Consider the following 72,089-nt stretch of genomic DNA (forward strand, 5'->3'; position numbering starts at 1 on the left):
TCACTACAAAAAAACACTTCCGCGATAATACGTGTTTGTCACTGTAGGTCACGTTTTCTATCATGCATGTACATCCATGACAATTTTATGACAGAATCAAGATAGTCATACCTGTGCTGTCGTAGAAGTGTTCCATGACATTACCAAAATTATCATCACAGAAGTGTCCACTTCCATGACGATAAATCGCGCGTCATAGAAGTGTTTTCGTTAAGGGTAACCGACACGTGGCATCCACCATAACGAGTCGCCGTTAAGCTATCGGGTTCCGGTTTGGATATGATAACCCGTTAACAGCCCGGACCAATGGGGATTTTCCACGTGTAAAATTCTCATTCGTCGGCCGATCCACGTGTCGGCCCAGCGTTCAGACAGTTGTCATCCAGCGAATGGACGGGACGCAACTATGATATGTCGACATGTGTCTCGGCCCAACAATGGCCCATTCAGGTTAAAAGGTCGGGCCTGTCAAAATAAGCAGGCCGGCCCATTAGCGGCCTACTTGAGTCATGCCCATTCACAAGCACGACCCATACAAGTTACATAGAATCGGCCCATCAAAGTCCCATTCTAGATTTGAAAATTTCCAGCCCATCGTTAGTTCCAGCCCGTTAACGGCCCGCTTCATCTTTGGGCCCAATTATGACCCGAGCTTCTTTCGGCCTGTTAGCTGCCCATCATTAGTTCCATCCCGTTAACGGCCCGGAACATCTTTCGGCCTTTTCTTGGCCCATTCTACAGTTGGGCCAGCTTCTAGCCCGTTGTGACTTTAGGCCTGTCCTCGGCCCATTTGGTAAATGGGCCAATTCCTAGCCCATTTTGTCTTTCGGCCTGTTAACAGCCAACACAATAGTTGGGCCTTTGACTGTGCAACCTAATTTTGGGTCCATTAGCGGCCCATGTTACGCAGGGCAAAATTTCAGGCTGACGCGACTTTCGGCCTGTTAAAAGCCTAGTTTGCAAATTTGGCCTCCTCTGGCCCAAAACACTTTCGGCCTCTTACTGGCCCGTAAAGTAAAAGGGCCGAGAGAAAATTGACATTTATTTTGGCCTGCTAGAGGCCCGCGGGCCATTTCCATTTATACGGCCCTATCGAGCTTTCGGCTTGTTAACGGCCTGCTAAGAGCCGTTGTTACGGTGGGCCACATCATTTGGGATCCACTAATATTATTTTGACCAGCCCAATTAAGGCCCGCTTTGACTACACATGTTTGTTCATTCGGATGGCGTCCAGGAAATGTTTGGGCGTGTCGGCCCCCATTTCAACGATATAGCATATTCAAAGAATTATCCTACTCTATACTATCGCCTCTAAAAAACATACACTATACAATAAAGAAACTAAGGCATAGAAACGTAGAATAATCCTACACTATACAATAAAGAAATTACAGCCGATTATACCCACTGGGCATTATAGTTCGGCACCCGTGATAATAAAGCGTACACAAACAACAAAGTACATACACTGGGCAAATAAAGCTCATACATCGTGGACCCACATCAACAGAACTTACCATTTGAACTATAATCTCTTCAGAAAATAGGATTGGCCGGATTGAGATAGCACAATTTTCAGTTTGCAAAATCTCCAATTCCTTCATGGTTACCTCAGTGTCTCATTTCATTTTTTTGACTTCTCCATCTAATACCTGCAAGTCCAGTCTCAACTTGTTGATTGCACGTTGAGAATCATGTACATGTTGTCTTGGTACCTCTAGTTGATGCTTGAGAACATCAGCACATTCCAATTCCAATCCATAATCATTTGGTAACGACCATGCCGCACTGCTCGCTGATCTTTGTGTTGATGTCACTTCATCCTGAAATGTTTCTGTAAGTACACATGACTAAGGCAAAAATATAGTTACAACAGTGAAGTGAGCAAGACAGACTATTTTGTACATGGCAAAACAGGACTAACAATAAAGTTACACGTCATGAAGCATAAGCAGATGATATTTAAAAATTTATAAAAATGGTAGTCTCTGCAGCCCGCATACAGAAATCTCTCTTAGCTCACCAGAGGAGCATGATGTTGGGGCCAAATCCAAAACACAGACAGGTTACAAATTTAGACAGCACGTTTCGTATAAGTAAGCAAGCAGTTGGCCATTCTGTAGCTCAATTAAAGTCTTAGGGAGTATAGTGAATAGCAGAGGGATTCATACAAACTTACTACAGCAAGCAAAAACTATGCAACCATTAGCCTAGTATAAACTATATTGTGAGCCTCATGCAGTAATAATTGGTTAATAGACTTCAAAGCTTCAGGCACACTTCGCCAGAGTAATTAAATGGTAAGACCATTAATTATGTCAACTAATAGTTATACAAGTACCCAACATCATGCATCATTGTTTGGGCATCTCATTAACTGAGGACAAATAAAGCAATTGAAAAGAGCAATTTAACTATGCCTGAAACAAACAAGCAATTGAACTGTTGAGTTGGCAGCATGCAGACATGCACGCCTCAATAACATCCATGGCCTAGCTAAATTTACTATATAAAGGAACAAATAATGTAATATTGTTTGCCCCCTATGAAGTATCTCGACTAGTATGTAATCAATATCCTAGTAATGATAGGGAGGCTAATGATGTGAATATGCGTTTGGTTATGACATTTATGACATCGACAACTCTACCATGGCAGGAAGTAGTTTCACACTGTTCACTACTATAAGATGTTTTAGATATTTAAAAGTAGACTACATCCGTAATGAGTGAATAGACACATTAAAATGTGTTTACATACATCTGATTTACAAAAAAGTTAGAACATCATATAGTAGTGAGTGCAGGGGGTTTTAATAAATGGCCCAATGACTGGGTTACATGTGAAGAACCCTACGCAAGCGCAATGTCAGACAAATAGGATGTCCTGGTAATTGTAATACAGTGACTTACCTTAACTTGTTGAACAGGCGCAACGCTGCTCCTCCTTCTCTTGCAAGGCTCCTTCCTAACATCTTGTACTTGGAAATCCTCAATCTTATCTTCATTGCACCCCCTCTGCAAGGTGACACAAACTAGTTACTTGTCTCATTGGAAGATAAATATGCAGACTTTCCAGTCTGTGAACAACACAAAAGGATGAGATTATAACAAAACAACACCACATAATGAAACATGACACATCTCTTGCACACAATCAAATGAGCATTTACTATGTGTGCACTATGTAAAAACTAGGCATACCTTCGAACTGGATCTCCAGGTACTCTTGGAGAGCCTACTTTAGTGTACAGCCAAACCTTTATGTCACCTATGAGTTATACAAGCCCCCACTATAGCAGCCCTTAGTGTTTAAATCGTTGACAAGCTCTGTTAGGTCAAGAACAGCAAGTAATCAAAGCAAACAGTCCTAGTATGGCTGGCTAATACAAGCAATCAATTGAACAGATGTGTGAGCAAATCTTACATATCAAGAAAAGAAGCATAGAAGGAGGCTTAAAGACCATCACTTGACTGACCAGATTTAAGAGGCATTTAAACATCATGTGCAACATACAAACTAACATAAACATTGCATATTTCAGATTCTATAATGAAATGCACATGTATTAGGTTATGCCATGTATGATGATGCCTAAATGTACACTATAGCAGGCAGGAGTGATTCATCATTGCACGCATAATTGAATTGCATGTTAAGGGCCAGTTCTATTCCGCCTTTTCAGAGCTTATTGTCAAAATAATCCATAAAAGATGTAAAGAAGTCATTTTTGAGTTATGGGCTTGGGCTTAACTTATTTCGCTTTGGAGGGGGTGTTTCGGGTAGAAGCTCACTAAAAATTGAAGGGGAGGGGAATAGTGAAATGACTCTGTTGTCTGCCTATATTACAGTCAAATGCCACTGCTCACGCCCGCGTCACACCTAACCCTCAAGTAAAAAACAAACACGCAAGCGTTCATTGCCCTGCCCACTTGCATCTCCTCTCCCCTTCCTCTCTACCTCGATCCCCTGCCTGCAGCGCTAGGGTTCCTCCAGCGAGCCGTCGCCACTAGTCCCATCTGGCCTGGTCCTCGACGATGCTCTGTCCAGCTAGGCTACATAGCCAGTGGGTAGGGCCAAATCTCTCCAACTGCTCCTCCCTCTGGCGCCCCCCTCATTCTCATGGTCTCCAGCACCTACTCCGCTGTGGTCCGTCCAACGCACTATTCCGGCGGGCGCCGCACAACTATGGCCGATGCCCCACTGTGGCAGAAGGCACCTCGTTCCCCCTCCCCTCCTCCCAGGCCGTGGCCTTGAGGTGCTATTGAAGGATGAGCTCATCCAACAAGGTGAGGATCTCCTCTGATTTTTTGCCAAGTTTTCATTCTATGCGATGAATTGCTATGAGCTGCTTCTCCTGCTGCTGCTATATGATGAATTGCTATGAGCTGCTGCTGCTGCTATATGATGAATTGCTATGAGCTGCTGCTGCTGCTGCTATATGATGACTTTCTATAAGCTGCTCCTGCTGCTGCTATATGATGAATTGCTATGAGCTGCTCCTGCTACTGCTATATGATGAATTGCTATGAGCTGCTCCTGCTGCTGCTATATGATGAATTGCTCTGAGCTGCTGCTGGTATATGATGAATTGCATGTTGTTGTTGCTGCTGTTGTATGATGAGTTGCTATGAGTTGTTGCTGCTATATGATGCTTTCAGGTGGTGCTGCTATATGATAATAACCAGCCACTTGGACCATCAAATTTCGATAAATAATTGTTCTTCATTTAAATTTAGGTCATGCGTTCTTCATTTAAATTAGGCAATGGAATCTCTATGGAAGACATTGACCAAAGTAGATTGTGCCAAGTAGATGGTATCCTTGTATTTGCATTTTGAACAAATATTGATGGTCTGTTTTCCTATCATATTAATTACTGCACTGGGTTCAATTTGTGATGTTTGCAAATCAAATTAATTTTCATATGGGCAGCAAAATGACAAAATATAATGCAATCTAGACTTTTCACTGATCATACCACATATAAGCTGAAAAGGCAGGCAATGAAAAGAACTGGTTGGCTTATTATCTGGAGCCAATATTCAAATGTGCTTATTTTCTTAGGATAACTCGAAATAACTGTCCCTAAGAAACTTGGCCAATAGAACATAGATACAAATAACATGTCATGATGGTTCCAATGGAGAGTGACCTATCATAGCACACTGTATAGGTTCACCGCTGCCTCTCCTTTTTTTGTGACATTCCATGAAATTGCCACATACATCTTGTACTTTTTCATTGCGTAACCCTATCTACAAGTTGACACGGCTAATTTCAGATATCTCTACATGATAATACATTGCATATCCCTTGCGCATATTTAAACCGCCAATTAACGATTGTGTGCGTAGCATAAACTAGCCATGACTCTGTGTGCTGGACTAGCAGGCACTCTAAGGGAGCCTAATGTAGTGCACTGGAATTCCTACATGCCACCTATGATTTTGTGTAATGTACTACCTCTGTTCCTAAATATATGTCTTTGTAGAGATTCTAGTATGGACCACATACAGATGTATATAGATGCATTTTTGAGTGTAGATTCACTCATTTTGCTCTGTATGTAGCCTATAGTGGAATCTCTAGAAAGACTTATATTTAGGAACGGAGGGAGTATCATGTATGACATCTACATATCTAATTTAGAAGCCAGTAGTGGAAATCATTGTCTGCACAAAGGGATTACTGGTCGAAAATCCTAGCAAAGCACGCTGGCAGGCACACAACAATACAAGAGAGAGAGAGACGCACTTAGAAGATCATAGCAAGGCCTCAGTCCAGGATCTTGATTGGCCAAGCTGTTAGATCCAGAAGAAGCATCCTTATAGTTTTTGCCAGCTGCATAACATGTAACAGCGACCTGTTAGTATATTTGAAGTACATCGGGCAGGCGAGGCTGGACGGGTTTAAAGGTGACAAGTACCTAGGCCATGGCGGGTGCTTGGCATCTTGCCAGACAGTTGGAATCAGGTTAGGAACGTCAAGGGTGATGATGCTGCGCTGGCTGTCGGGGTCCGGTAAGGAGATCTAGAACCGTAGAGTAGGGTGTTTGTGGAGCGGCTCCGGTAGGGTGGAGTACGGTGTGGGCGAAGCGGATCTGAGGTCGTGGACGAGGGCATCGGTGAAGCTACTCCGGTGGTTGGGTTCAGGATGGTGTCGACGATGCGGATTTGCGGCCGTGGACGGGGCATCAGAAGCTACTCCGGTAGGTTGGACGAGGGTGCGACGAAGCGGATCTGAGGTCGTGGACTTGTGCGTTGGCAAAGCGGACCCGCAGGGTTGAGAATGGTATAGGCAAAGCTACTCTGGTTGGGTTAAGGATGGTGTCGGCGAGGCGGCTCCGGTAGGGTTGAGGAAGATGTCGGCGAAGAGGATCAGAGGCCGTCGACGGGGGCGTCGGTGGGGCAGCTCCGGGGGTGTGGAAGAAGCGTCTCCGATGGGGACTACGAAGGAGCCGCTGCAGATGCGTTGCGGTTGACGAGAGTACCGGCGAAGTAGATCCGGCGCCGTGGACAAGGCATGCACTGAATGGGTTGTGGTACAGTGGTGGATGAGCAGTCTACTTGTTTCTAGGGGAGGTGGGAGGGGTAGATGCGGCCGTAGAAGCAGATCCGGCGAGGTGGACGCCGCTGGCAGTGAATGGGCTCTGGTACGCCGGTGGATGAGCAGTCTAGGGTTTCGAGAGGGGAGGAGTAGAAAGGCCGATGAAGTACGCACGGCGTGATGTAAAATGCTCTGGTGCTGTGGAGTTAGTCGTTTTTGTAGGAGGGGGGAGGAAATGGGGATGCCGTGTGGTGGGGGGAACCGGAAGTTACCAAAGCAGCCCCAACCTATGATGTAAATGAGGGCCGTATTGTAACTAATGTTCTCCGTGCACCAAGGACAAAAGGGGAATTTCGCATGCTAAAGACTAGGTGGCGGAAATTTTAGAAGGAGGCGGGAGATTTTGCCGCCCGCGGGATCGTTCGTATCCAGTTTCAACTAATTTTGGATAGTGCTAGCGGGAAGGTCATGCAAGACTGTGTACATGGGGCACACGCCAACAGTTAATAAATGGTGTGAAGTCCACCCCAGAAAAAAAGACAATAACTCGGGATGATGCACCAATAACTTGGATGTTCACACGGGTGCGACCAATCGTACGGGTGTAGAGGCACGTTCGCAAAAAAGGGACCAAACGCTCAACCTATGTATTTCTCGTGTAAATATATAATTTAGTGCCATTGGTTATTTACTATAAACATAATGCATTGACGTGTTATTGTAGAGGCGCACAAAAAGAAATGGATATTGTAGTCCCACAAAAGAAATGGATATTGTAGTCCGCTACTTAAAAGTGTTACCTCGTATGATTACATAGCCTCCATTTCATAAACTGCGTACCCGTTGATTTCATATATGAATATCACATATTTTTTTGACACCTATGAATATCACATATATTACTTCATAATAGAACCTTAAATCATCCAAGACTAATCAATTTGAATGCAAGACTAACAATGGTGCATGTACATGATAGCTACAGTGGTTGTTTGAAGAAACATCACTGTAACTTTGCCATGCACAATTGAAAACACTACAAAAAATACACTTCCGTGATGATACGTGTTTGTCACAGTAGGTCACGTTTTCTGTCATGCATGTACATCCATGACGATTTTATGACAGAATCAAGATAGTCATACCTGTGTTGTCGTAGAAGTGTTCCATGACATTACAAAAATTATCATCACGGAAGTATCCACTTCCATGATGATAAATGGCGCATCATGGAAGTGTTTTCGTCAAGGGTAACCGACACGTGGCATCCACCATAACAGGTCGCCGTTAAGCTATCAGGTCCGGTTTTGGATCCGATAACCCGTTAACAGCCCGGAGCAATGGGGATTTTCCACGTGTAAAATTCTCATTGGCCGGAGGAAACACGTGTTGGCTCACCATTGGGACAGATGTCATCAACTCATTGGACAGGAGGCACCTATGATACGTCGACACATGGCACGGCCCAACAGAGGCCCATTCTGGTGAAAAGGCCGGCCCGTTTGACTTGGTCAAAAGGTAACGGGCCGGCCCACGGAAAGCCTGTTAGCGGCCTATTCGTATATAGCCCATTTACGGCCCGCTAACTCCCGGCCGTTACAGCCTATCGGAATTAAGCCTAGTAGCTTCATCTAGGCCGTCCAATATGATTCCAGCCCATTGTAACTTCCGGCCCATGTATAGCCCATGATGTCTTTCGGCCCATATGAGGCCCTTTATAACTCCGGGGCCATTAAAGGCCCGAGATGAAACTGGCCCATAATGAACAATGTATCGCTTTATACCCATTAATGGCCCATTATTCCGTCGGCTGTTTCCCGCCCGTGTTAACTTTGGGCCTTCTAAGGGCCCATTCATTCTTGGGCTCATTTCTAGAATTCAGTTAGTTACGGTTCGTTATTGGCCAGTTCCATTTGTGGGCCAAATTCAGCTCCTGGTTATATTCGGCCCATTTGTGGCCCATTAACTCGTTGGGCTGTTTTCATAGCGTTATCAAATACGGCCTCTTAACGGCCTATTATGGTCCACGAATAGTACGACCCATTTTGGCGAAATGATTATACGCCCCGTAGAAGGCCCATGGATCCTACGACCCATAGAAGACTAACGGATCCTACGGCCCATAGAAGGCCCATGGATCATACGTGAAAGTGCGTTATATCGACTAGAGGGGGTGAATAGGCGATTTTTATGAATTCTTCACTGAGGAATTTGTCGGTGAGGAAATTTCTTAGCGGAGAACTACTTGCGGCGGAATAAGTACTCAAAAGTAAGCATAACAGAATACAAGCATGGTCATCATGATGAAATGAAGACAAGCACATAGTACAGAAAGCGTAATCACAGGATAACACAGGATGAAGACAAACAGACTGAAGAAATTGAACTGAGGAAATTGAGAAAGTCTTCAGTCAAAGTCTTCAAACACAGATATGAACAAGTGCACAACACAGTTATGAGGAAATGAAAGAGTTGAGGAAATAGAACCAGTTGGCTTGGTGAAGACAATGATTTGGTAGACCAGTTCCAACTGTTGTCTCAGTTGTACGTCTGGTTAGGGCGGCTAGGTATTTAAACCTGAGGACACACAGTCCCGGACACCCAGTCCTGAACACGCAATCCAGGACACTTAGTCCCCACCGTATTCCCCTTGAGCTAAGGTCACACAGACCTCGCCCAATCACTCGTGGTAAGTCTTCAGGTGACTTCCGAACCTTCACAAACTCCGTCACTCGGCGATCCACAATTCCTCTTGGATGCTCTAGACCATGACGCCTAACCATCTGGAAGAAGCACAATCTTCAAAGGTAACAAGCGTCAGATCCACGCAGGATCAATCTCTTCAGTGATGCTCAATCACTTTGGGTTTGTAGGTGTTTGGGTTTGGGTTTTCCTCACTTGATGATTTTCGCTCAAAGTCCTCGGAGGATGGGATGCTCTCAAATGACAAATGTCAGTTTCTCTCGAAGCAGCCAACCAGCAAGTGGTTGTAGGGGGCGGCTATTTATAGCCTAGGGAGCAGCCCGACATGATAAGACATAAATGCCCTTCAATGATATGACCGTTAGGTGGGTAGATATTTTGGGACAGCTGGCGTATAGCACAGCAATGATCGGAAATTTGAGTATCAAATTCCTCAGGGCTATCATGTTCCTCACTATGTAGGCAATCCGCACTGGAAAATTCCTAACTCCTCAGTCAGAATAAATTCCTCAGAGACCAGAAGAACTTCGTCTCTATCACTAAAGAATATGACTGAACTGTATGAGATTTCCAATGGCTTCACTCGAAGGGATTGGTAGGTGTAGGATTTTGAGTTGAGCATCACATGGAAATTTTTCCTTAGTATTTCCTCGACCCCCTTTAACAGTACGGTGTTTCCTATGACTCAAGAAAGAGAAAATGAAACTACGAAAACAAAAGTCTTCATGCTTCATGTTCCTCAAATGAATACCAAGTCTTCAAGGTCACACCAATTTCTTCACTTTCAAAGTCTTCAGAAAGTCTTCAGAAATCCAAAGTCTTCAGTCGAAGAACTTCATTTTTAGGGGTCGACTTTCTCTGTAAATATCAAACTCCTCGTAGACTTATAGACCTGTGTACACTCATAAACACATTAGTCCCTTAACCTATAAGTCTTCAATACACCAAAATCACTAAGGGGCACTAGATGCACTTACAATCTCCCCCTTTTTGGTGATTGATGACAATATAGGTTAAGTTTTCAATGGGGATAAACATATGAAGTGTAAATACTGATATTGAGGAATTTGATTGCAAGATATAGAAGAACTCCCCCTGAAGATGTGCATAGTGAGGAATTTGCTTTTGAAGCAATGCACACTTGAAGAGTTGAATCATGGAGATCTCCCCCTATATCTTGTAATTCATACACGCATTTGACATAATATATGAAGAATTTGAAATGCATGATGAAATATGGTGACTGATGTAATTCAGCATGCGTGCAATAACATTAACGAGGAATAAGCATGCAGAAGAAACAGCAAAAGTATCAGGCCACCATAGAGTTTTAAGTTTACAACTCGATCCAACAAAGTCATCAAAAGAACGAGAGTTGTAACTTAGAAAAAAAACACCCATAGAAGATAGAACCGCTTGAAGACTAACTCAAATTTCTCCCCTTTGTCATCGAATGACCAAAAGGTTCGAAAATGAGGACTAACGCCCCTGAAATATCAAGTTGATGAAGGAGCGCCAGCATTGTTGGGGTCGTTTGTTGATGTAGGGCCTGCCGCAATGTCGTCCAAGTCTTCATGCTCGTCGGTGTCACGCGATGAAGAATAGGAGCTGGCCACCAAGGACGGAACCTTGACCTTCTTGTATTTCTTCGGTGGAGGAGCAGACCAGTCAAAATCTTCCTTGAGACCCATTTTCTTCAGATCTTCTGCACTATAAATGTGAGACAGAACAGCCCAGGTACGGTTGAAGGTTTCATGGAGGTAGTAATGGTTTTTGGTCACTGCATTGTGGGTAGCAGTCATGTTGTGAAGAATTGAACCAAACTGACGCTAGACCCATTTGTGATTGCGATCAACCTTCTGGTGAAGACTGAGGAGAAGCTCACGGCTAGTCATCACCCTGGGAGCTGTGCCTTGAGGATTTGGCTTGGTTGCGTTGGGGGCAGAGTCATGGGTGGCAGAGTCATCATTGGTGGAGTAGGATGCAGCCTTGCGAAATTGACCATCCAATGGACGAATGCCTTCATCAATAACAGCAGTAGCCTTGCCCTTTTCATCATCTGAGGAAAATGTCCATTTGAGGACTTCAATCGGGGGCAAGTAGCTGCAATGGTTCAGTGTATCAGCTTTGTAGTTGAGTGAAGACTTTGTTCTGATGAATCTCATAATCCACGGAGCATAAGGCTTCAACTCAAACGGTGACATTGCGACATTGGCCAGAGTCCTCATGAAGAAATCATGGAAGTTGGGGTAGGCGCAGGAGGAGCAGAGGAATGTGGTTGATTTTCTTCAGGCACAACTGATGCAGTTGCCCTGACCTCTTCATTTTCTTCAGGCGCACCACTAGTGGATGCCCTGGCAATTTCATCAGCGGCTGGAATGCAGTCATTAGCCTTGGAACTCACATTTTCTTCAGCAGCCCGAATGTCATCAGGTGCTGGCATGTTCTTTAGTTGGCTGAGCAGATGCTTCAGTCTGAGGAATTTCTTGTTGCGATGGGGCTGCAACATTGGAGGTGAACTTCTCAGTCGGTTTAACAAACCTGACCTTGGCTCCTTGCCAATCAGCATAGTAAGCATTGAAATCATCGCTGAGGACTTTGATTTCAGACTGGATCTTCACAAGATCATCAGTTGTCATAGAGAGAACGTTGTTCTTCAGGAATTTCTCCTTCCTGTACTACGCTTTCTTGATCTGCCTGGCCTTCTCAAATTTCCATTTCTCTTCTTGGATGAAGGCAGTCAGCATATGATTTTGGCCAGGAGTCAGCTTGAAATCAGGCATAGGAGTGTTTGGGTCCTTGTGCCAGAGATCAATGTAATCGAGGATCAACTTTGGATCCAAAAGCAGAGGCACATTTGTGCCCTTGGCTCTAGCGGCCCTGACTTGCCTATCTCTGATGATTTCAGCAAGTTCTTCATCATCAGCTTCGTCTTCTTCAGACGGCACTTGGAAGGCGACCTGCTTCTTGTGGGGACTTGGGTGAGAACCTCGTCCAGCAGTGGTCTTAGTCTTCAGCAGAGAGGGTCATGTTGAAGAATTTGGAGCAGCTGAGGAACTAGCTGAAGCTCCTGAGGCAATAGAGATGCCTGTAGTCCTTTGGCACGTGGCAAGATGCACAGGTGCTGAGGATTTGGTCGGAGCAGCTGAGGACTTATGCGGAGGAGCTGAGGATTTTGGAGGAGCAGGAGCAGCGTGGGGAATTGGCCGTGAGGGCTTTGAGGATTCTGGTTGTGAGGGCTTTGAGGATTCTGGCCGTGAGGGCATTGAAGGTGAAGCACTTGGCTTACACGCAGGCTTCTTTGCCATGGATTTCTTCGGCTTGACAGGGGCCTCAGCGGCAGCAGCAGCAACAGCAGAGTCTTCATTGAATTTCCTCACTGCTTCTCTGTCTTGTCTAGCCAGCTTGGCCTGGCGCTTGGCCCATTAATCAGGATAATCCTCACCACGCTTGAGGCTGGTGAGATCAGCTTCTTGGCCAGGTGCCAACGGAGGTCTTGGGCATGGAGGATTGAGTGCGAATTTCTTCATGTACTTGGGAGTCACATACCTGTACTCCCTCCACTCTCTTGCCCATCTCCTCTCTATCTTCTGAATGCGCACCTTGCGCTGATTTTTATCTTCCTCAGGGGGTGTGCAGTACCCAGCATAGATGTCCTCAGGGATTTCAAATGCAGTGTTGACCTCAGGCCTCTTTCCTCCTTTCTGTGGCTTCTTTCCATCAGCCATTTTCTTCAGATGAGGAATTTGAACAATTGAATTCTCTGAAGAAGTATGCGACTTTTCTTCGAGGAACGCTGCAAATGAGTTAAGTTGATGAGAACCTAGAGATTCAGCAGCGGACATGAGTACCTGTGAACAGAGTATAGTTGCGAGGAATTTGGAGAGGTCATATGCGTTCTCAGAAGGTTTTTCAAAAAGAACAAGTTTGAGGAATTTGACCAGATGAGTCTTGAAGAATTTCACTAAGCGTTCTTTGTCTTAGGTTCCAGAGTTGTATAGATCGAAGATCCACACAATTGAGGAATCTTGAAGAAAAATTATTGCTTAGAGAAACGAATCAAGAACATGTGAGGTGTTTAGTGTGTGAAGAATTTGAAGAATAAACACCTATGAAGATTTTGTAGAAATCATTTGAATCAAAGAGGGCAGTAAAAGTAACTTTTAATTACCCTGAACGAAGAACACGACGAACTAGGATGTGGAGATGTGAAGTTCGTCAGTGCAGATCTTCGACGCCCTAACTTGTCAGAGGAAGACGGCTACGGCGGCGATGGAGTGAAGATTTCCGCGGCCGGCGCGAGTACGGCGGCGACGAGGTCGAGGCAGTGAAGCTCTTCCTCACCGGCGACGATGAAGTAGCGGCGGCGCTAGGGTTTGAGAAGCTCGAGCTGGAGAGAGGTCGAGTGGAGTAAAGGAAATGAGGAAGGAGAGAGGGGGGATTTATAGCCACGGTGAAAAACTGTTCGCCTGAAGATTTTGGACGAACGTGCCCCTGACCCTTCTCATTCGCTTGACATGTGTCACCCACGTTATGAGAAGTGGAGATCGTGTTAGATCGTGGGTGAATAGATAAGTATTTCGTGGGATGCGGAATGGTTTGAGCGGTAAAACCGAAAATTTGGATAAGATAAGTTAAAAGTTTCGTTCGCAAATTCTTCAGCTGACAAGGACACAGTGAAGATTTTGAACGAGTTTCAAATAGAACGCACATGAAGAATTTGTGAATAGATTAGGTTGAGTTTAGCATAGAGGGGGTAGGGTCCGATCACATTCACTTAGCAGAAAAAGCAACTTGAAGAATTAGCCATAAGTGAATGCTGTAGAGGACATAAAAGACGACGGAAACGGTGAAGACAATGCAAAGTTGAAGAAAATGAACAACTGAGGAATTTCAAAACTGAGGAAAAACTCAAATTGAAGATTTTCAACTTTGGTGGTGGCGTGACCCACCGTATAAGAATGATGATTTCAGACACCGCGTACAATTGTCGTAGGGTTCTGAGAATCAAATTCTTCGTTAATTTCTTCACACTTAGAGTGTTATTCTTCATTGATTGAAGAAAAACGTTTCTTCATGTGTTGCACATCTAAGTCATCTATTTTGCATAAGTGTTAGGATGAGTGTCCTTTTCAAAGAACATTCGAAGATTCTAAGATATTTAGCTCACACCGCAACTTGCTAAATCTCTTCTCATCCAAGGGCTTTGTGAAGATATCGGCTAGCTATTCTTCAGTCTTCACATGCTCAATAGAAATGTCGCCCTTCAACACATGATCACGAAGAAAATGATGACGAATCTAAATGTGCTTTGTCTTCGAGTGATGAACTGGATTGTGAGCAATCTTGATGGCACTCTCATTGTCACAGTAGAGAGGCACATTCTTCACGTTGACGCCGTAGTCCTTGAGAGTTTGCTTCATCCACAACAATTGAGCACAGCAAGAACCAGCAACAATGTACTCAGCTTCGGCAGTAGACAGTGATACGCAGTTCTGTTTCTTCGAGGACCAACAGACCAAAGATCGTCCGAGGAAATGACATGTACCAGATGTTGACTTGCGGTCCACACGATCACCAGCATAGTCAGAGTCAGAATATCCAATGAGATCAAAAACCGAGCCCTTGGGGTACCATAATCCAAGTGTTGGTGTGTGAGCTAGATATCGAAGAATATGCTTCACAACCTTATGGTGTGATTCCTTCGGTGTAGCTTGAAATCGGGCACACATGCAAACACAAAGCATTATATCTGGCCTAGATGCACATAAATACAATAAAGAACCAATCATCAAGCGGTATACCTTTTGATCGAAGTCAATACCATTTTCATCAGTGCACAGATGGCCATTTGTGGGCATCGGAATTTTGACGCCTTTGCAATCTTGCATGCCAAATTTCCTCAGTACATCCTTGAGGTATTTCTCCTGAGATATGAATATGCCATTGCGCTGTTGACGAATTTGAAGACCTAAGAAGAATTTCAATTCTCCCATCATAGACATTTGATATTCTTCACTCATCATATAGGCAAATTCATCACTATAACGTTGGTCAGTACAACCAAAGATAATATCATCAACATATATTTGGCACACAAACAATTCACCATCATAAGATTTAGTGAAAAGAGTAGGGTCGAGTGAACCGGGTTTGAAGCCTTTCTTCATGAGGAATTCCTTCAAAGTATCATACCATGCCTGAGGGGCCTGCTTGAGGCCATAGAGGGCCTTATTGAGTCTGAAGACTTTGTCAGGATGCTTTGGATCTTCAAAACCTGGGGGTTGAGCAACATATACTTCTTCCTCAAGCTTACCATTGAGGAATGCACTTTTCACATCCATTTGATATAAAGTGATATCATGATGGTTAGCATAAGCAAGTAATATGCGAATAGCTTCAAGTCTTCATTGAAATCAATTCCTTCAACCTGTGTGTAGCCTTGAGCTACAAGCCGTGCCTTATTCCTCACCACCAGGCCATTTTCATATTGTTTGTTGCGGTAGATCCACTTTGTGCCAATGATATTGTGCTTGCGAGGATCTGGATGTTTAACCAGTTCCCAGACGTTGTTGAGCTCGAATTGATGTAATTCTTCTTGCATGGCCTGAATCCACGTAGGCTCCAGAAATGCTTCATCTACCTTAGTGGGCTATTGGGTTTCTTGTCAGTGAGGAGTTCATAGGCAGTCTTTTTGAAGAATTTGTGAAGATATACCCTGTTGATGATGTGGCACACAGTATAAATTGCCTCAATCCAGAAGTGACGAGGCGTCTTGTACTCATCAAGCATAGTGCGAGCCATCTCAACAAGAGTTCTGTTCTTGCGCTCCACGATGCCATTCTGCTGAGGAGTGTAAGGAGCAGATAACTCATGAGTAATACCAAGTTCATCAAGATAGTCATCAAGACCAGAATTCTTGACCTCAGTTCCATTGTCACTTCTAATGTGCTTGATTTTCACACCGAAGTTGGTTGAAGCCCTCGAGGAAAATCGTTTGAAGACTTCCTGCACTTCATGTTTGTAAGTGACAATATGTACCCAAGTGTAACGAGAGTAATCATCAACAATAACAAAGCCATAGAGAGATGTATCATTTTTGACAGCTGAGTAATGATTAGGACCAAAGAGGTCCATGTGAAGCAATTCGAATGGTTGAGTAGTGGCCATGATAGTCTTCGCTGGATGCTTAGCCTTGGTCATCTTTCCAGCTTCATAGGCTCCGCATAAGTGATCCTTGAGGAATTTGACATTCTCAATGCCAATGACGTGCTTCTTCTTCGCAAGCGTATGCAAATTCCTCATGCCTGCATGACCAAGTCATCGATGCCATAGCCAGCCTTCTGAAGCTTTTGCAAGTAGGCACACGGCTGGTTGCGGTCTTGTAGAGAAATCAACAATATACAAGTCTCCTCTCCTAAAGCCTTCGAAGACTTTGGAATTGTTAGCTTCCATAACCACAACACAACGATACTTGCCAAAGACAACAACCATATCAAGATCACAAAGCATTGAGACAGACATAAGGTTGTATCCTAAGGACTCGACAAGCATGACTTTGTCCATCTGTCGATCCTTTGTGATCGCAACCTTACCTAGACCCAATACCTGACTTTTTCCTTTGTCAGCGAAGATGATATGCTTCAGATGCGATGGTGATAAGGGAGCATGATAGAGGCAAAGGTGTCCCGTCTTTTGATGAGATGATGGATATCGCTTTGGTGGAAGTCGACTTTGACGATCCGACTACAAACGTGCGATGACGTCGCGCCTTAGCAATCACTAAACCAACTCCGAGAGGTTATTGACCACGCCGGAGCACGATCAACCTGACCACGAGGGTCTGTTTCCTGCGAGCAAATGAAGAACAAGCAAGAAACTGAGATTGCAATCTGGATATTGCGAATATAAGATGAAAGCTTTATTGATCAAGGTGGGGTTCTGTGACGCCTTTGTCTAGTCGTTGAACACAAACGAAGTACGCGAAGTTGCAGCTATGGCGAACTTTTAATCTAAACAAAACCCAAAGTCTAAATGACGCCCTAAGGGCTGTATATATGGAGGAAGAGGGGGGAATTTCGTGGCCCTAGGGGAAGGGGTCCGAAACCAACCCTATCTCATGTTTCCCCACACATACGGACTCTAAAAACAGCCTATACTCAAGTATTTCGAAATTACATGGGCCTGGCCCAATAATAAGGTGACACAGCACCTAGAATAGCCTCTGGACGAAAGTTATGAAGTAGCATCTTGTATATTTCGTCCAAGGCTTCATGCACGCATTATGGTGGCTTCAACATCCTGAAATCATCACTTGTAACTCCGTTCTTGTTCCCCATGCGCATGCCATCATCTCCATGCTTGTTCTTGCTCCAATGTTCATCCTTCTCAAAGCTAGGCTCTTCATTTGTAAGCAAAACAAATGTATCCAATTTAGGCAGCATCATATTCTCATGAACATTAGAATCATTACCAAGAAACGAAAGTACCTGGTAATTTAATTGGCGTGCGCGAGCTCTAGTAATTGGTCCAGTATGTATAGCAGCAGGGGCTGTGGGTGTAACAATGGTATTGATGTCCTCATCATCCTCCCCTTCTTGAAATGAAGTCGTCCTCGACGGAAGCTCATCTCCCTCACCCAAATAAGGCTTCAAATCTGCAATGTTAAAAGTGGGACTAACCCCAAAATCTGCAGAGCATCCATCAATAGATTCTTGTCACCAGTCATGTGATTTGTACATCCACTATCGAGGACCCACTCAGTGGCTTTGGGTTGATCATCCTGCAGATGCATTAGTGCAGCTTACGAACTTCATATACTTCATCAGTGAAGAATATGACATCACAATTCATCAGACCAATTTCATCAAGCAATGCAACAGTTAAAACAGTATGAGGACGTGAGAAATGAAAGTTCATTTCTTCATGATTAGCCTGCGTCCTTTCAGGCACTTTTCAGGTCTCCAGCAAATTCTTCAGACGTTTGAGCACGTCTGGAGACCTGACCCTTCATAAGAGATTAGTTCTTTTTCTTCACCACCCACATCTGAAGGGGTGGCAAAGAGTTCATCACTCTGTGAGCTCCATACGAGAAAGGTGGCGTAGAAGCCAATCCATTTCGTTTCACATAAGAGGAGTTAGGGTAAGCATATGAATAAGCAGAGAAATTCTTCGAGGACTTATGAACATAATGATTAGAAGAATAATGCTCACATTCATAGCCTTTAGCTCTTCCCTGCGAAACAGAGTTGTTAGCACGATGATGTTCATATGAGGACTCTGATCCTTTTGAGGAATATGATCCACATGAGGAATTCGATCCGTATGAGGACTTGGATCCATATGAAGAATTTGGTCCATATGAAGAATTTGATCTGGGTTCCTATTGTTCACAGGTGGTGTCATGAGGACATTCACCTGAAGACTTTCAAGGCACCTTTTGGGAACCCAGATTTTCTTCATAGGAGAACCGTTCCTGCAGTTAGTGCCAACATATCTAGCAAATACTTCACCATTCTGATTTTTAAATAGTTTATAGTTGGAGTCAAATGACTCATCAGAAGAATGAGAAGATTCACATGTAAAGCCAGATAAATTAGATGGATCAACTGGAGGTCCCTTTGCAACAACCCATGAGGTTTCGGGGTACTGCTCAGGCTTCCAATATGTACCATCAGCATTGAATTTCCTCTCAAAGGCAATACCCTCTTTCCTAGGGTTCCTGTTGAGGATCTGCTTTTTAAGCACATCACAAAGAGTCCGATGCTCTTTGAGGCTTTTGTACATCCTGTCATGTACAATTCCTTCAGCCCTGCATCGTCAGTGATACTAGCAATGTCCTCAGATGAGGAATTTGTGATAGCAGAGATAGTTGAAGAATTTGTAGCATTAGAAGCATTTGAACATTCAGGTAAAGAATTAGCAGATTCACGTTCAATGCATTTCAAACATGGAGGAACAAATTCTTCCTGAGTAGCGCTGATTTCTTGAGCAAGTAATGAATCACGCTCCTTCTGAAGATCTTCATAACTCACTCTTAGCTTCTCAAGATCTTGCTTTCTTTGAAGAAATTCATAAGGAAGCTTCTCATGATCAGATAAGAGAGTGTTATGATGACCTTGAAGGTTGTCAAACCTAGTCTAAAGTCTCTGAAGATTTTTAGTCAAGGTTTTAGTGCGATCCATTTCTTCACCCAACATATCATCACTTTTGTCTAGCATGTTTTGAACCTTTTCAAAATCCCTTTGTTGTTTCACAACAATCTTAGCAAGTTTAGAGTAGCTGGGCTTGAGGTTTCATCAGATTCATTCTCACTAGATTCAGAGGAGGTATATTTGAGTACCTTGTGTAACACCCACGATGCGGCTATATCTCCCACGTGTCGAGGCACGACTTAGAGGCATAACCGCATTGTGTTTTTTGTCGCAAGAAGGGTCATCTTCACACAATCCCATGTAATGAACAAGAATGGGATAAAGAGTTGGCTTACAATCGCCACTTCACACAATACATAAATAAAACATACATCATTGAAGATACACACATAGGTCCAACTACGGAACCAAAATAAAAGAAGACAACCCGACTGCTAGATCCCTGATCGTCCCAACTGGGCACCACTACTGATCAATAGGAAAAGACACATAGTAACGACGACGTTCCTCGTCGAACTCCCACTTGAGCTCGGTTGCGTCATCTGCACTGGCATCGTCGGCACCAGCAACTGTTTTGGAAGTATCTGTGAGTCACGAGGACTCAGCAATCTCACACCCGCGAGATCAAGACTATTTAAGCTTATAGGAAAGGATGGGGTAGTGAGGTGGAGCTGCAGCAGGCACTAGCATATATGGTGGCTAACATACGCAAATGAGAGCGAGAAGAGAACCAACGGAACGGTCGTGAACTAGCAATGATCAAGAAGTGATCCTGAACTCCTACTTACGTCAAACATAACCCAAAAGCCGTGTTCACTTCCCGGCCTCCGCCGTGAGGAGACCATCATGGCTACACACGCGGTTGATGCGTTTTAATTACGGTCAAGTGTCAAGTTCTCTACAACCGGATATTAACAAATTCCCATCTGCCACATAACCGCGGGCACGGCTTTCGAAAGATAATACCCTGTAGGGGTGTCCCAACTTAGCCCATTATAAGCTCTCACGGTCAACGAAGGATAAACCTTCTCTCGGGAAGACCCGATCAGTCTCGGAAACCCGGTTTACAAGACATTTCGACAATGGTAAAACAAGAGCAGCAAAGCCGCCCGATGTGCCGACAAATCCCGATAGGAGCTGCACATATCTCGTTCTCAGGGCACACCGGATGAGCAAGACGTCGGGTTGGCATAGACCCTGGTTGCCCAGGGGGCGCCGGACATCGCTCGGTTTGGGCCAGCACTCGAAGGAGCACTGGTCCGGGGGTTTAAATAAAGATGACCCTTGAGTCTGCAGAACCCAAGGGAAAAAGGCTTAGGTAGGCAAATGGTAAAACCAAGGTTGGGCCTTGCTGGAGGAGTTTTATTCAAAGCGAACTGTCAAGGGGGTCCCATAAATCAACCAACCGCGTAAGGAACGCAAAATCAAGGAACATAACACCGGTATGATGGAAACTAGGGCGGCAAGAGTGGAACAAAACACCAGGCATAAGGCCGAGCCTTCCACCCTTTACCAAGTATATAGATGCATTAATTAAATAAGAGGTATTGTGATATCCCAACAGAGTTCATAATATCCATGTTCCAACAAGGAACAAACTCCATCTTCACCTACAACTAACAACGCTATAAGAGGGCTGAGCAAACGCGGTGACATAGCCAAACAACGGTTTGCTAGGAAGGGTGACAAAGGTTAGAGGTTCATGGCAATTTGGGAGGCTTGATAAGCAAGTGGTAGGTAGCGCGGCATAGCAATAGAGCGACAAGCTAGCAAGCAAAGATAGAAGTGATTTCGAGGGTATGGTCATCTTGCCTGAGATCCCACAAGGAAGAAGAACGAGTCCACGAAGAAGACAACCGGACGTAGTCGAACAAATCCTCACAACTCCGGAACGAACCCGAAGCTAACGAGAGAAGCAACCCGGAAAGAAACAAACAACATAGTAAACAACCACCACATACACATGGCATGATGCAAAAACAAATATGATGCATGTCCGGTTTAATGAGGCATGGCATGGCAAAGTGCAACAAACAACACTACAAATTAAGTGGAGCTCAATATGCAACGAGTTGCATATTGACGAAACACCACATCAATTATTTAGTTCTCTCTCATTTATGTACCCAACAATATTAAATGTTGATTAACCTGGCAAGAGGTGAGACATAAGTAAACTACACATTTTAGGCAATTTAAATGAGGCCGGAACAACAAACAACAATTCCGGAAAATCCTCATATGCATATTTTGAATTTGGTACTGTTCTGCCATAAACGCAATTTTAATGTTGTTAAACAGCAAAATAAAGTGCACCATGTTAAACTAGGCATTTTTCTACCCCATTTACATATAAAGTTTATTGAAATCCGAGCTACGGTTATTTAGCTATGGAATAAATCATTTCAACATGGCATTTGAGCAAATTTAATCAAACAGCAATTTAAACATTTTAAACATGGATGAAAGTGGCATATTATGAAACTAGATGACAATCTAAGCATTTTACATATATAAAACATTTTTATATGATGCACGGTTCGTGAGTTATTATATGCATGAAGTTCAAGGGTTTTTCTGTAAAACAGTAAAACTCTGGATAATTAGCAAATCGTCCAGAAATGAAAAAAAAACGTCCACGGGCTGAAACTGGCTGGCCCATTTGTGCAAGGCGGGGCGCTGGATCTGGGCTTCTCACCAGAGGGCTTGGGGCACTGCTGGGCAGCGGCCTGGCGCGCTGGAGGCGCGGTCAACGCGAGCGAGGCAGGGTCAAGGCGCTCGTGCGGGACGAGCGAAGCTACTCTGCTCGGAGCAGAGCAAGCAGAGACCGGCGACGGTGGACTTGGCAAAGGGCGGCGCGCCGGCATGGGGTAGCGGAAGTAGACGCGAAAACTGGCGGCATGGGAGACACGGATCCGGGCGGTGGAGGTCGTCGGGGTCCCGTTCCCTGCCGAATCGAAGCGGAGGCGGCTCCATGGTTGGTATTGAAGCCTGAAGAAAAGAAAGTCAGGGAGAGGATTCAGAGAGGGAACAGGGAAGGAAAGCTAGGAGCGACACCGGGATAGAGAGGCAGCAGAGGCACGGCACTCTCCGGTGACCTCACCGGACGTGCGACGGGGAACCGAGCCGATCCGGCCGGAGTTGAGGCGGAGGTGTGGGGCGAAGGAGAGGTTCGGGACGACGAACGCGGGCGGCTGCTAGCTGGTCTTGGCGCGGACGACGAGGCACCTGATTCGGTGGGGTTCAAGTCGGCAGGGTCGATGGGGAAGCACAAGTGTCCATGGCCAGGGTTGGAGCTCCTGTGCGAAGAAAAACACGAGGAAGCGATGGCGCTTAGAGAAAAGGGGAGGAAGAGAAGGGGTGCAGGGAGGAAGGAGACGGCACGGGCCTGCGGGAGGTGGTCGCTGGTGGCGAGGTTCGCCGGAGCTGCAGGTCACGAGTAGGAGGAGCGCTCGGGCACCTATGCTTCTTGGGGTGGAGCGCCGGGCATCTCCCGTGCGGTGGCTTGGGCGGAGGAGACAAAGGGGAGCAAGGCCATGACCTCGATCCAACCTGGATCAAGCGCCGGCTGGCTGCGGGAGAGCTCGAGGTCGGGCATGCGGCTGCGCGCGGGAGGCTGGAATGGAGCGGCGCGGAGAACAAGCGAGGTGGTCGGAGGCTGCGATTGGTGGGCTGGATCGGGAGGGGATCCCGAGGAAGAAGGGACTGGAGGAGTGGCGGCGGCGCGATGGGATCCATGGGACAAGGCACCTAGGATCTAGGGTTGGACCTATATAGATAGCAGGGGATTAGGTTAGGGGCTACCTAGTCCCTCCGATCGAAAACAGACGGTCGAGAAAAATAGGCTATGGCGTCCAACAAAGAAAACAGTGATGTTTTATAGATGTTTGGGGATGACCCAAATCCAACGGTAACAACAACCCGGGTTGGGTTCGGGGAAGTTTTAGGACGCGCGCCAGAGGGGGGGTCGGTGGTTGTGTAGAGAGGGTCAAACGGTCACACAAGAGAGAATCGAAAATCCGGTTAGACTCAGAACGGTCAACGAACGCAAGGGGGGACGCGGCAACTACGAGCGGATGCAAGTTTTATGAAAACATGCGGATGCAATGCGATGACGAATGCAACAAACAAATAAATAACAGAGCTGACACGCAAAACAATGGAGGCATCTGGAGCATCGGTCTCGGGGCGTTACAACACTCCACCACTACGAGAGGATCTCGTCCCGAGATCTAGGATGGCACCAGAGAAAAAGCGGAAGAGGAAGAGGTAAAACAAATTGCTTCTCTGACAATTGAATGAAACCAAAGAACCTTGCGAGGTTGAACAAATTTAAAGAAGGAAGACAACGAAGATGAACAAAGTTGAAAACACTCCGGTTAAAACAAGATAGATAAGGAATAATTGTGATAAAATCTGGACAGCACTCCGACTGTAAATGGAAGGAATTTAACGCGATCTTGACAAGATGAGAGGATACTCGATGAAATTAACAACACGTTGCCTCCGGAACTAATGAAAGAATGGCACAAGGGGTAAGAAAGATTTCCGACAGCACTCCGGTTGAGAAGGGAGGCAAAACTTGACAGAATGGGAAGAACTTGAAAAGAGGGCACGACACTCCGGTTGGAAATGGATAAGCACGAAAAGAACACGGTCCTCACAAACCGAGAAGATGAGGGAAGAGAGCAACATCACAATGCCTCCGGAAGAAATAAATAATAGAAGACAGATCCTTGAAATAAGAATGGAGAAGAAAATGCCAACTTCTGCCACAAATGAGCTTGGAAAGCACCCTTCGGAGAAGGTTAGAACGGAGTTGTTGGGAAAATCAACAACGAAAAAGAACAAACTTGTTGAGGGCTTATGGAACACATCTCAAAATTATGAGGTGACAACCCGCCACTAGCGGAAACAATTGCTTGCTTGAGATCAACGAAGAGATGAAAACTTCTCTCGCCGAGAGGATAGGAGAAAATTTGGATCATTGATAAAGACCACAAATAGCTACATTCCTTAGGGAAGGCTACAGGTGAAATATAACCCAATACAACTCCAACAAAAAAGATTAATTGGTTGAAAAAACCTCTTGAACGAAGATAAAATGATGGATTTAGATATGTCACTCTTGAAAACTTTGTGAATCATGAACCCGAAGGGAAATTATCCAGAATGACATAGCACCATCTCAAAAGATAAGGTAGAAAGAATTGCACTTTGGAATGCGAGATGAAGAATGCTTGAACTCCTCAAGAGAGACATGTGTTAAGCACCATATTTATTTTAGAGTATAGCTTGACGGATCTTGACTCCGAGAGAAATCTTGAAGAACAATTGAAGAATGAAAGGAATCCTTGACGAAGCACCATGTAGAGCCTCCATGAAGAACTCCGGTAATAAAAGGATGATAAAAGAAAGAAAAGTTGACAACACAAGGTGAAGCCTTGCAATGATTTAGATGGAGCTTTGATATGATATAACCGAGAAAAGCTTGGAACTCCGGAAAGAAAATGAACAAATGAGATCAAGAATTTTGATGAATCTCCGGAATAAGGAATTGAATTTTACACGATGAAACAAGAATAAGAATTACATTATGCTTAGCCTTCACCAATTTAGATTGATGACAAGCAACGGATTCTCCATACTACTTATTTACGTAGAAAGGATTAAGATAGATATTGCGCAAACTTGGGAAAAAATCTTCAACGAACCCCCAGTAGGATTTGGAAAGAACGAATGAATTGATATGATAACCAAGGAAGAGAACTCTTGCACGAACCACCGTAAGAATTGAAAATGAAAGTAGCAAAGGCACAATTCGCCGGGAAGAATTGGAAAACGAATGAAGATACTTGAGGGGATTTAGATACATGAGAACGAAGAGATCATGAACTGATTAGAGGATACTTGGACGATGCACCAAAAAGATTTGGAGAATGAGATCTGAAAGCTGAGAATGAATAATTCTGAGATGAGCGAGTTCCAGTGAATCAAACTGAAAAGACTCCTGAATTGCTTCGGATTGGTGAAAAGAATACTCGCAGTCAAAAACAATTATGAGAGGATTGCAACAAGTTAGAACCAAGCATCTTTGAGAGAACGGATAAGATTGAAGAGCAACTCTTCTTCGGTGATACGAGAATGACGACGAGAAACACCACCATGAATTGTTGAGATACTCCGGGATGAAAGATATAAAGGTTGGACCAACGATGAAAAGAATTTGAAAGATCTTGGAGAAAGACATTTGACTGATGAAAATTCATTCTTACCTCAAACTTCGAAAAGAATTTGGGAATAGCTCCGGGAAAATTAGAAGAGTCAGGTAAGATCCTGGGAAAGACCTGTGGGTTAGGGCCCACTCAAAAGGAACACCGTTGAACGATTTAAAAGAGAGATTGCGTCGGTTCAATTAAATGGCTTGAATAAGGTAAGACCTCGAAATAGCTAGAAAGGATTAAGAATAGAAACATGAATCCTCTGGGATACCTTCAGCACTCCAGATAAACATGAATAGCAAGAGGTGGAAGATTAAGAGGTACACCGACATGAGAAAACATTTGAAATGAGGAAAAGAATACGATCAACACTGAAAGCTTGACTTGAGTCCACCGGAGAAGAAAAAGAATGAAGAATGATAAACTTGAAGAACATCTTCCTGAGAATCACCGGATAAGAACATTGACGGAAAAGGATGGAGAGGCTTCCCATCAATAAAATGATACTTGATTAAGAAATCTGCATCCTTGAAGAAAAAGGGTGGGAGGGCGGTAAAACAAAGGCAACTTGGGGCAGATGAAACAAACAACGTTGAGAAAACTCATTATGGATCTTCCGAATGGGGAGAATGATGGGATCATCTCGAAGAGAAACGCACCGGTTGGAAATAGAATTAAGATGGCAAACTCGATGATCAAGAAGGACTAGTATTCACATAGCAATATGAGAACACCATTTAGGAAAAATATGGATTCAACATTTGACTTCGAAGCAACTCGAATACCACAAAACAAAACAACAACAAAGGATTGGCTTGCAGAATAAGCCGGAACAAACATATGATAGAGATTTCGTCCGAAGTTTTTGTGGTGGGGCCCACACGGGCTCGATCGTACAGCACCATCATGTACAAGGCAGTGCACATGACATACGAAGCGTCCCCGAGTCGGCATAGCCAAGGACTCTTTAAGACACTACGAGACCACTGTAAAACCAACGTGGAAAGGCGGACCACTAGACGTCGAACCCCAATCTCATAGCATGCATCTGTCGGAAAGATATCCTAGGAGCTACTTGAATTCCCACTTATAAACTCCCGAAACTTTCTGGTTATGCAATCTGGTGTTGGGGATACAGGGGACACAAAATATATCACTCAAACTAGCAATCCCTAGATCCAGCGGTATCCATCCATCAACACATAACCAAGAAACCTTCGGAAATCGTGTACCTCAACCTTCGAAAAGCATCCGTTATACGAGTTATGGCAATACTCCCGAACTCCCGCCCCAGTACTGGGTGGCGTCGAGGTGATCTCACCAAAAACTACATAAAAGAGATTTCGATGTCGGCGAAACTCAGGTATTCCAGAACTGCAACGATAAAATTGTGATGACAACACCTCGGAGCTCAACTCCTCGGGACACTGCCACAACCCCTAAATGTCAGGAGGCACCAAGAACAATGTTCTCGTCACAAAACCATCGGAGTGATTCTAAGATACCCGCGTGATCCTAAATTTTTTTTAGTGAAATTTGAGGAGAGAAGAGTCAAAACTTCTACTTCAGGAGACCTCACCAGAGCGACGAAGGGACTGAGGAGTAAAAAGAATCCTACTCTCCGATATATATAATCCTAAGACTCAAAACATTTTTGTTCTAGACTCAACAACGGCAGCGATTCGATCAAGCAGGGGGCTCCTAAGTCGGGGCTGGCTCTGATTACCAACTTGTAACACCCACGATGCGGCTATATCTCCCACGTGTCGAGGCATGACTTAGAGGCATAACCGCATTGTGGTTTTTGTCGCAAGAAGGGTCATCTTCATACAATCCCATGTAATGAACAATAATGGGATAAAGAGTTGGCTTACAATCACCACTTCACACAATACATAAATAAAACATACATCATTCAAGATACACACATAGGTCCGACTACGAAACCGAAATAAAAGAAGACAACCCAACTGCTAGATCCCTGATCGTCCCAACTGGGCACCACTACTGATCAACAGGAAAAGACACATAGTAACGACGACGTTCCTCGTCGAACTCCCACTTGAGCTCGTTGCGTCATCTGCACTGGCATCGTCGGCACCTGCAACTGCTTTGGAAGTATCTGTGAGTCACGAGGACTCAACAATCTCACACCCGCGAGATCAAGACTATTTAAGCTTATAGGAAAGGATGGGGTAGTGAGGTGGAGCTGCAGCAAACACTAGCATATATGGTGGCTAACATACGCAAATGAGAGCGAGAAGAGAAGCAACGGAACGGTCGTGAACTAGCAATGATCAAGAAGTGATCCTGAACTTCTACTTACGTCAAACATAACCCAAAAGCCGTGTTCACTTCCCGGCCTCCGCCGTGAGGAGACCATCATGGCTACACACGCGGTTGATGCGTTTTAATTACGGTCAAGTGTCAAGTTCTCTACAACCGGATATTAACAAATTCCCATCTGCCACATAACCACGGGCACGGCTTTCGAAAGATAATACCCTGCAGGGTGTCCCAACTTAGCCCATTATAAGCTCTCACGGTCAACGAAGGATAAACCTTCTCCCGGGAAGACCCGATCAGTCTCGGAATCCCGGTTTACAAGACATTTCGACAATGGTAAAACAAGACCAGCAAAGCCGCCCGATGTGCCGACAAATCCCGATAGGAGCTGCACATATCTCGTTCTCAGGGCACACCGGATGAGCAAGACGTCGGGTTGGCATAGACCCTGGTTGCCCAGGGGGCGCCGGACATCGCTCGGTTTGGGCCAGCACTCGAAGGAGCACTGGTCCGGGGGTTTAAATAAAGATGACCCTTGAGTCTGCAGAACCCAAGGGAAAAAGGCTTAGGTAGGCAAATGGTAAAACCAAGGTTGGGCCTTGCTGGAGGAGTTTTATTCAAAGCGAACTGTCAAGGGGGTCCCATAAATCACCCAACCGCGTAAGGAACACAAAATCAAGGAACATAACACCGGTATGACGGAAACTAGGGCGGCAAGAGTGGAACAAAACACCAGGCATAAGGCCGAGCCTTCCACCCTTTACCAAGTATATAGATGCATTAATTAAATAAGAGGTATTGTGATATCCCAACAAAGTTCATAATATCCATGTTCCAACAAGGAACAAACTCCATCTTCACCTACAACTAACAACGCTATAAGAGGGGCTGAGCAAACGCGGTGACATAGCCAAACAACGGTTTGCTAGGAAGGGTGACAAAGGTTAGAGGTTCATGGCAATTTGGGAGGCTTGATAAGCAAGTGGTAGGTAGCGCGGCATAGCAATAGAGCGAACAGCTAGCAAGCAAAGATAGAAGTGATTTCGAGAGTATGGTCATCTTGCCTGAGATCCCGCAAGGAAGAAGAACGAGTCCACGAAGAAGACAACCGGACGTAGTCGAACGAATCCTCACAACTCCGGAACGAACCCAAAGCTAACGAGGGAAGCAACCCGGAAAGAAACAAACAACATAGTAAACAACCACCACATACACATGGCATGATGCAAAAACAAATATGATGCATGTCCGGTTTAATGAGGCATGGCATGGCAAAGTGCAACAAACAACACTACAAATTAAGTGGAGCTCAATATGCAACGAGTTGCATATTGACGAAACACCACATCAATTATTTAGTTCTCTCTCATTTATGTACCCAACAATATTAAATGTTGATTAACCTGGCAAGAGGTGAGACATAAGTAAACTAGACATTTTAGGCAATTTAAATGAGGCCGGAACAACAAACAACAATTCCGGAAAATCCTCATATGCATATTTTAAATTTGGTACTGTTCTGCCATAAACGCAATTTTAATGTTGTTAAACAGCAAAATAAAGTGCACCATGTTAAACTAGGCATTTTTCTACCCCATTTACATATAAAGTTTATTGAAATCCGAGCTACGGTTATTTAGCTATGGAATAAATCATTTTAACATGGCATTTGAGCAAATTTAATCAAACAACAATTTAAACATTTTAAACATGGATGAAAGTGGCATATTGAAACTAGATGACAATCTAAGCATTTTACATATATAAAACATTTTAATATGATGCACGGTTCGTGAGTTATTATATGCATGAAGTTCAAGGGTTTTTCTGTAAAACAGTAAAACTCTGGATAATTAGCAAATCGTCCAGAACTGAAAAAAAAACGTCCACGGGCTGAAACTGGCTGGCCCATTTGTGCAAGGCGGGGCACTGGATCTGGGCTTCTCACCAGAGGGCTTGGGGCGCTGCTGGGCAGCGGCCTGGCGCGCTGGAGGCGCGGTCAACGCGAGCGAGGCAGGGTCAAGGCGCTCGTGCGGGATGGGCGAAGCTACTCTGCTCGAAGCAGAGCACGTAGAGGCCGGCGACGGTGGACTTGGCAAAGGGCGGCGCGCCAGTGTGGGGTAGCGGAAGCAGACGCGAAAGCTGGCGGCATGGGAGACACGTATCCGGGCGGTGGATGTCGTCGGGGTCCCGTTCCCTGCCGAATCGAAGCGGAGGCGGCTCCATGGCTGCTACTGAAGCCTGAAGAAAAGAAGGTCAGGGAGAGGATTCAGAGAGGGAACAGGGAAGGAAAGCTAGGAGCGACACCGGGATAGAGAGGCAGCAGAGGCACAGCACTCTCCGGTGACCTCACCGGACGTGCGACGGGGAACCGAGGCGATCCGGCCGGAGTTGAGGCGGAGGTGTGGGGCGAAGGAGAGGTTCGGGACGACGAATGCGGGCGGCTGCTAGCTGGTCTTGGCGCGGACGACGAGGCACCTGATTAGGCGGGGTTCAAGTCGGCAGGGTCGACGGGGAAGCACATGTGTCCATGGCCAGGGTTGGAGCTCCGGTGCAAAGAAAAACACGAGGAAGCGATGGCGCTTAGAGACAAGGGAAGGAAGAGAAGGGGTGCAGGGAGGAAGGAGACGGTACGGGCCTGCGGGAGGTGGTCGCCGGTGGCGAGGTTCGCCGGAGCTGCGGGTCACGAGGAGGAGGAGCGCTCGGGCACCTATGCTTCTTGGGGTGGAGCGCCGGGCATCTCCCGTGCGGTGGCTTGGGCGGAGGAGACAAAGGGGAGCAAGGCCGTGACCTCGATCCAACCTGGATCAAGCGCCGGCTGGCTGCGGAAGAGCTCGAGGTCGGGCATGCGGCTGCGCGCGGGAGGCTGGGAATGGAGCGGTGCGGAGAACAAGCGAGGTGGTCGGAGGCTGCGATTGGTGGGCTGGATCGGGAGGGGATCCCGAGGAAGAAGGGACTAGAGGAGTGGCGGCGGCGCGATGGGATCCATGGGACAAGGCACCTAGGATCTAGGGTTGGACCTATATAGAAAGCAGGGGATTAGGTCAGGGGCTACCTTGTAACACCCTGAGGATCATGCTACAGTAACCCTCTGTGATTAAGCTAATCATGTTGCTAAACAGGGCTTGATCACATTTGGAACACATTTCTTTTCAAACTCCTAATTCAAACTTCAATTAAATTTAAAGTGGAAAATAAAAGTTTTCAAAAATTTAAACAAAAATGTTCGGGCCATGCCAGAAATTGCACTGATAATTATGGTGGAGAAAACACATTTTTATAAAATACCTAAATACTTTTAAATGAAATAAAACAGAAAAGAAAAATGTTTTTATAATTAAAACTAATTAATTAATCTAATCACTCACTGACAGGTGGGCCCAGTAGTTAATTAACTAAAAATTAATTAGTTTAATCTTCTGATTAGCCCACTGTCTATGACAGATGGGGCCCACTGGTCAGTTTGACCTGATCAGCCGCTCTGTTGACCTGCTGACGTCAGCATTGCCTCATGCTGACGTCATAATTCATTTTTGCTTAATTCAAATAATTCCAGAAATTCAAATAAACTTTGAAAATTCATATCTTTTAAACCGTAACTCGGATGAAAATGTTTTCTATATGAAAGTTGCTCATAACGACGAGACGAATCCGAATACGCAGTCCGTTCGTCCACCACACCTCCCTAACCTATCGAACTAGCAACTTTCCCCATCCGGTCCGTTTGTCCGAAAACGCGAAACATCGGGAATACTTCCCGGATGTTCCCCCCCTTCTCCGGTACCACCTACTGTCGCATTAGGACACACCTAGCACCGCTCATTGTCATGTCACGCATTGTCATGCTTATGTTTGCATTGTATTTACTGTTTCTTCCCCCTCTTCTCTCCGGTAGACTACGAGACCGACACTGCTGCTGCCCAGTTCGACTACGGAGTTGATGACCCCTCCTACTTGCCAGAGCAACCAGGCAAGCCCCCCCTTGATCACCAGATATCGCCTACTCTTCTCTATTTTGCTTGCATTAGAGTAGTGTAGCATGTTACTGCTTTCGATATCCTATCCTGATGCATAGCCTATCCTTGCTACTACTGTTGTTACCTTTACCTGCAATCCTACATGCTTAGTATAGGATGCTAGTTTTCTATCAGTGGCCCTACATTCTTGTCCGTCTGCTGTGCTATACTATCGGGCCGTGATCACCTGGGCGGTGATCACGGGTATATACTTATATACTATATACATGACACATGAGATGACTAAAGTCGGGTCGGCTCGTAGGAGTACCCGCGAGTGGATCTTTGTGGCGGAGCGACAGGGCAGGTTGAGACTGCTTAGGTGAGAGGTGGGCCTGGCCCTGGTCGGCGTTCGCGGTTACTTAACACGCTTAACGAGATCTTGGTATTTGATCTGAGTCTGGCCATTTGGTCTATACGCACTAACCATCTACGTGGGAGTAGTTATGGGTATCCCGACGTCGTGGTATCAGCCGAAGCTCTTTTGACGTCAGCGACCGAGTGGCGCGCGCTGCATTGGACCGTAAGCTCGCGCTTGTATTAAGGGGGCTAGGTATGCTTCCGGCCGCGTACGCAACGTGCAGGTGTGCATAGGGCGATGGGCCCAGACCCCTGCGCGCATAGGTTTAGACCGGCGTGCTGACCTCTCTGTTGAGCCTAGGTGGGGCTGCGACGTGTTGATCTTACGAGGCCGGGCATGACCCAGAAAAGTGTGTCCGGCCAAATGGGATCGAGCGTGTTGGGTTATGTGGTGCACCCCTGCAGGGAAGTTTATCTATTCGAATAGCCGTGTCCCTCGGTAAAAGGACGACCCGGAGTTGTACCTTGACCTTATGACAACTAGAACTGGATACTGAATAAAATACACCCTTCCAAGTGCCAGATACAACCCGGTGATCGCTCTCTAACAGGGCGACGAGGAGGGGATCGCCGGGTAGGATTATGCTATGCGATGCTACTTGGAGGACTTCAATCTACTCTCTTCTACATGCTGCAAGATGGAGATGGCCAGAAGCGTAGTCTTCGACAGGACTAGCTATCCCCCTTTTATTCTGACATTCTGCAGTTCAGTCCACTGATATGCCCCTTTACACATATACCCATGCATATGTAGTGTAGCTCCTTGCTTGCGAGTACTTTGGATGAGTACTCACGGTTGCTTCTCTCCCTCTTTTCCCCCTTTCCCTTCTATCTGGTTGTCACAACCAGATGCTGGAGTCCAGGAGCCAGACGCCACCGTCGACGACGACACCTACGACACTGGAGGTGCCTACTACTACGTGCAGCCCGCTGACGACGATCAGGAGTAGTTAGGAGGATCCCAGGCAGGAGGCCTGCGCCTCGTTCGATCTGTATCCCAGTTTGTGCTAGCCTTCTTAAGGCAAACTTGTTTAACTTATGTCTGTACTCAGATATTGATGCTTCCGCTGACTCGTCTATGATCGAGCACTTGTATTCGAGCCCTCGAGGCCCCTGGCTTGTATTATGATGCTTGTATGACTCATTTATGTTTTAGAGTTGTGTTGTGATATCTTCCCGTGAGTCCCTGATCTTGGTCGTACACATTTGCATGCATGATTAGTGTACGGTCAAATCGGGGGCGTCACAAGTTGGTATCAGAGCCGACTGCCTGTAGGAATCCCCCTTTCCACACTCCTTGGCCGAAGTCGAGTCTAGACATTACAAAACTTTGACTAACATGGCTGTGTGTCTTACGGGCCCACGTCGCCATTGGGTGGTACTAGTATCTTTTACTCCTCGACCTTTACTCCGGGACTCTGAACTCTCTTCTACTCGGGTTAAACGAATTTACTAACTTTAACACTAGGATCCCGTGACCGCATTCACCCCAAAGTTGGATAAGCCATAGTTGTTTCTTAGAATAGTATTTTGAACAATTCACACACTGTCATTTGACTCCTTTGAAACGTCTTTGCTTTCAGATGGAACCCACGAGGCAGGTCGTTCGCCACACGATGCCCATTGGTGCCTCGGGATCACCTGCGGTGCTAGCTGAGATGATAACCTATCTGGGTTATCGCTGGCACCCTGAGTACACCATCTACGAGGAGTACCAGGACTTTAACCAGGAGCAGTACCGCGCCATCGTCCACCTCTACTCGCGGGAGTATGACTCCACTACTGTGCTGCACACCGCACATGGTGTTGGTGTGACCATCGATATGGCTGTCCACGATGTTGCCTATGCTGCTCTGACACGTCTTCGTGGAGAGTATCGGGAGTTGGACACCTCCCCTTTCAGGCACATTGCTATCGCATCTGATGTTGGTGCGGAGGGATACTATACTGCTGCCTACTCCACCGTCACCCGAGAGCCCTTCTACCATCAGAACCTGGTTCTGCATGCTGATGGGCTGGATCGAGCTAACCGATCTCTTCGCCACGAGATGTACACCACCCATCAGCACCTTTACCGAGCTCTGACGCTGCTGCACCCCTTTGTCCGGTCTGGACAGGTACCACGTACTGCGATCTACCCAGCCAGGACCGTGATGCCCCACGGTGTCGGTTGGCCAGAGGTGGGAGGCTACTCTCCCGCACTTGGTCCTCTTCTGCCACCTGAGCGTCGGGCTCTACACCTGAGTATCCGCGGCCCCCAGTCTGCTGACGTCGAGGGCTATCCGTTGCCTCACTACCAGCTGTCGGGCTACGATTACCTCCACAGTACCTCTTGGGACTGATGTAGGCTTGCTTGTAGTATTAGTTGCAGTCGCCGCGAGCCTGTGTGCCGCCTATGATGTTTTAGTCTATGTACTGAACTCTATGTACTGAACTCTATGCATGACCCCTTTTGTAAGTTATGCCGACTACTATGTAGTAGCTATCGTGCTCCTTTCGTTATGCATGTTTCATCATGAATGATTCTTGTCTTCGCAAATATTTCTCAGTGCTGAACTACCCCCTGTTATATATTAGCAGGATGGTTAGACCAGGTGGTCGTGGTCGTGGTGGCGATGCCCCACCACCACCTGAGTACATGGCTGGTATGATCCAACAGTTTGAACTGAACCGCCAGTTCATGGAAAATATGATGGCTCGGTTTCCTCGCCCCAATATGAACCAGCAGCCAGCTCAAGTGACTCTTCAAGATTTCATACGCCTCAACCCAACCATCTACCGCAGCTCAACTCAGCCTCTGGATGCTGATGACTGGCTCCGTGACATCACCTATGAGATGGAGTCTGCTGATGTAGCCCCTGCCAGCTATGTCACCTTTGCTTCCTTCTTCTTGAAGGGACCCGCAGCTCAATGGTGGGACAGCCACAGGCGTACTCTGCCAGCTGGGACAATCATCACCTGGCCAGACTTCCAAGCTGCTTTCCGTGCCCGCTTCATTCCTCAAGGAGTCATGGACCGGAAGAAGCGTGAGTTCCGCAACCTCACCCAAGGCAACAAAACTGTCGAAGCTTATCAGCGGGAGTTTCTGGACTTGTCCCGCTATGCTGAAGAAGACATTGCAACTGATGCACGCAGACAGGAGAAGTTCCGTGATGGCCTTCAAGCTGACATCAAGCTCGCACTTCTAGTGCATGACTTTGCTGATTTCGCCACCTTGGTGAACAAGGCCATCAATGTCGAAACAGGTCTGCAGGAATACCAGAGCTCTCACAGACGCAACCGTGACACGGGCTCATCTTCGGGCTCGCCCGCACAGAAGCGTAAGATATGGATCCCGAACAGCATGTACCATCCAAATGCATCTGCCCCAAGACAGACCTATGCTGCACCTCGTCTGCCTCCACCACCCTCTAGGCAGTCAAGACTTCCAGCTCCACCATCCCAAGCTCCTGTTCCCACTCTGAATAATGGCTTGTGCTTCAGGTGTGGTCAACCAGGACACCGTGCTAAAGAATGCAACCAGAACCAGAATCAACTGGCCCTTCCAGCAACTGGCCGTGGTAACAATCAGCCCCGCAACAACAATGCTAAGTCTTATGGTTGTGCTCATGCCAACCACGTTGATCTCAACGAAGCTCAAGACCAGCCTGCTACTATGATGGGTACACTCCTCGTAAATTCAGTACCAGCATCCGTTTTATTTGATACAGGTGCATCGCATTCATTCATGTCAGAAGATTTTGCATACAAGCACGATGTTAAATATGAGGAGATGAACACCTCTGTATTGGTCAAAACCCCCGTGGGACAGTGTCAAACCTCCTTGGTTGGCATCGATGTCCCCGTGGAAATCGAAGGGCTGGAATTCTATGCCTCTCCCATTATCCTGAAGTCGTCTAACATCGACCTCATTTTGGGTATGGATTGGTTGAAAGCGCATACTGCTTCTATAGTTTGCGCCACTAAGACCGTCCATCTGCTACACCCTTCAGATGAAATAGTTGCTTACCAAGCTCATCTGGTGCAAAATGCCGAGGCAAGGCTCTATGCATTGAATGCATTGTACGCTGCACCACTCGAGGGCATTGAAAACATTCCCGTCGTGCGTGAATTCCTCGACGTCTTCCCTGAAGAACTTCCAGGGATTCCCCCTGCTAGAGCTGTCGAATTCATCATCGACTTGAAACCAGGCACCACTCCTATAGCCAAGCGACCCTACAAAATGCCGCCGCATGAACTCCTTGAGCTTAAGGAGGAAATCGACAAATCTCTTCGCAAAGGATTCATTCGCCCAAGTTGCTCTCCTTGGGGAGCACCTTCTCTCTTTGTCAAGAAGAAGGATGGGACTAACCGATTGGTTCAAGACTACCGTCCTATAAACCAAGCTACCATTCAGAATAAATACCCTCTTCCTCGGATCAATGATCTGTATGATCAACTGGCGGGTTCGTCAGTGTTCTCTAAGCTCGACTTGAGGTTGGGCTACCATCAGATCCGTGTTCGCGAAGAGGATATCCCAAAGACCGCCTTCGTGACTCGCTATGGTTCTTACGAGTACACCGTCATGTCTTTCGGTTTAACCAATGCTCCAGCCACCTTCTCTCGTCTGATGAACTATATATTCATGGATTACCTCGACAAGTTCGTCGTGGTTTATCTGGATGATATCCCGGTATTCTCCAAGAACGAAGAAGAACATGCTGAACATCTTCGACTTGTGCTGGAAAAGCTACGAGAACATTAACTATATGCCAAGTTCTCCAAATGTGAATTCTGGCTACCGGAAGTAACCTATCTTGGGCATGTCATCTCTAAGGATGGTATTGCCGTCAACCCCGAGCGAGTTCAGGCTATTCTTGATTGGACTCCTCCCAAGAACGTTAAGCAAGTCAGAAGTTTTCTCGGTCTCGCCAGCTATTGCCGTCGATTCGTCGAGAACTTCTCTAAGATCGCCAGGCCTCTGACTAACCTATTGCATAAGGGTGTCAAGTTCCAATGGACAGACAAGTGTCAGGAAAGTTTCCAGGCACTCAAAGACAAGTTGACTTCTGCTCCAGTTCTAGCTCCACCTGATACTAAGAAGGACTTTGTCATTTACTGCGGCGCTTCCCGTCAAGGATTAGGCTGTGTCCTAATGCAAGACCGCAAAGTGATTGCTTATGCCTCTCGACAATTGCGCCCTCACGAAGAGAACTACCCAGTTCACGACCTCGAACTTGCTGCTGTCATTCATGCGCTGAAGCAGTGGCGACATTACCTTCTCGGTAATCGTTGCGAGATCTTCACTGACCACCAAAGCCTGAAGTATCTGTTTACTCAGCCAGATCTGAACCTCCGTCAGCAGAGATGGATGGAGCTTGTTGCAGACTTTGACTTGGGTATTTCCTATACGCCAGGCAAGGATAATGTAATGGCTGATGCCTTGAGCCGCAAGTCTTACTGCAACCACCTCCAGGTTCATAAAGTTCAGCCCTCGCTTGTTGAAGAATTCAGGAAGCTGAACCTCCATATTGTTCCTCCGGGTGCACTCGCTCCCCCTCCTAAGGAGTTTGGCAAGGTGAACCTCCACGTTGTTACCCAGGGTTCCCTCAATACCCTAGTTGCTAAACCAGATCTCGAGGACAGCATCAAAAGGCTACAGAAGTATGACTCTGAAGCCCACAAGATTAAGCGCTACCTCGCAGAAGGAAAGCCCTCATTCTTCACTATTGCTGAAGATGGCACCTTATACTTCAAGGGCCGCCTAGTGGTGCCATGTGCAGAGAAAAACCTGGATATGACACAGGAAGTTATGAAAGAAGCTCATGATACGCCTCTGTGTATCCATCCTGGTAGTACAAAGATGTACCAAGACATCCGTCAGAGATTCTGGTGGTCTAATATGAAGCAAGCCATTGCTCGTTATGTTGCTGAGTGTGACGTTTGCCGTCGTATCAAAGCAGAACATCAAAGGCCTACTGGAACTCTGCAACCTATCTCTATTCCTGAATGGAAATGGGACCATGTTGAGATGGACTTCGTCACTGGATTTCCCAAATCACAGAAAGGTAATGATGCTATTCTTGTCGTCATTGACCGGCTTTCCAAAGTTGCACATTTCCTGGCAGTCAAAGAAACGATCACTGCTAGCCAGTTGGCAACGCTCTATATGTCCAGGATTGTTTCACTCCACGGTATTCCATTGGTTATCAGCTCAGACCGTGGCAGCTTATTCACTTCAAGATTCTGGGCAAGTTTCCAAGAAGCTATGGGAACTCATCTGTCATTCAGTACTGCGTTTCATCCTCAATCGCAAGGGCAAGTTGAACGCGTCAACCAAGTCCTCGAAGATATGCTTCGAGCTTGTGTTATTTCCTTCGGCAAGAAATGGGAGGAATCTCTCCCGTATGCTGAGTTCTCTTATAATAATAGCTATCAAGCTAGTCTGAAGATGGCCCCCTTCGAAGTGTTGTATGGACGAAAGTGCCGAACCCCTCTGAACTGGTCAGGAACCGGGGAACGTCCACTCTTCGGTCCGGATATTATCCAAGATGCCGAAGAACAAGTCCGCATTATTCGTGAGAATCTCAAGACTGCTCAGTCACGTCAGAAGAGTCAGTATGACCGTCATCATAAAGACATGGTCTATCAACCTGGCGAAAAGGCTTATCTTCGAGTCACACCTATGAAGGGTGCTCACCGCTTCGGGATCAAGGGCAAACTAGCTCCTCGCTATATTGGCCCATTCACTATTCTCGAAAGGCGTGGAAAAGTGGCATACCAACTGGAGCTACCGCCGAACCTTTCTCAGGTTCACGATGTGTTCCATGTGTTACAGCTCCGCCGTTGCTTCAAGGATCCAATCCGAGCTGTGGATCATGAAGTGCTCGAATTGCAGCAAGACCTCTCCTATAAGGAGCATCCGGTCCGTATTCTCGACCAAGCTGAACGCCGCACGCGTTAGAAGGCGATCAAGTTTCTCAAAGTCCAGTGGTCGCACCATTCTGAAGATGAGGCCACTTGGGAACGAGAGGATCGTCTGCGCGAAGAATACCCCGCACTGTTTCCTTCTACCTCCTAAATCTCGGGACGAGATTTCTTGTAGTGGAGGAGATTTGTAACACCCTAAGGATCATGCTACAGTAACCCTCTGTGATTAAGCTAATCATGTTGCTAAACAGGGCTTGATCACATTTGGAACACATTTCTTTTCAAACTCCTAATTCAAACTTCAATTAAATTTAAAGTGGAAAATAAAAGTTTTCAAAAATTTAAACAAAAATGTTCGGGCCATGCCAGAAATTGCACTGATAATTATGGTGGAGAAAACACATTTTTATAAAATACCTAAATACTTTTAAATGAAATAAAACAGAAAAGAAAAATGTTTTTATAATTAAAACTAATTAATTAATCTAATCACTCACTGACAGGTGGGCCCAGTAGTTAATTAACTAAAAATTAATTAGTTTAATCTTCTGATTAGCCCACTGTCTATGACAGATGGGGCCCACTGGTCAGTTTGACCTGATCAGCCGCTCTGTTGACCTGCTGACGTCAGCATTGCCTCATGCTGACGTCATAATTCATTTTTGCTTAATTCAAATAATTCCAGAAATTCAAATAAACTTTGAAAATTCATATCTTTTAAACCGTAACTCGGATGAAAATGTTTTCTATATGAAAGTTGCTCATAACGACGAGACGAATCCGAATACGCAGTCCGTTCGTCCACCACACCTCCCTAACCTATCGAACTAGCAACTTTCCCCATCCGGTCCGTTTGTCCGAAAACGCGAAACATCGGGAATACTTCCCGGATGTTCCCCCCCTTCTCCGGTACCACCTACTGTCGCATTAGGACACACCTAGCACCGCTCATTGTCATGTCACGCATCGTCATGCTTATGTTTGCATTGTATTTACTGTTTCTTCCCCCTCTTCTCTCCGGTAGACTACGAGACCGACACTGCTGCTGCCCAGTTCGACTACGGAGTTGATGACCCCTCCTACTTGCCAGAGCAACCAGGCAAGCCCCCCCTTGATCACCAGATATCGCCTACTCTTCTCTATTTTGCTTGCATTAGAGTAGTGTAGCATGTTACTGCTTTCGATATCCTATCCTGATGCATAGCCTATCCTTGCTACTACTGTTGTTACCTTTACCTGCAATCCTACATGCTTAGTATAGGATGCTAGTTTTCTATCAGTGGCCCTACATTCTTGTCCGTCTGCTGTGCTATACTATCGGGCCGTGATCACCTGGGCGGTGATCACGGGTATATACTTATATACTATATACATGACACATGAGATGACTAAAGTCGGGTCGGCTCGTAGGAGTACCCGCGAGTGGATCTTTGTGGCGGAGCGACAGGGCAGGTTGAGACTGCCTAGGTGAGAGGTGGGCCTGGCCCTGGTCGGCGTTCGCGGTTACTTAACACGCTTAACGAGATCTTGGTATTTGATCTGAGTCTGGCCATTTGGTCTATACGCACTAACCATCTACGTGGGAGTAGTTATGGGTATCCCGACGTCGTGGTATCAGCCGAAGCTCTTTTGACGTCAGCGACTGAGTGGCGCGCGCCGCATTGGACCGTAAGCTCGCGCTTGTATTAAGGGGGCTAGGTCTGCTTCCGGCCGCGTACGCAACGTGCAGGTGTGCATAGGGCGATGGGCCCAGACCCCTGCGCGCATAGGTTTAGACCGGTGTGCTGACCTCTCTGTTGAGCCTAGGTGGGGCTGCGACGTGTTGATCTTACGAGGCCGGGCATGACCCAGAAAAGTGTGTCCGGCCAAATGGGATCGAGCGTGTTGGGTTATGTGGTGCACCCCTGCAGGGAAGTTTATCTATTCGAATAGCCGTGTCCCTCGGTAAAAGGACGACCCGGAGTTGTACCTTGACCTTATGACAACTAGAACTGGATACTGAATAAAATACACCCTTCCAAGTGCCAGATACAACCCGGTGATCGCTCTCTAACAGGGCGACGAGGAGGGGATCGCCGGGTAGGATTATGCTATGCGATGCTACTTGGAGGACTTCAATCTACTCTCTTCTACATGCTGCAAGATGGAGATGGCCAGAAGCGTAGTCTTCGATAGGACTAGCTATCCCCCTTTTATTCTGACATTCTGCAGTTCAGTCCACTGATATGCCCCTTTACACATATACCCATGCATATGTAGTGTAGCTCCTTGCTTGCGAGTACTTTCGATGAGTACTCACGGTTGCTTCTCTCCCTCTTTTCCCCCTTTCCCTTCTATCTGGTTGTCACAACCAGATGCTGGAGTCCAGGAGCCAGACGCCATCGTCGACGACGACACCTACGGCACTGGAGGTGCCTACTACTACGTGCAGCCCGCTGACGACGATCAGGAGTAGTTAGGAGGATCCCAGGCAGGAGGCCTGCGCCTCGTTCGATCTGTATCCCAGTTTGTGCTAGCCTTCTTAAGGCAAACTTGTTTAACTTATGTCTGTACTCAGATATTGATGCTTCCGCTGACTCGTCTGTGATCGAGCACTTGTATTCGAGCCCTCGAGGCCCCTGGCTTGTATTATGATGCTTGTATGACTTATTTATGTTTAGAGTTGTGTTGTGATATCTTCCCGTGAGTCCCTGATCTTGGTCGTACACATTTGTGTGCATGATTAGTGTATGGTCAAATCGGGGGTGTCACATACCTAGTCCCTCCGATCGAAAACATACTGTCGAGAAAAATAGGCTATGGCGTCCAACAAAGAAAGCGGTGATGTTTTATAGATGTTTGGGGATGACCCAAATCCAACGGTAACAACAACCCGGGTCGGGTTCGGGGAAGTTTTCGGACGCACGCCAGAGGGGGGTCGGTGGTTGTGCAGAGAGGGTCAAACGGTCAGACAAGAGAGAATCGAAAATCCGGTTAGACTCAGAACGGTCAACGAACGCAAGGGAGGACGCGACACCTACGTGCGGATGCAAGTTTTATGAAAACATGCGGATGCAATGTGATGACGAATGCAACAAACAAATAAATAACAGAGCTGACACGCAAAACAATGGAGGCATCTGGAGTGTCGGTCTCGGGGCGTTACACCTTGGCACCCTTTGCCATGAAGCAATAGGTTGGAGCGTAGTCATCATTGCCTTCACCAGCCTTGTTTGTGAAGCCATTTTCTTCAGAGTTGAAGATAGACTTGCTGACGAATGCAGTAGCGAGAGCTATACTAGCTACTCCAGACTCGGACTCCTCAGATGCCTCCTCTTCCTCATGTTCCTCAGATTCAGCTTCAGAGTCCATTTCCTTGCCAATGAATGCCCGAGCCTTCTTGGAGCTGCTCTTCTTGTGAGATGAAGACTTTGAGGATTTTGATGATGAAGATTTTGAGGATTTCTTCTTTTTCTTTGCATCATCAGAACTGTAATCCTTGTATTTCTTCTTCTTTGATTCCTTTTCCCACTGAGGAAAATCTTGAATGTAGTGTCCAGGTTTCTTGCACTTGTGACAAAGCCTCTTCTTGTAGTCACTGGATGAGGAATCATTGCTCCTTGAGGATCTTCCAAAGCGACCACGTCTTGAGAACTTTTGAAATTTCTTCACGAGCAGTGCTAGTTCCTGGCTCAGTTCTTCAGGATCACCAAGGCTGCTGCCAGAGTCTTCATCTTCAGACTCAGAAACTGCCTTGGCCTTCAGTGCACGTGATCTGCCATAGCTCGAACCATAGAGGTCTCTCTTTTCAGCAAGCTAGAACTCATGAGTATTTAGCCTTTCGAGGATATCAGCGGGATCAAGTGACTTATAATCAGCACGTTCTTGTATCATCAATGCCAGAGTATCAAATGAGGAATCAAGCGATCTCAACAATTTCTTCACCACCTCATGGTCGGTGATGTCAGTGGCACCAAGCGCGTGAAGCTCATTTGAGATGTCAGTGAGGCGATCGAAGGTTTGTTGAACATTTTCATTGTCGAGTCTTTTGAAGCAGTTGAAGAGATTGCGAAGAACATCAACTCGAGAGTCACGCTGAGTTGAGACTCCTTCATTCACTTTGGACAACCTATCCCAGATAAGCTTAGCAGTTCCCAAAGCACCCACGCTTGAGAATCGAGTTGCTTGAATCTCTTCACATCGGTAGTGTTCAGTGAGGGTGAGACAGAGGGAACACCATTTTCCACAACATACCAGAGATTGTTATCAATTGCCTCAAGATGCATTCGCATCTTATTCTTCCAGTTGGGGTAGTCTGTCCCATCAAAGGTAGGACACCCAGCAAAGACCTTGATCATACCTGCGGTCGACATAACTAAAACTCCAGGCGGTTAAACCAAAATCACACAGAACAAGGGAGTACCTTGCTCTGATACCAATTGAAAGTGCGTTATATCGACTAGAGGGGGGTGAATAGGCGATTTTTATGAATTCTTCACTGAGGAATTTGCCGGTGAGGAAATTCCTTAGCGGAGAACTACTTGCAGCGGAATAAGTACTCAAAAGTAAGCATAACAGAATACAAGCATGGTCATCATGATGAAATGAAGACAAGAACAGAGTATAGAAAGCGTAATCACAGGATAACACAGGATGAAGACAAACAGACTGAAGAAATTGAACTGAGGAAATTGAGAAAGTCTTCAGTCAAAGTCTTCAAACACAGATATGAACAAGTGCACAACACAGTTATGAGGAAATGAAAGAGTTGAGGAAATAGAACCAGTTGGCTTGGTGAAGACAATGATTTGGTAGACCAGTTCCAACTGTTGTCTCAGTTGTACGTCTGGTTAGGGCGGCTAGGTATTTAAACCTAAGGACACACAGTCCCGGACACCCAGTCCTGAACACGCAGTCCAGGACACTTAGTCCTCACCGTATTCCCCTTGAGCTAAGGTCACACAGACCTCGCCCAATCACTCGTGGTAAGTCTTCAGGTGACTTCCGAACCTTCACAAACTCGGTCACTCGGCGATCCACAATTCCTCTTGGATGCTCTAGACCATGATGCCTAACCGTCTGGAAGAAGCACAGTCTTCAAAGGTAACAAGCGTCGGATCCACGCAGGATCAATCTCTTCAGTGATGCTCAATCACTTTGGGTTTGTAGGTGTTTGGGTTTGGGTTTTCCTCACTTGATGATTTTTGCTCAAAGTCCTCAGAGGATGGGATGCTCTCAAATGACAAATGTCAGTTTCTCTCGGAGCAGCCAACCAGCTAGTGGTTGTAGGGGCGGCTATTTATAGCCTAGGGAGCAGCCCGACATGATAAGGAATAAATGCCCTTCAATGATATGACCGTTAGGTGGGTAGATATTTTGGGACAGCTGACGCATAGCACAGCAACGGTCGGAAATTTGAGTATCAAATTCCTCAGGGCTATCATGTTCCTCACTATGTAGGCAATCCGCACTGGCGAATTCCTAACTCCTCAGTCAGAACAAATTCCCCAGAGACCAGAAGAACTTCGTCTCTGTCACTGAAGAATATGACTGAACTGTATGAGATTTCCAACGGCTTCACTCAAAGGGATTGGTAGGTGTAGGATTTTGAGTTGAGCATCACATGGAAATTTTTCCTTAGTATTTCCTCGACCCCCTTTAACAGTACGGTGTTTCCTATGACTCAAGAAAGAGAAAATGAAACTACGAAAACAAAAGTCTTCACGCTTCATGTTCCTCAAATAAATACCAAGTCTTCAAGGTCACACCAATTTCTTCACTTCAAAGTCTTCAGAAATCGAAAGTCTTCAATCGAAGAACTTCATTTTTAGGGGTCGACTTTCTCTGTAAATATCAAACTCCTCATAGACTTATAGACCTGTGTACACTCATAAACACATTAGTCCCTTAACCTATAAGTATTCAATACACCAAAATCACTAAGGGGCACTAGATGCACTTACAACACGGCCCGTAGAAAGGCCATGGATCCTACGGTCCAATGAAGGCCCATGGATCCTACGGCCCGTAGAAGGCCCATGGATCCTACGGCCCGCGGAAGGCCCATGGTTACAATAGTCCATGTGTTGCCATGATTATTGTGGCCTAGTTACCAAAAATAGGTTATTGTGGCCACTAGAAAAACGCGGAAAAAGAACTGCATTGACTACAAGCAAACAACTAAACAGGACAATAAGGAAATAAATAAGCAAGCAACTAACGCTAGCCTATTACAGCTATTGCACATATTACATCCACTGGGCATCAAAGTTCACCACAGTGCAAATATAGGGAACAAAGCAGCATATTACATACATTGGCCGTCAAAATTGGCCACCAGTGCAAATAAACGCGGCAGCAAAACAAGTCCATAAATGAAACAACTTCAGAAGAGCTCAAGAAACGTTATCCTGGGTATCCACCATGGTGGCAATAAGGTTAGCAAGCTTATTAGCTTTGTCCTGTTTGGCGCTAAAATCCTCCAACGCTTGCCGTTGCACCAGAAAGTATGGATCTGAATGCTCCAGGGACTTCTGCAGTCCTTCCGCTTCTTGTCGCAGCACAGCTGATCGATGTCCAGACACAAGCATATAGTACTTAAAAAATGAGCTCATAGACCTTACCACATTCTTGGTTCGGGACCAGTACAGAACAAGGCGTTCCCAGTCATCGTCCTGTAAATGTGTCTCAAGAGAACGTAAGGGAATTTGATGAGTTTCTTTGCCAGTGAAGTACGTTTTCTTCAGGTAATTCCGATGCTGCCACCAAGCATTCTTGAAGATAGCAGAGGTATTAGCACAGGTTACCTCATCCTGAGTTTCCAAATTGGTCCTTCTCTATAGAGAAAAATGGGAAAATTTGATGTATTATAACCATCATGGAGGTAGAATGTATGGGACAAAGCAAAGTAATTGCCATGAATAACATTACTTACACATAACTCCTGGACAAACACCTGCAACTGGCATTTTCCTTCATCTTCAGTATAATATTTCCATGATGGGAAGATACACACATAGGATTTAACAACATCAAATGCGATAGATGCTAAACTATGAATGGCTGGTTGTGCTTCCTCCATAGGAATAGGTGTACTAACTAGTGGAGTTGGGGTTCGCCGTGGTAGTAATGGCACTTTGGGCACTGGAGCTACCTTACTAACTGCTCTTGTTTGAGAGCTCTGTGGTGGAGATGGTGTTGTGTCAACAAGAACTGGGTTACTATCTGCTAGGGTTGGGGTTAGATTGGGTGAAGCTAGCTCTCTGTCCATCATAGTAGGGATACAATCTGCGAGAGTCTGGGTTATGTGTGGTAGGGCTGGTTCTTGTGCATGTACAACCGGGGTGCTATCTCCACCAAGAGGTAGCATTGTTTTATTTGAAGACCATGTTTTTACTCCGCTAGATACTGCCATCACCCGCTCCAATTCAAATGGTTGATAAACAGGAAACATAGTTGAATCTACAGACATTGTGTGAGAGACAAATGCAATAGATAGTGTGGAAAAAATAGGGCATGAAATAGTTGACTTGTATATTATTTTAACTAAAACGGATAGCATGACATAATTTCACATATATGATGTCTATCTAAACTGGATAGCATAGCATAACATAATTCAAAGATATGATGACTAACTAAACATGATCGCATGACATAATTCACATACATGTTATCTAAGTAATCAGGGTCGCATGATTTAATTCACATATTGTGTATATGATGTCTAAACTATGCAATGCAGAGGGCATTCGCATATATGATGTCTGAACTAAGAACATGGTGTTGAAATTTGTGTAGATGATGTCTAAACTATGGAATGCAAGACACCATATGCATGATATGAGCAGTATAATCGTGCCAAGTTAGAGCATACACCTCGGTGGGGGAATAGGACTAGTCATTTGTCTCTGAATTCATCTCTGAGGAGCTATCGGGACCTAGCAAGAGATCTGCTTCGATAGGTAGCACTGTCTGCTCTGAAGGCCTTGTTTTCACTCCAGATTTTTCCATCACCCACTCAAATGGCTCATTCACAGGAAGAGTAGTTTAATGTACAAACATTGTCGACAAATGGAAATGTAATGAAGAAAAGGATGGGCAAGATATCATTCAAATATATGATGCCTGGTTAAATAGGATGGCATTGCACATTTCACATATATTATGGCTGGCTAAAAGACATGAGACTGCATAATTCCCATATATGATATTGAAACTAAACAGGTGGCATTACAGAACATGTCTAAACTAAGCAGATGACATATATGATGTCAAAAGTAGGCACTGCAAGGCAACATATGCATGATATGACTAACATCATCATGCCAAGTTAGAGCAAACACCTTGGGGGGTAAATAGGAGTGGTTAGCTGCGTCTGAATCCACCTCAGAACAGATATCTTCCTCTGGATTACAATCTAGAGAGGGGGGGATGGTTTGCCATTGAACCCACCATGGAGCGATGTCTGCATGACATTGTATTGCTGCGCAAAACTCTTCTCTTTTTCTCTACATGTCCAGCATGACTGTGTACAATATCTTACATGCATACAAAAAATATAGTGAGATTATGTAGGGAGAGCATGCAGTAATCTAGAGTGATGGTAACAACCAGTGGATGGATCAAAAAATAATGATAGCGGGCTGATGATTGCTTTAATTTAATAAAAAAACATATGATGATTGCTTTACTATTTGTTTCCCACACAAGATGAACAACATAGGCATACCCTAGGTGAACCAGATATTAGACAGAGATACTATTCATTACTGCCTCGATATGTGCCCCACAACTAATTTAGCACTCAAGTTTGAACATTAATTTGGACCTGACTTGGAGTGTAAGAGGTGGACAGGACGATAAAGGAGCAAGTAATATTAAGCAATGCACAACATAAGCAGAAACAAAATAGTGCGACCTCTCTTGTGGACCCGTGTACTCCTCAGGTTCATCTGCTAAGTCGATGATGGTGATGCCGTTGCGGTGGTGCCGGCAGCAGGGAAGGAGATCTGAGGCGGCGAAAGATGGTCAGCAATCGTGATGTCTGGATTGGTGTGTGCTTCTGTCAATGGAGCAGCTAAGGTGAGGTGGACGATGTCGCGGCAGGAGCAGGACAAACCACACAAAGTTTTCTTCGACACCTACCTGTAACTGAAGTAATTCTATAAGGGCTCATTTGGCTTGCATGATTATAAAAACGCAGGGATAGGAAAAACACCGGAATAGGATAGGAATGCACGGGGGAAACAGAGCATTTGTGAACACAGGATTTCTGTCAGCTTGGGTGTTTGGTTCACAAGAATTGGAAGAGCAGAGGAATGCAAAGAAACATGGCCAAAATAAAGTGAAACCATATGAAAGCGTGTACAATTAGAATGTTATTCTGCTACTAATGCACTTGGTCTTGTTTTCATGCATAGGATTTTGAAAAGTAGGTCCAGGTGGATGTTTTGCTCCATTCCTTTCAACAAAATGCATGAATAATTGAATAGTAGAGTGCCATAGGAAAATTTCATATTGCTATGTTTTTCCGTTGAACAAAAATAGCCGTAATGGATCGACATGAATGTAGAGTAATAAGTGATGCGACAAGTGTACAACCTCTTTGCCGTAGCCGTGTCGACCTCGGCATCATTGGGTTGGTCGCTGAAGAAGTTGAGGCAGAGGTGGCTGTCGGAGGCGTGGAGGAAGATCTGAGGAATCTATAGACGGCGTCCAGGGCACTGCTCTGTTGTGATGGATAGTTCCGTCGTTGGAGCAGCTCCGGTGAGCCGTAAGATGTCGAGGCTGAAGCAGCACAAGACAGACATCGTTAATCTCAAGTGGGATTCTAATAGCATCTCCAATAGATGATGTAAAATACATTACCAAAAATTGATAGATGTAAAATTTACATCACTAAAAACCACCGGACTACAACAGATGAGGTAAAAATTGTTGACTCTGAACTGAACTGCCGAAACTGAAATTTACAGTGGAATCTGAATGTTACTGTCGAAACTGAACGCAATGGTAGCAGAGAGGTACTTCACATGTAGTTTAGGGAGGGCCTGCGGTTCATCTTCAACCTGCACCCCCCTGAGCCGCCAGCCACCACCAGCCGAACCGCCGGCCGCCGTCCCCGCCCCGGTCAGCCTTCTAGGCTACCCCCCACGCCGAGCTTTTTCTCTGGCGATTCCCATGCCACCGCCCCACCGCCGCCCCCCCACCGCCGGAGACCACAGCCCCCACCCTGAACCCTAAGATAGATAGTGGGGTACCTCTCCAGTGAGCCCCCCTCCCCGCTGCGGGTGGTTCTTCCTTAACTCCGGCGAGCCCCCATACCCCCTGAAAATCGACTGACCCAAAAGTCGATTCAGTCGACTGAAGTGTAGCTAAATCAGAGCAGAGCAGCAGCACGAGCAAGGGGGAGAGCAGTAGTAGCAGCGCGAGCGAGCGAGAGCCGGAGCAGCAGCAGCAGATCTAGCTGGTATGGACGCCGTCGCTGAAGGGGCCTCGCACTAGGGGAAAGCCGCCATGGAGATGTCGCCTGTGGCGCCGGCTTCGAGGTAGCCGCTCCATGGGGGTGCCGGATGGAGCACCGGCGGCGCCGAGAGGTCGAGTTAAGGAGAAGGTGCGATGCGATGAGTGTACAACCTCTTTGGTGGCGCCGAGTAGGCCTCGGCTTCGTCCGAGGAGTCGGTGAGGATGTTGTGGTTCCGGTGGAGCAGGTTAAGGCGGCGCTGTGGGGATGGAGCAGCTGTGATAGACGAGGCAATCCTTGGAGCAGCTCCTTAGAGGTGGAGGACGGGGCGGCTGAACTGGCAGGACGACGAGATGGACGACGGATCCTCATACGAGGAGGTGGATGAGGGACGTCAAGCTGTTGCGGTGGACAACATCGTCGGGGAAGAGGCTCCGGCTGGGCAGCGGTGAGGTGGCGGACGGAGGAGGTGGGGTTTCGCGGCTGGAGCGGAGAGGTTATGGTGGCCTGGGATTTCGAATGGCGAAAAGGATTCGATTGGAGGGGGGACCATGACTTAGGGACGCGCTTGTCCAAAATGTAGGTTGTGTTACAAAAGTACCCCCACCGATTTGAACTAGCGGCACTTTCGGCTCAGGGTTAGAAGGGGGATTGCACATGTCGGGATTCAGCAGCTAGAGAGAGTTTTCGCGCGCGTTGTAATTTCGGGAAAGGAAGGCGCGGGTTGTGAAGGCGCGAGTTTTGGGAGCACGATATCTGAATTTTTGGGATATAACAAGGCGCGGGTTGAATTTTAGGGACAAGCCTAACATGTAATGTTGTACTTGTATGTACCAAACCAATTCGCACTTCCCTCAATGAAAAAAATAAAACTATCCACACCACACAAAGAGAGAGTCTTGTCCCGTTTTACTATACAAATGCTATTGAAAGCTATGAATCCATGTTATGTCCAATTAAATTTTTTCGCTGGCTGTATAATGCATGTAACCTACTCATACCAATATTTTGGTGCATTCCAAATGTCTATACTACCGCTGCAATTCGAACTAAATTTGAATTCGTTTCTCTATTTGAATAATATTCTACAATCATGATTGTTGCCAACTTCAACCGTCATTCGTGTATTACCTTAACAACACACCACATGATTACTATAGAGATAGATATGAACTATGTGTACTATATGAACTCGAATTCAATTTTTTGAATACACTTGATGTTGATTCCAAATAATAGTACATTTGATGTACTAACTAGATATTCATAATCTAAACCATGTTCCATACGTACACCGTGTTTATCACACAAAGCATAGTGCCCCCCTAGATTATGACAAGTACTTAGCCCTGAGCTGCAAAAGCCACATATTATCACAAATTATAATCAATGTTCTACATTATGATATCTTCTTCAAGTATCCGTATCCACTTTTTTATAATGAATTATGATCTCTGTTCGTCTTTTACACCTTCGCGGTCCTCTTCTATTTGTAGCTAGCTAGCGCTAACTTTCTATCGTGCATGCACACGCCCGCCCCCCTCTCACCCTCCCTCGGCGTCCCCTCCATCGTGCACATTCGTTATTTCTCTTTAGGTTGTTCACCCACGGTGTGTGTAGCCCCACCGGCTCCTTCTTTACGGCACATACCAATCGATATACCTCTCTAGCCAAGTGTGCCTACCACAAACACACACTTCCCCTCTTCTCTTCTCATCGTCCATGCCCCCCTATGTCCAATACGGTTCCATGCTGGTGCACACTCCCGCCCCTCTTTTCATCGATCTCATACTCGCACACTCCTCCCCCTCGACATAGTAGGCCTCTCGCACCACCTCCTAGCTGTACCCCTCCTCCCCCTGTCCGTCTCTCCGGACCTTATTTGCTTCTAACACATGCATGCATGTATACATACCGATCTCCCTACATATAGCTAGGTCGACTATAATTCTTTTTCCCCACGCACCGATAGACTTGCCTCACTATTTATGTCTCTCCCTTTCTCGTACACACGACGACTGAACTTCCTATGTAGTTACGTCTGCTTACCACAACCATATCGTCCCCCCTCATCATCCTTGCATACCTCCCGACCCGTCTCTCACACGCACGTGCATAGATAGGCAGACATCCCCAGCCCTCTCTTATTGATATTGCACTCGTACCCTCCGTTTTGTCTAGCAGGCCTATCCCACCATTTATGAGAAGCAACTCCACCACCAACCATCCGACACTCTACCTTTGTCTTTCTCCCAACCTTATTCCTCTGCTACACATATGCATGGATGCCGATCGATCTCCCTCAATACATAGCTAGGTCTCTCTCCTTCTCCACACATATACTAGTTGATCTACCTCTCTATAGTTAGGTCTCTGCCCCCTCTCCCCCCCCCACACACAAATAGTCGAACATTGTAGGTAGGTATCCATGCCACAGAGAAAAACTACACCTCCGCCCTCTCAAATTCCAGTAGGCCAGCCGCCCTGTATCTTTGACGTGGGCAAACACAAATTCGATGGCACTCTTTATCGATCGCGCAACCACACAATTCATCCCTGTTTTCGGTTATATCGATATCTCACGCCGATGATCCCTCCACTCTCTTCTTGTGGATCGCTCCCTCTATATATGATATATCCATGACTCTGTTTCACACCCATTACATACGTTACGTTTTTTTGTTTGAGATATCATGGACACATTGCCTCTGCTTCGCACAAACCATCTCTCTCACACCCACCCACGTACGTACCTGCGCCTAAAGAAGAGGTGCACGCAGGACGCACGGACTCACGTCTCGTTCCCGAACACACACGCGCGGGTACACGGTGGGGTTCATTTCTGTACGAAAAGGCAGCCCACATGATAATTTGACGCCTGTAGCGGTTGTTTACTCGAAGGAGGGTCATATACCACGCGTTGACGGAACAAAGTTCGACTTGACGCGTTAGTATTAAATAAATTTATATTCCTCAATGGCACGTACAGAATATAAAATGATTGTCGTCGGGAAAAAAGAAAAATCCACTCCACTACATACAATGGAGCCTGCCTGCCGGGGTTTGTCTCTCGTCACACCATCTCACACAAGGTGGCGGTGGCCTCTCTCTCTCACCGTTGGTCAGTGATCCGGCCGCATCCTGTTCGCTAGCGGAAAGGGAGGATGTGCATTGTTTCTCCGTTCGATGGCGTTGAGGCAACATGTCCCGATCTGCGGTACCCGCCGTTCTCTCTAACCAAGCTCCGGCGCGGTAGGGCCTTCGCCACTGGCTCGCTGCCGTAGTATGGGCAGATCCCGGCTGCCAGCGCCCTCCTAGTTACATCCAAATGACCCTCAGGTAGAGCTTCCTCCGACCTTGCTCCACTGCCTACCTTCCCACGTTCATGCATGTGGAAAATCTTGCATGTGGATCTTCTTTAGTTGTTTGCTTAAAACGTATCTCGGTCGGCGTACATTCCATCTTGCAATCTCGTCCTAAAACCATTTTTGATAAACCGCCATGCTACTATCTTTCCCTTGTTACATGGAATATGCTTCTTTTTTGTCGGCGTATGTGTCTTCAACTCGTGTTATTGGGCAGTAATTGTTTCCTTTCTACCTCCTTTTGCAAACAGGGCTATCCATTTCACCTCGTTGCTATTGCGACCCTTTGGTGAACTGCACAAATCACTTTTTTCTTAAGAGTGTTTTGTGCAGTTCCGCCAAAATGTCACACGGGCAAAGTTTTTACATTTCTATGGGACTGCAGAAAGGGAGATTGGTTTTGCTATCCTCCTCATCCAACTTCGTGCCTAATCTTCTCCAACAAGTAGTTAGTCCTAAAGAGAGATCACAGAGGTGATCGGCTTCTATTTGTGTGTGTTATGTTTCATCATCTAGTTCCACTATTATTGTAATCACACTGACTGGATATCTTTGCAAACAGGGATGGTCAGCTCAATTTTGGTGGAGCTGCACAAAATGATCTGATTGTGATGTCCTCCATACACCTCTTTTTTGGCTACAGAGCTGGGTAAAACTAGCTACCAACCAATGAACACTGTGCCCAGGAAATGGAGCCATGCCTACGAACAACATCGATCAATTATATATTTTTCTTTATTTGTACACCTTCTCACAACTTTGTCTTCAGTTGTGATGTGAATATTGGCGCTGATCTGCGAACCATTGAGATGCATTAGAAGCCATGGTAGTTTCATTTGTATTTGATGAAATGTTGTAATGAGACAATCTTGAGGCAAGAGGACACATGAATCCTAAGTTGAAACCTCTTTTTTCCTGCGGGAACCAAATTTGAAACCTTCATAGCATCACAGTACAATTTCATTAAAATTATGCATACATATAAACAAATCCTGAAGGATTGATAGCAATGCCAGAAACAATTCAACTTCGTTTCGCCGACATGTGGGACATCCTTCATCCGGCTCCACCTGCCATGCAGCAATATTGAGTGCACAACTGCAGGGAAAGATTCACCCCAGTCATTGTGTCGCGGTAGTAATGACTAGTGAGCAGTCAAATCACAGAGCCCCACCTTCGCGATAGTAAGTTGCTCGGACGAAGCAACCATCATTTCTCTGTTCGTTGAATCCGCTGGTACTCACATATTCCCAGTCATAGTGGGGATTAACTTAGACCAGTAACATGCATATGTTTCTAGTCCATGTTACTACCTTCATAATGGGTAGTAACATATAATAGATGGTAGTAACATGCAAGCCTTAATTAATTGAGATATAGACTCATTTTACCTGGGGGTGTGTTATGTTACAGTACTACCTCCGTCTAGGTGAATAATTCATTCGCGTAGTTCTAGGTCGTCGATTTGAGGAATTAAATATGTGTTATATGTCATGAAAAGTATATCACTAGATTTCTACACGGATGTAGTTTCTAAATATATATTTTTTGTCACATATAATACATATTTAGATAGTTAAATCGTCGACCTAGAACTACGCGAATGACTTATTCACCTAGACGGAGGTAGTAACATATTATGTTACCGCAAGCATCTCACTCCTCATTAACTCCATGCCATGTAAGCAAATTTGTCTTGGGATATGTTATGTTACTACCTAAGTTACTCCCACTATGACTAACCTAAGTTGCTCGGGCGAAGCAACCATCACTTCACCTTTCCCACAGTAAGTACTACTCCCTCCGTCTAGGTGTGTAAGTCACCTTACGAAAACCAAATAATCCCAAAACACTTGTTTCGTGACATATGAACAAATAAGAGATGTGGACCGTGCATGCTTTCCATGACTTGAGACTAGTACCAAACATGAAATGTAGTGGTTGATTCATTGAATGCAATGCTATTAACTAGCAAAAAACATTATGTTCTCTCGGTTTCCCCTCCGCCTTGGTCGTGATGCACAACCTAACATGACTATACACCTAGACGGAGGGAGTACCTCATTTTTTATTCTAGAAACAACCACAGGCAAATATTGGACGGTATCAGCACATCAACTGAATCAAAAATCGAAACCAACCAATGAACTACTACTACTGGTGAGCGTTTGCTAGTATCATGTACTCCGTCTGTCCATGTATATAGGGCTTAATGCATTTTCCGAGACTAACTTTAGCCCTGTTTGGATCCATGGGTTAGAGTTAGTTTGAGCTAGTTGGGGCTCAAATAGCCCTAAAGTATCCAAACATGAGGGTTAAATTGGAGCAAATTGCACCAAACCCACCAAAAAAAACTATCCCACCCAAGAGTTGCTAATTGGAGATAGTTCTCATTGGGCCCACTGAAAAATCGCTTTTCTCTCTCTATCCGGCCAGCCAAGTGGTGCTAATTGGAGCTAGTTATCGTGGGGCCCACTAAAAAATCACTTTTCTCTCTCCATCAAGTGCATTTATTGTCAATCTAACCCTGTCATCCAAATACCTCTTTGGCTACAGTTAGTTCAAGGTTAGTCATGAGTTAGTCTAACCTCTAGCTAAGTTAGAGTATCCAAACATGAGCAGTATAGGACATGCAAGTTGCTCAAAGCATACCGTCAAATTCGTACGTGAAAGGATCTTTTTTTTAAAAGCGAACGTGAAAGGATCTTCGAATGATATAATTTTCAAATTATATAAAGTCTTATCAATAGTCAAAGCCAACCCCAAAGAATACATTAGGCCCTATATAAAATCTTATCAATAGTCAAAACCAAGTGTTACTACTACACCAAACAAGTTCAAAACGAGAAACTGGACCCACTCATGGCACGGCGCGTCTGTCTCGTTTGGTCCGTCGGTCAAAGCGCTTCCTCTTCTTGGCATAACAATAGAGTACAGTAATTTTTTTAGAATGCTCTTGGCATGTCGCTAACATGTGATGAGTTAACCGACCTCAATAGACGGCAAAAACGCCAGCCCGCCGCACTTTGAGAGAGACGAGGAGTGAGAAGCGATACGGGCTGGTGGGTTACTAGAGCTAGGTGTTGCACGGAGGCCAAGAATATGGTGATAGTGTGGGTTGGCCATGTACAGTATGATGTAACTACATTGGGTTGTCGTGTTTCGTACACTTCTGGTCTACTATGGAGATGATTGGTTGATTTTATAAGCTGAATAATATAAAATATTATGAGTGCAGACGTTCCACCATGAGGTTCCTTGATCCTTCTCGGTCGTCGGGAATCTATGTTCTTCCAATCTTTTTTTTTGACATGAGCTTTGTTCATCCTTTTGCCAACATGCGGTACATCTAGCATCAAGGTGCGCGTGTCATGCAAGAAAATGGAGATAAGGAATGCGTAAGTGAGTCATGCACTACAATGGCACCTAGTACTACGCAATATTTTTCCTCCTCGATGGCACGTGAATAGTGCATGTACTCAATGATGGAGCACGGGATGGTAGCCATAGAAATGGTCGGCCCTTTTTAGTGAGATTACTAAATACATATTAACTTTGAAGTGTCTCGTCAACTCGTAGAACGACGAGAAGCACACACTGAATGACGGAGCACAGGATAGTAACCATGGACATGGTCAACCCTTTTTGGAGACTAATGCACTATTTTTGATGTGTCCGGCCTACTCGCAAACGAGGAGAAGCTTTGCTTACTACTAATAGTACGACCCCTTCCGTCGCTCACGCGCGCGCGGTGGCTCGCAGGACGAGGAGAAGCTTTTGCTTTACGATGCCAACGTGGTAGTTAATTATTTTGCCAGAGTCTGCTATCACACCCTTTCAATGTCACGTCAATGTACCCACTAGGAACAAGTTATACTTGTTCGGTTCAACCGCCTCCCTAGGTGTTTGGAGAGGAATTGGCCAGCGCGAGGCGGTTCTATAGGTGGGCAGGCGGTAAAAACAGGGGAAAATGCACGAACCAGCTAGAAGAGGGAGGGAAGCTTCTACATTGGCAGTGGATGTGGCATTGGCTATTGGGCGGCACCAGACGGTCATCCAGGTACGCCATAAATGATACAAAGAGGCATCCTATATCAGCAAGGACCAACTTCCCTACCGATAGCTCATCTAACAGAACTCCCAAGTTAACTGTGCTGAGGCTGGAGTAGTCATGAGATGGGTGACCGGATGGGAAGTGTACTCGATATTAACTAGACTGATGTTATAAACCTTTGCAGTGACCCATCTGTCTAGTTAATATCGAGGTCTTTGTTTTGTAATTTTTGACATTTTTTTGAACACATGTTAATCGAAGGTCTATTGTGTTACTTTTTAATAATTTTTATTTTTTTAACACATGCTAATTGACTTGAAAGAAGGTCTATCACATTACTTTACAACATGTTTCCAAAAAAGGTCATATGACCTCTGTCAACTTATAAGTCATGTCTGTCAAATTAACCTCGAGGTACTTGTTCTCAAATTAACCTCTAGGCATTGCCGGAGTGCTCCAATGTAGCCGGCTGTTGGCTATAAGGAGATGCCACCTCCCTTAGAGTCATCATAAAAAATACTCATATAAGAGGTTGGCTCTTAGAATGGCTATTAGGTTGGCTCTATGCATTTAATATTTGCATGAGCAAGGTACTCCCTCCGTCTAGGTATATAAGTCACTTTACGAAAACCAAATAATCCCAAAACACTTGGGTGCGGTGCATTACCTCCCACCTCGTTTCTTGTTTCTTGACATATCAACCAATAAGAGATGTGGGCGTGCATGTTTTCAATGACTCGAGACTACCAAACACGACATGCAGTGGTTAGTTCATTGCATGCAATGCTATAAATTAGCAAATAAACATTAAGTTCTCTTGTTTTCCCCTCCTTCTTGGTCACGGTGCACAACCAAAGATGACGTATTCACCTGGACGAAGGGAGTAATATAAAATATTATGAGTGCAGACGCTCTACCGCGAGGTTCTTTGCTCCTTCTCGGTCATCGGGAATCTATGAGGATGTTTGGTTCATGGCCACACCATGTAGAATCTATGAGGTGAGTGTTTGGTTCAAGCCACACCTTAGTCAAGTCACACTTTGATCCCACATGGCATACACAAAAAAAGGCAAGATTCCCTTAGGCTTGCCAACTTGTGGCTCTCATTTTGATGAACTAACCTTAGGCAAGCTTGGCAAAAATTTGTGGCAAAGTGTGGCAATGCTAGGCCTAGAACTAAACAGCCCCTTTGCTACAACTAACCTTAGGCAAAGTGTGGCTATGGCCACCACAAGTGTGGCAAGATTTGGCAAAAAATTGAGCCTATGACATGTGGACCATATAACTAGAGAAGTGTGGCAAGCCACAAGTGTGGCAATGAACCAAACACATGTCTAAGATGTTGTGGCATGACTAAAGTTAGACATGGTAACCGTAGGCTGGAAACCAACCAGGCCCTATGTTCTTCCACTCTTTTTTTACGTGAGCTTTGTTCATCCTTTTGCCAACACGCGGGACATATAGCATCAAGGTGCACGTGTCATGCAAGAAAATGGAGATAGGCAGTGCGTAAGTGAGTCGTGCACTTCGATGGCACCTAGTACTACGCAATATTTTTTCTCCTCGATGGCACATGAATAGTGCACGTACTCAATGACGGAGCACGGGATGGTAGCCATGGGCATGGTCAGCCTTTTTGGAGAGAGTACTAAATAAATTTGATGTGTCCCGTCAACACGTAGAACGACGAGCTCCCTCGCCAACGCGTGCGTGGTGGCTCGCAGCACGAGGAGAAACTTTTGCTTACAAGCGGTGGACGTGCAACAGTTCATTTGGTGTCAGATTGCCAGAAGTGCTACTATAGTACCATCATTATTGTTCGACTTCCAGAAGAGGAGAAGAGCCAAGCGCAAGGTCACCTACTAACCTAGTACTACTAGCATAGCCAAAGTTGGTCCACCTTTTTAGAGCATGGTTAATTAATATAGGCGGCTCTTGCAGCGGCACATCATTAACACAGTGCTCTTGCAGCAGCAAGTACTCTCTTCATAAAGAAAAATAAAGGATTGGAGTGGCATGTCCACTTGAATCCCATAGCTAGTTACTGTAACATCACACACACCAAGACAAGATGAGTCTACAACCTAATAAATAAAGTGTTATATGACACCACACATATGTTACTCCCCACTGTAGAGGTAGTAACATAGACTAGTAACATATGCATGTTACTACTCTAAGTTACTACCCATTGTGACTAGTCTAAGTGAGACTCAGCAACGGTCACCAACGTAGGCCGAGTACATAGCGTTTCCCAAGACAAGACGAGTCTACAAGCTAATAAATGAAGCCATCTATAACATTACTACTATGTTACTTTGCACTATGAAGGTAGTAACATAGACTAGTTTCATATGCATGAAACTAGTGAGTATGGGAGCACATGATATTTCCCAGTCCGGACCAATCCCAAGTTGGCTTCTCACCTTCTTGGCCCACCAAAAACCCCTCCCCCTCCCGCGCGCGCTTCCCGCCCGGCGCCAGCTGAGCCCCCCGCTCCACATTGATGGCAAGTCAGGGCGACGCGACCTCTCACTGCTTCCAACGTTGAAGCGGTGCACCGACCGAGGGCACCGCCCACTGCACGCCCGGCATTTCAGACTACACAGTGGAGAGTAACTTTAGAGCAAGTACTATAATTAGTTGACATAAGCAGAAGTGGACTACAACATACGGATGTATGTAAATATATTTTACTCCCACTATGGCTAGCCTAAGGTTAGTAGGTGACCTTGTGCTTGGCTCTTCGCCTCTTCTGGAAGTCGAACAATAATGATGGTACTACACTAGTACTTCTGGCAATCTGACACCAAATGAAATGCTGCACGTCCACTGCTTGTAAACAAAAGTTTCTTGTCATGCTGCGAGCCACCACGCACGCGTTGGCGAGGGAGAAGGCGTAGTAAGCAAGCTTCTCATCGTTTTGCGAGTTGATAGGACACATCAAAGTTATTTAGTACGTACTCTCTCCAAAAAGGGCTGACCATGTCATGGCTACCATCCTGTGCTCCGTCGTTGAGTAGGTGCACTATTCACGTGCCATCGAGGAGAAAAAATATTGCGTAGTAGGTGCCATCGAAATGCACGACTCACTTACGCACTGCTTATCTGATTATCTCCATTTTCTTGCATGACACATGCACCTTGATGCTAGATGTCTCGCGTGTTGGCAAAAGGATGAACAAAGCTCTTGTCAAGAAAAAGAGTGGAAGAACATAGATTCCCGATGACCGAGAAGGAGCAAGGAACATCACGGTGGAGCGTCTGCAAAACCTTGCACGTTTTCCCCTTTTTTGCCGCCTGCCCACCTATAGAACCGCCTCGCGCTGGCCAATTCCTCTCCAAACACCTAGGGAGGCGGTTGAACCGAACAAGTCTATCTTCGTAGGAACTTAAAACGCAGGAATAGGAAAATGAGATAAATACACCGGCAGTCACTGAAGTTGAGGCCGAAGCACACTACGGTCATCGGACTTCAGAATTCGCTCAGTACGGTCACTGAATACGAGTTGTGATGATTGTACGGTCATTGGTTCATCGTATAGCTCGGTATCCTATCTGTATGGCACTTGTTGACTGGTCAAACAATCTATGTGGCGCCTAGTACAACATGTCCTCTCTCTGCCTTGTGGTTCCACAAGTTAGTTAGCAGAATAAACAAATAAAAGAACATGAACTGTTCGCTAACCACTAGAGACGATACATCAGGATGCTAAGTTGAAGATATTTTATATTGATAACCATGAAAGCAGCCATACATGTACAGGACGCATGCACACACGCCAACGCACTAACTCATGCACATACGCGCACAACATAAAGCACACAACGCATGTACACAACACATGCATGCACACACACTCGGCCACATAATGCACGTGAATAACACATGCATGCGCACACACTCGACTGCATGGAGGCGTGCGCCATCTGCAGCGACGTCCGGTTCATCGTGCTACGGCGAAGCTCGCACACAACAGCGCCTATGCATCTCTTGCAGCACCTCTTTGTCATTGTTGCTCAAAAACTAGCCGGAGACGAAGGCGACCGCAGCCTCGGCCTTAGAGCTAGTACCGATGGAAAAGCACGCACGCTGCACGCACACGAGCACATACAGAGTGCCCACGATGTGCTGCGTCCCCAGTCGCCTCTACTCCTTCTACGCACGTTGTCTATCAAGGCAGCTGCATGCCTAATGATGATGTGGGTGAGATCTTCTAGGACTCAGATGATGACGACACAGACTAGAGGGCTGATGGCAGGAGGCACAAGATGAAGTGCAGCAGCTAGGGCCGTGGAACCATGGTGGCAAGGCGATGTGGTTCTCCGGGGGCCTGATCCGGCATGGTGATTGTTAGTAGAAGGTAGAGAGGGATTTGATGGAATAGTTGATTGTATTGCTTGAGCCTCGTGGGCATATATATAGGAGTACATGGTCATCTTGGAGTACACGGTAAGTCGGAATATTTCCTAGTCTATCCTATATTTCTAATCTAACAATGGTACTCAACAGTGACCAAGAGTGGTTCACGCGCGAGCAGGACCTCATGCAGGAGCGCATAGACGCCAAGAATGTCATGCAGGAGCACGTCGGCCGCAACACACAATGAGCACTAGAAAAACATGAGCATGTCAAGGGCGATGAAGGGGTTGGCCTGTGCTCCAATGTCCGTATGTCCTTGTGTGTGCGCGTGCATTCCGCCGGTGCTCTAAGGCCGAAGCCGTCGCCGCCTTACCTTCATCTCCATTTGGTCGTCGAGCAATGACGACAAAGAGGTGTTGCAAGAGATGGCACAACAGGGTGCTGTTTTGGACAAGCTTGGATGTAGCACGATGAACCGGACAGTGAAGGCCATGATGGTTGGTGCCTGCCTTCTCGTGCGATCAGCTGCCGCTGCAGCGGCGCGCGGAGAGGTCTCCTTGCTTGCTGGCTACTGCTACTGTGTGTGGTTTCCGTGGTGGTGTTGCACGATGGGTCAAGCAGAGCAGAGCACGCGACCGGCTATGTGTGGGTGCGGCCGTCCGGCATGCATGCATGGGTATCCGCACGAGAAGGTAGGCACGGGTATCCATGCGTTGTGTGCGGACGTGGTGTGCGGCGTGTGTGCATGCATGGGTATTATTTAAAAAGAAAATATGTGTACATTAGCATTCAAGTGTATTGATTCAAATAGTCAGCCTACTACGTGATCAGCAAGCAGGAGATTTCGGATTCTGCGCGCATAGTCCTTGTTTTTTACATGTTTATTTATTTCATTAGTTGACAGGTGGGATCCATGAGACAGGCAAGACGTAGTAATGACAATGCAATAGTAGGTTCCACGTATACAAATTTGACCAGTCAACTGGACAAAATACGGAGCTCTACGGCGAGCTAGTGACCGTATAATTACTGTAACTCATATTAAATGATTGTATTGAGCGTATTCTGAAGTCCAATGACCGTATCGTGCTTCGACCTCAACTTCAGTGACCATCAGTGTATTTATCTCTAGGAAAATTATGAGGGGGTGTCTCCAATAGTGTTCCTCGGCTCGCACCTAGTAGCAACATGGTGGTCGAACTTGGAGTCATTCATCTGGTACACGTGGCATCTCAGATCTGGACACAAGGTGACGTACACCGTCAAGGTCCATGGTCAAGGGGGTCAGGGCGGACGCGACCTCTCACCATGTTTGCCATTTGAAGCGGCATGCCGGCCCAGGGTGCCGCCCGCTGCACTCCCAGCTGTACCCGCCTCATCGCCGCATTCAAAAACCTACATTTAAACCCGCGTGGACTGCGAGAAACCAACTCCGGCCACACACGTCCGTTCAGGAGCAGGATGACGGCCAAGCTCCTCCTTCTACCATTTTGTCTACTCTTTCGGCGGCATCCAACGAGCAGGAAGAGCAGTTCTCAGGCATCAAAGCCGTCTGGGTGGCCCGCCGAGCCCGGCAGTTACGAGTGAGCCAGCTCGCTTCTCCACCTACCTCGCTTAGCCCGTCGGAGGCAGTTGCCGCACTAAGCCAGCGCGTAGTTTCGCAGCTGGCCCCTCCAATACAGCTCGAGGAAGAGTGTCGACTTGTTCCACGCCGGCTTGTTGGGGAGCACGGCGGCACGGGCATCGTCGCTGCCCTCGACGCTGCCGCGTCGTACAGCGCCTCCAGTGTCTGCGACTGAGCCATCCGCCGTCGACGCGCGCGTAGCCACGACATGCAGGCAGAGAAAGAAGCCGCCGCGGATGTCGACGAGGTGACGGCCAGCACGTCCCTGCCCGCCGCCATCATCGAGGAGAAGTAGAACACAGGAGGCCGCCGCCGATTGTATCCCATGAAGGCCACCGCCGAGGCGATGCCGGCAAATACAGCCGGTGTCTTGCACGATTCTTCTTCTGCCGGATGCTGGAGGAGGAGAAAGAGATCGCGCGACAACCATTTAGATTAGGTATATTAATTCTACCAGGCTGGTTGTAATGGGAGTATCATAAGTAGTATCATGCATGCCAACTAGTAGTAGGCAAATTTGATGAGGTGGCGTAGAATTAAATGAAGAAAGAGAGGGTTGAGTTATGATACCATATGGAATTAAGTTACTCCCATTGTGGTTAGTCTTAGGCCATGTTCGGTTCAACCTCCTCCCAAGGGGTTTGGAGAGGAATGTAGGGGAATTTGGCTTGTACATGATTTAATCCCCCACGATCCCTGTTAATCTATGTATATTGTGGGCATGTTATTTGACCCCTCATTTTGCCGCGCTACGACCAGTGTGAGTGTCTGCATGCAGTACACCATCCTCTAATTTGGTGGATGCCAAGCCGGCCCGAAAAGGAGCTATAACTTTTTTTGAAGTTGAAAAATGTTACCGATGAGGAGCCATAATTAAACTGGAGGCGTCTCTTTTTTTCTTTCGAATGGGCAATAAGCTGGAGAGCTGGAGAGTGTCTTTAATGGGCTGCCTCTAGTGTTAAGGCCCTCCCGTATGAAACACGGGCAGCCGACTGGGCCGATACAAAAGCCTATCCATCTAAAAGCCCATTTGTTTTTTTTGCGAGGAGAAGCCCATATTTCTTGAAGAGGGGGCGATCCCAGAAAAACCCACCTTCCTCCTCGCTTCCACTTATACTGCAGCTCGCTGGACTCTCTCGCTTCCGTCGCCCCCCAATTCCCCCCGCTCCCCATCTTCCTCACTCGTACAGAAAACCCCCGCTCACCTTCTTCCTCACTCGTACAGAAAACGCCTGCTCCTCTTCTTCCGCTCCTACAGAAAACCCCAGCCTCCTTCTTCCCCACTCGCACTGCCACTAGTCTCATCTCTGGCTACTCTTCTCAAACCCGTGAGCTCGGCGCGACGCCTGCAAGGAAAATGGAGTCGGCTAGCCCCAGCGCCAAGAAGATAAGGCTCCTGCCAGCGGCGACGCCGGTTGTAGATCCCGCACTCGGCAGCGCGCTGAGAAGCGGTGAGCCCCCCCCCCCACCCGGATTTGAGGAACCCGTAGAATCTCTGGTGGACCGCATCAGCGATCTCCTGGATGACATCCTTGGGGAGATCATCTCGCTTCTCCCCACCAAGGATTGTTGCCGCACACAAGTCCTCTCAACTCGGTGGCGCCCGCTATGGCGCACCGCGCCCCTCAATCTCGACTGTCGTCAGATTTCTGTCCTTCCTGAATTTGATCTCCTCAGAGCCATCATCTCCTCTCACCAGTAGGGCCCCATTCAACGCCTCTGCATCCCGACCCGCTACCTGCTGTCCATACCCGGCATGGTGGACGCTTGGCTAACATCCCCTGAATTCAAAAAACTCCAGCAGTTTGAGTTATACCATTACCACGAAAGTTTCATACCATGAACTGAACACCAAGAATTTGTGCCCACACCACTGTTGTCCATCTCGTGATTTTCCTCCTCTCTCCACACCGCCACCTTCGCCCAGTGCCATCTACCAGATGATTTGGTACAAATGCTTCAACTCCCACTGCTAAAAAAACTTTCGCTTGTGGTGGTATATCTGTCGGAGGACTCACTGCACAGTATCATCCACTCCAGTTGCCCTGCCCTGGAGCGTTTGCTGATTGCTTTGGGAGTAGAAATCCCTATCAGTTGTCTCCAAATAAAGTTGCCTCACCTTAAAAGCATTGGATTTTTTTTGAAGGACAGCAGCTCATCATCGAAGATGCCCCTTCACTTCAAAGGTTGCTCCTTCACTATTGTTATAAACCTTCGCAAATAACTGTCGTCTCTGCGCCCAAACTGGAGGCCTTGGGTGTAATTCATGATCCGTTTAATGATTACAAGAAGTTGGTGTTTGGCTCCTCACTTTTTCAGGTATCATATATTATCATCTACACATTTATAATCATAAGCTGCATTTTTCATTTGTGCGCATAAGTTTTATATCATCTTGGAGTACACTTTGGATACTAATATTATGTTATATGCTCAATGAAGAGTTCGTCCATGGATAGCCTATCAATGCTGCTGGATTATGTCAAGATCTTATATATCAGAATGTTTAGTTATGATCTGAACATAATTATGGGCTTGTTGTGATGCTTTCGATCTCTGGAGAATTTATATATAAAGGTGATGATTTCATGCACATTGAAAGACCGTATATATTGTACTAGAATTAACCGTTCAGCTGTGGCTCTTTCGACATACTCTTTTTTTGGACCTTAACTGTTTTCAATCTTCATGTCTACTTAGGCACTAACACATGGAGAAAAACGTATAACCAATCAGTGGCGTAATAAGCACCAGGATTTTCTCAGTTCTCATGACATTCATTTGAGGACAATAACGATGGAAGGATATGCATCCAACTAGGCGAACAGAAGCTTTGTCACATTCTTCCTGTTGAATGCGAGGTTACTATTGTCCATGAGGCTTAAGTTTTTCATCAAGACATTTCTCACGGACAGACATATTGAACAGCAAAAAAAGAAGTTTTAGGTGGACAAATGGGCTTCTGAACGTGCTCGGCTTCTATTTACAACAACTTGTAGTCATCCTCCAGTAAAATTTTTTGCACACGATGTTGATTTTATGGATCAGACCGATCCATTTGTTTGTGACTGCGAAAAAGAGTGGTTGGGTTAGATGTTATTGCCATGTTCAATCTAGGTTTTGTCTAAATTTGATGAACAATTAATCCTTGGGCTTTTTGTACCGTTTGTAAGCTTGAGTTGCATGTTGTTGGCCTCGTACCCCCCTCCGCCTGCCACTACACTGCTGCACCTTCCAAGGCTCATGTTCGTTCCCGTCCGAGGCCTCGCCATCGTTCTCCGCCTTGGTTCGCTCGTTGTGCCCGCCGCCGTCTGGCGTTGTCAACATGGTCAACAACCGAGAGGGATCATGAGATGACTGTACGTGGAGAGGCTAACAGTAGGGATCCACCAGGGTCATTGCATTACACAAGCAGGTGCCACGTTATTACAAGCAAAAAAAATACTTCCTCCTAATTGTTTGACAACTATGTCCCACGCCATTGTCAATGTAGTCAATAAACGAGAAAATTACACAATGAGCGGATAACACCAGGGACGCAGCAGCTCACCCAGTTGTATTTTAGTTTTAGAGACGGAGCTCAACTGCGCGCTGTGCGGGGGCTCTGGCCCGTCTAGCCCACGCTTACGCTTTTATTTAAGCACATGACGAGCCCAATTGATATATTTTTTCTTTCTGAAAATGGCTAGCCCAGTTCTTTTTTTTAGAATACCCAACCACGGCCTACTTGCTTTTCTCAGCCCTGGTGGGCTGCAAATCTTTCAAGACGAGGAGGGAAGTAGTAAGAAATGGGCTTCCCCAGAAAATGGGCTATAAGTTGTAAGAAATGGGCCGTAAATTTTTAAACCAAAGCCAACCGGCAATTACATTAAAATATCGTTTTTTAAGGATTTCTCTACTCTTATAAAAAGCGGAGTTGGTGATGATGGTATGCCTGCCATCCTGCAATATAGGCCTTCCAATCTATATCTAACGGATAGGAAGGAAACTATGACAATTTACCCACACTCCTCTCCACATTTGCAGATACAGCCTTCCCTCGTTCATCCTTTTCTCCCACAAGATAAACTACTCATGCAAATGCATCTTCATGTTCCGTGTAACGCACGGGCATCTTGCTAGTAAATATTTTAAATTTCATTCATTTTTGCGGAGATTTTTATTTTATTTTGATATATTTAAAAAATTATTTTTAACGTGACTCGAAATTTTGTGATTAAAAGAGTTTGGACCCTACCGAAATATGCAAAATTTCATTGAATTTTTTAGTAGTGCCCAGAATATATGGTCTGTAATGCTAATAAAAAGAATATGGGCTTCAAAATATCCTTAAGAATTAGCAAATGGGCTGTAAATTATTGAAAATAATGGCTAATGAGTTGTATGCTGTTTTCCACAGATTTGGAGGCTGATTTCTGGGCCTACTAGGTTGATGATGACGCTTTACTCAAAAAAAAGGTTGATGATGACGCTGTCCTAAAAAAATATTGACGCGTACGCAAGGCTTTGTCAACTTAGTCAACACAAAGCAGTGACTGTTGGATGTCCATCCAACGGCCGCCGTGCTTCTTCAATCTCTGATCTTCCTGCACCAGCCGCCCAAACTAGTGCCGGTGGGACTGCCTGCTCCCTCCTCCCATGGCAGGCTATGCTGCCGCCAGGCCATCCCTCTACCCACACGCACATCCTGTTATGTTAAGGCGACGTCAGCCTCACCGCGTAGCCGACCAGACGACACTCGTACTCCCCTCAGCGTGGGCATCCACTGCCGCGTCTTCCCCGACTCCGCGTCGTCCCCTTCCTAGGCCTCGCCGTTGTCCACCACCCTGGTGCTCTCGGCGCGGCGTGGTCAACGTGGTCAACGAATGACATCCATCGGAAGTGGACTGTATGTGGAGAGGCTGATAGCTGGGTCCACGGCAGCACACGAGGAAATGCCTCCTTATTACGCGCAAAATAACGATTCCTCCACCTGACAGCAGGGACCCACCGGACGGGCCACCGTATTTCCTGAAAAAAACGTTTCCCCCTGACTGCTGGGACCCACCAGCTACATCTTCACACGGAAGGAAGTGCCTGACAGTCGGGACCCACCTGGTAGAAGCGTACGTAGCGCTGTCATTCTGGTCGCGAACATGTACGTACATATGATTGGTCTATCTGCAGGCTGCACCGATGAACCGTGTCGTAGTATAGGTGCGCACGTGTCGTAGTAGAGGCGCGCACGTAGCATGTACACGTACGAACAGCCAGGGTGCAAGAAAGTAAATATGGCCACGTACATACATACAGGCGGGGTCTCGAACGCCTACTCGCGCATACGTATGGCCAGGGCTCGTGTACATGGAGAGGCAGCGACGGTGTCCTGTTCATCGGCAGCCAACCGGCTGGGTCGACATGGAGAAACTACGTCGTCGTGTTCATCGGGAGGCAACGGAACGCGTGCTGTTCATCGGGAGCCAACCGGCTTGGACGGAACAGCCGACCGGAATGAGGCCTGGTGTACTGGATGGAAACACCGATCGAAACGAGGCCTGGCGTACCGCAAAACAGAGGAAACGGCCTTGTGTTCGACCGGCCACGATCGAAACGGGATCCTTTTCATCGGGAGGGGTGTGGCGTACCGCAAAACGGAGGAAACAGACTTCTCTTGGACCTCCTACGGTCGAAACGGGGTCCTGTTGGTCGGGAGGGGTGTGGCGTACCGCAAAACAGAGGAAACAGACTTGTGTTGGAGCACTATGGTCAAAACGGGGGTCCTGTTCATCGGGAGGGGCGTGGCGTACCGCAAAACGGGACTCCACGGGCTACTATTCTCTCCACCGTCGACCTCCTCCAGCCTCCACCTGCGACTGTTCATCCACGGGCTCCTGTTCATCCAGCCTCCACCGCGCGCTCCTCCACCGGCTACTGTTCAACCAGCCCTCTCCAAGGGGTCCTGTTCAACCACTCCTCCATGGGCTACTATTCATCCATCCCTCCACCGGCTACTGTTCAACCAGCCCTCCACCGGCTACTGTTCAACCAGCCCTCCACGGGGTCCTGTTCATCCAGCCCTCCACAGGGTCCTGTTCATCTACCCCCAACCGACTCGATTGATCGGGGTCCTGTTCGTCCAACGGCAACACCACGGGGTCATGTTCATCCAACCCCCCAACACCGCTCATTGTTCATCAAGGGAAGGAGGCAGCAGGTTCGATCGACTTTAGTTAGCAGCAGTGTAGCGAAGAAATCACTCGATCGGGTTCAGTTAACAGCCAGGGATCAATCGATCCCTCGGGTTCAGTAACGCATAGCCTGCAGTGTAATCGCTCGGGTTCAGTAGGTGAACGCCTCGCTCAGGTGCAGTTAGAGCCCAACGCCTCGCACCCACGCGTGTATGTGTATGAGAGAAACGCGCATCGCTCGGCCCTCGACCACCCACCATAACCGGGAACTCCCTGATATTTTCCTCGCCCTCGCTTCTACCATGGTTTTTTTCCGTCATGGACGGCCCAAAGAATGTCATGCAGCTGCGTCTCCGGCCCACCCAGGATGAAAAGCCCATTTTGTGTCATGATTTTTTGTCATAGAAGTACGAGCCCACCACATCTATGATGATATCAGGTTTTGTCACAATTATCGTCATAGAAGTGTCATAAGCATGACAGAAAAATTTCGTTCGGCCCAAAATGTCACGGATGTGTCTTTTTGTAGTGAAAGGATTATCTCTACTCTTATAAAAAGTAGAGTTGGTGATGATGGTTTGCATGCCATCGTGCAATATAGGACGTCCGATCTATATCTAATGGATAGGAAGGAAACTATGATAATTTACCCGCACTCCTCTCCACATTTGCAGATAAGGCCTTCCCTCGTTCATCCTTTGCTCCCACAAGATAAACTACTCATACAGATGCATCTTTATGTTCCGTGCAACGCACGGGCATAAAAAATGTGATATGTGAGTGTCTGATCTTTATAGCATTGAATCGATATTGTATCTTTGGCCACGATACGAAGTAGATATTGATTTATGTTCAAGCGATGCACGTCCACGATCGCTAGATAGTGATATGTGAATGAATTGTGCAATCTCTCTCAGACGCACATATCTCATTTCTCCGTGGGCATCGGAATCACACACGTGCACTTCGTGTATTTCTCTCCCTCCGTTAAGGTTAGAATTCGTCTTTCTACCCCATCCTACAAGTCTCTCACACAGAAACACACACGCTCTCTCTGTCGAACACGCCCACCCCTTTAATTCCTCCCACCCACCGCCACTAATGTCTCAAAGTATAATTATGTCTCGCACACATATGCCTAAGGTTAACTCGAGTCCCAGAACCATATGAATACATACAATGGGATTCCAGCAGAGCACCTTTTGTTTTGAGATTTCGCTCTCTCTCTCACACACAAACACACACGCGTGCGCGCACGTGTAGACATTGTTTCTCTCTTCATTTTTTCCGGCACTTGCATGAACACCACTTGTTTATCTCCATGATGCTTTAAGTATGCCTCGCACATATGCTATCTACCTATCCCTTAATATAGATATGTGTCACACAAACTCCTTCTCCCTATATCTAAGTGTCACTGCCCCCCCTCCCCCACACCCACACACACCCACACACACTTCCTGACACCGAAGGAGTAGGGTGACACCTCGATCTTGATACTAATCTATCTACTGGCTTCTCTATCAAACACACACACACACACTACCCGACACCGAAGGAGTAGGGTGGCACCTTGATCTTGATAGTAATCTATCTACTGGCTTCTCTCTCAAACACACACACACACAGAGACTCGCTAGTTGTGCCTCTGTGCCTACCGCGCGCACACTCTCGATACGTCTTTCTCTCCCTCCCCCCCCCCCCAACAATGATAGCATAAGGGTGACAACTCGATCTTGATCTTAATCTATCAATTGGCTTCTCTCTCAAACACACACACACACACACACACTAGTTGTGTCTCTGTGCCTCGCTCACACACACTCGATACGTCTTTCTCTCTGTAGCCCCCTCGATATGTAGACTTCTCGTGCGCGCACAACTGTAGTGACGATGACGCTGAACCCAGTGTGCCTTGTTTTTACCGGCCTCATGTGATAGTTTTCACCCTATTTTCTGTTAATTAACAAGGTAACCTTTTCTTTGTTACTACTAGTGAATCTGAGATCATTCGGGGCAGACATAAAATATATCACTTCAACCCAATTATCACAATAACTATTTTAAAAGAAACTAGCTAGATGCCCGCGTGTTGCACGGAACATCGAGATGCATTTGTATGAGTAGTTTATCTTGTGAGAGAAAAGGATGAACGAGGGAAGGCCTTATTTACAAATGTGGAGAGGGGTGTGGGTATCTTTTTTGCAAAATTGCCATAGTTTCCTTCCCATCCGTTAGATATAAATCCGACGGCCTATATTGCAGGATGGTAGGCACACCATCATCATCAACTCTATTTTCTACTCCCTCTGTTCCTAAATATTTGTCTTTTTAGAGATTTCAACAAGTGACTACATAAGAAGCAAAATGAGCGAATCTACACTACACTGTAAAATATGTCTATACACATCCATATGTGGTAGTCCATTTGAAATCTGAAAAAGACAAATATTTAGGAACGGAGGGAGTACAAGAGTAGACATAGAGATATATCTCCAGCATCATCCACAACGAACATGTGCTAGACTGGTTAGCGCTGGATGCTCGCAACGCGATGACCTAAGTTCGAATTCTTTCTTTAACTTTAGATTTTTATATTTTATATTATTTAATATATACTTCTTTCATTACTGTACTGATAGTGGAACCCACAGAGTACTTAGAATACAAGATTAAGGATGGATTTGTTCCTTTTACTTTCTGTATGAAGTTGTAGCCACCCTACAAATCATATATACTGTACATGCAATTAACTTTTTTATAGAGGGAGAATCATGCATGCAATTACTCAAATGGATTGGATGTGACTATTATTTCCAGCATAAGAGCATCTCCAACAGCAGCCAGCAAATTTCCTTCCGCTTCCTTCCGCGG

This window comes from Aegilops tauschii, chromosome 2 (genome assembly GCF_002575655.3).
Source record: "Aegilops tauschii subsp. strangulata cultivar AL8/78 chromosome 2, Aet v6.0, whole genome shotgun sequence".
Taxonomy (NCBI): Eukaryota; Viridiplantae; Streptophyta; class Magnoliopsida; order Poales; family Poaceae; genus Aegilops; species Aegilops tauschii.